Here is a 57463-nt window from a genome sequence, read left to right as displayed (position 1 = left end):
AACCCTGTAGGCTACTTTTGTACAATCTCATATGCTCATCATTCACAACACTGCTCAAATCATCAGTTGTAGCTTTGCTCAAAGTTTCATCAGCCACACATAAAGATTTCCAACAGTTTTTTTTTCTTTTTTTTTTTTCTTGCAGGTAGCAGAAAGTAAATCAGCGTATGCATTCGTGTGTGCGTCCTTTACACACATGTTTAACACACACACAACAACCATTCTGTTTTCCCTCGTTCTTTTCTATTGATTCTTTTACGACATTGAGTCTTATCTTACTCAAGGTTCCCGCCTCGGGGAAATACATTTACATTTACCACCATCATTATTTCTCTTTTGACAGAAAATTGGTGTATAAAAATGATCTACTTTACTGTTAGATGACCCCATTTTGGCTGAATCTCCCTTCTGGATTTCACAATTTCGACACGTGTCTTACAGTATCTGTCAAACGTCTTCAACAGACCCAATTTTTTTCATTACCCAAAATCGGTCGGGTTTCTGTAATTACGTTCTACTCAAAATCTTCCCATAGGCACTTTCTAGCGCTCGATTAATTTCTGATTTCCTCAGGTTACAGAGTTTTTGAGTAAAACTAATTAATCAGCAATTGTGATTATCTGAATCACCTGTGGCACTTCCGTCCACCAACGAGCTAAGTGTGGTAGAACCGCTCCGAATCTGTCAGATCAATTTCTTCCCCAAAAATTTGTGATTATCTGAATCACCTCTCGCTCGTACCAAAAGCAAAACTCAGCCAATATGGTTCACGTTCACTCACAATTATCAAATTACACTCAACTTCAATAAAACAATTTTGCCGTTTCTTACCAGAGATGCTTTTCTGTTTTTTCTCGCAATCGTCGCGGATTTTTTATCCTGGTGGGAGTTTTTCTTTCACTGGCCCTGAGTGCGGGGTATTGCCTCTCTCTCTCGTAATCTGTTGAGTTTCTATCTCAAACCGTCGAGGTATGAGACGGCTGCCTGGTGCTGCCGAGGTCGTGCACTTTCCCGTCAAATCCGTTCTCAGGACCAGGAGAAGAAGCGTCCGCACAGGATCCCACTATTCTGACACCAGCTGTAATAGCAAATTTCAATTTTCAATGAGAAACACAGCATCAACAGGCGTAAGAAGCATTAAGAGGCAAAATTGTAATAATGAGAAAAGGCGTTTATTCTTTGAGGAATCTTTTCGCAACCGCAGCCACCCAGCTGCGAAACAGAAAGCCTACTGACATAATAAAACTGAGACATTTTATACAGGTTTCTGACATTCTTGACTCCTCCTTTCCCAGTTTCTGTAAATTTCCTTAAAGACATCTTATATCTCAAGCTAGTATGGACTGATTCTACCCCCCCTGGGCAGGTCATGCTGTTCTTTGTCCCTGAGAAGCCAAAAGGCCTTCATTTACAATCTAAATGAACTCCTGCTTTCCTCAGGAGGGGGCCTGGGACCCTACTATATGACATCCTGTATTCTTTGACTAAGATTCTTTCTCGTGCCCAGGTGTTTGTTATCTCCCCGGGCTATCTGGTTTATTACATCTGCTCTTTCCTGCCCCCAATTCAGCTGTTAGAAAACCCTCACAGAAACACATAATCAAATGAGATTAACAGTTTGGAAAACAATATATATATATAAGAAATAATGAATTTCCACCACAGACCTCATAGCAGGCACTCCCCACCTCTGAAATCACAGTGGCTGACAGAAAATGCTCCTGTCTCATCGCAATTCAAAATGTGGGAAGGCACATCCGCTCAGTAAGGAGATTTTGATACTGCTTAAACCATTTCTCAATTGCTGTGGGGTTAATCCCTGCTGCTCTTGCTGCAGAGAGGGCCTCCAGTTACCTTTGGCCGAGAACAGGATTTCGGGGCATTAAAACTTTCGAACCAGTACTGCTCTGTGCTTTTTGGCACATTCCATGCACATGCAATCATGCAAAGTTGAGGAGCCTGCCCTGCCTCCACCTGCTCCCTATACTCCATTATCACACCCTTCATCCTATTCTTACTCCATTGGCTCAACTTCTGCCCTGGCCTATTCTTCTTTTTTTCCTTATCTCCTTCCTCCCTGTCCTCTTTTCTGCCATTGGATTCTAAAATAGGGCCTACATGATTATTATCATCACTGCAATTATTCTGTCGATCTGAAATTGGCAAATGAATTATGCTAACTAGCTTTTTTATTTGTTTTATGTAAACTAGCTAGCTAGAGATTAGCATTAACATTACAAGCTTGCTCAATATAAACAGTTTAAGTTATTAAAATATCTACCTAGCTAACTAAATTTATGAGGGACACAAGGAAACTCAATTCCCCCATTAGAATGACTTGAATGGTTGTCCCAGTTTGCCAGTAATACCCTGTCCCAGTTTAACAATACGCTATTAGCAAACAGGGACAGTGTCAAAATCGCATAAAAAAAAACTTTTACACATCCTATAACAAAATATATAACAATCATAATCGATCCATGATTTATTTATTTTTTATTTTATTTTTTTATTATAACCTCAACATTATTCACCTCAGAATGCTATGTCATTTTACTTACAATCACGGTTCACAGCAAGGTTGTTGAATATGGTGTGCCACACCCCCGGAAGTGATGTCATAGCCACAAAACCTTTTTTTTTTTTTTTTTCACATCTTGCTTATGATGAGCTCAGTGTTGATTTAGTTATTTTAGTAATTAAAGCATATGAAAAGATATAAATTGAGAAGCTTAAATGTCTTTTACCCATCTCTTACCCATTGTCCCACTTTACCAGTATTCAACCTACGAGAGCTTGTTGTAGTTACTAATTACCTATTCAACAGTGTAATTAGATCACAGTACTAATTACGCTCTCTAGAAAATATTTAATTACTTATTACTTTCTAAATCAACCTCAACCAGCGGAATAGGAACCAGCGGCACCAAGGACTGGAGTTTAGAACCACTGGTATAAACTAAAACAATTCTATATAAAACAATAGTGGGTTTAACATCAAAATGATCACTAAATAAATATGGGAAGTCCGATCTCATGGCATTTCATACATATTGTACAAATTCGTATGAATTAGCCACCTTGTAAGAGTGAGGTTGTACGATTTAGCCACCTCATAAAGTGCATACGAATTGCCGTGAGATCGGATTGGTCTATACACAGTATTTAGCTCAATTACATCAGAAGTAACTGTTATTAAATAACAGAAAAATTAAGAGTAATCCCTTACTTTTTCGAGGGAAAAGTAATTAAATTACTGTAAGTAATTAGTTACACCCAACACTGGCGGTCAGCGAGTAGAGAAATGTGATTACCCTATGAATATGTGAGAGACTTTTACTAGAAACTGATCTTACACTGGACAGAGCTGTTACCATAGTGTAAGATTGAAAATAATCAAAGATATTTGAAGTCCCCTCTTTCTTACCCCAAGGACCACTTGGAATTCTTAAAGACAAAGAGGTGCCGATAAGGGCTCGAGACCTGTAGGCCAAGATATCTGGGCCCTCATTTATCAACAGTGCGTAGAAAAGGTTATATATTTTGTCCAACGAATGAAATTTAGAATGTGCCTAAGTACAAGAAAATCCGCATTTATCAAACGTGCGCACGCATTTCTTACGCACATGAGTAAGCAATCATTGTTGATAAATACCACATGTGCGTAAGTACCATGCTCGTTCACATTCATGGTCATTAGCATTCGGAAACGCCTCCAATTAACCATATATGGTGACAACACTTTAATTTAAAAATTACGTGATTGTGTTTTTTCCTCACTGCAATAATGGCAAAGAGAGCAAAGAAGAGGAACTTCACAAACACAGAATTAGAGATACTTGTAAATGAAGTTGAATCCAACCAACAGATATTGTTTAGTTCATTCACTGCAGGAGGAATTACAAATAAAAGAAAAAATGCTGCATGGGAGAATGTCACCAATGCAGTTAATTCCGTTGGGTCTGAGGAGAGAACTGTCCCAGAAATAAATAAAAAATGGTTTGATATTAAAGTATTGGCTAAAAAACGTGTCACAGCACACAGACGAGAAATGTCCGCAACTGGAGGAGGACAGACAACAACGGAACTTTCCCCATTGGACAACCGCATTAGCCTGCATCATCGGAGACACGGCTCTATCCGGGATTACTAAGGACGGTGACACTGATGCTCTTGCGACAGAACAAACCGGGCCATCTAACACCCAAAGTGAAGGTAAAATAAACCAACTGGAATAGGATATTGTGTTTGCATACATTTTATTTCAATTTGTAAACTTTTAATGAAATCATTCATAGGATAAACTCAATTAAATTAATGTGAACATGTGTTTCCTTAATAGCGACACCCGTTGTGCCTGAGGAGCTTGAGGAGCCGGGCCCATCCATTGCCCCTTCCATGCGCCGTGCGCCAAGAATGCTGAGTGAGGCGGTGCTACAAAATCAAGAGGAAACAACAAAATCCATTAATGACCTAAAGGATCAACTGAGCAACATAACGAATGTATTGATTCAAATCAACGAGTCTCTGAAACAGATTGCCTCTTGCGCAAATACAATTGCTAATAAACCATAAACCGCTGACTAATGTGATTTCAGTTATTTGTTTCCACGAAGCTGCAAAACACAAAATGAAATCGCTGTAATGTTTCTGCACTCGACCAATGGCCAGACTTACCTAAAATGTCTGTATGATCCTCTGTCTTGTCTGAATGCCAGCGGCATTAGGAGGTGGCAGGGGCACTGCATCGGGCATAGGGCCGTCTGGTCTTGGGGGTTCCTGCAGAGGGATGCCCTGTCTGATGGCCAAGTTGTGTAGCACACTGCAAGCCATGATGATTTTGCATGCTTTTTCTGGCTGATACTGCAGTGTCCCTCCCGTGCTTGACAGACGCAGCCATCGTCCTTTCAGCAGGCCTATTGCGCGCTCAACTGTGCTCCTTGAGCGCGCATGGGCACGGTTGTACGCCTGTTCCTGCTCGGTCCTCGGGTTGGTTAGGGTGGTCATTAGCCATGGCTTTAGTGGGTAACCTTGATCACCTAATGATGAAATAGTTTTAAGTAATTGTACATAGCCCTACAATAGCATTTTAAACATGTTGTAGCCTTAAATTCACCAATGAGCCAGCCATCCTCAACAGCGCCTTCTTGGAGACGCACACCCACAGAGCTATTCTGCAGAACGAACGAGTCGTGTGTTCCTCCAGGCCACCGCGCAACGACGTTTAATAACAACAAATTTGCATCACAAATTATTTGCACGTTAAAAGAATGAAACCCTTTTCTATTTACATAATTAAATTCGTTGGTTGATGGTGCTTTTATGGCGATGTGGGTGCAGTCTATAGCTCAAATTATGTTTGGGAATCTAGCAATGGCATGAAAGTCCCGTTTTATTGCGGCTTGTTGAGGATTTCGATAAAGGAACTGGATGTAGGTTGGGGCCAAGGAAATAATTGCATCCAACACTGCCGGCATGATCCTACTCACTGATGGCTGGGATATACCACATATGTCTCCAACCTCACGCTGAAATGTGCCAGTAGCTAAAAATCCAAGGGTGGACAGGAGTTGGATGTGCACGGGAATGGCTTTCGTGCGATTTGTTTCTCTCTCCAACACTGGTCCTAAATCACGACACAAATCCAGCAGTACATTTTTGGGAAAGCGGTACCTACTTAGAAGCCACTCTGTGCTCTCGCCAAGCAGATCAGCGCGATCTTGGAAAACGCACTCTCTGCGGAGCGCATTGTTTGCCAAGTCTTCCAATAACGCAAGATAAGCCATTGCACTGAGACAAATATATTTCACATCTGTCTTTTATAGGGTTTGACACCTATTAAGCATCGTGTTTAAAACTAGACAAATTATAAATTGAGTTTTTTAAAGGAAACACAGGACATATGTTGATTGCTTAATGCTTACTGTGACACTCTTAAATGCTTTTTATGTGTAGTGTCGCTATTCTACCACTAGATTATCTGCGTAAGCATGCTCAGAGGTGTGCTTATATTTACACACATTTCTACGTATAAGTACAACTTGGTGAATCCCACACTTTGCGTGAAATTGCTCTTACGCACTCACTACGCACAAATCTGTCCGTACGCACCATTGATAAATGAGGGCCCTGGACATTGGTCCTGCGTCTCAATGTCCATACTATCCATCCTAAACAGTATGTGAGATTAAAATAAGTGTGTCCCAAAGCATAGTATGTTGAAAAGAGTATGCCAGAAGTCCCCGGATGGTCCACTATTTCTGGTGGATTTTCGAAGTGTGGATCCGTCCTCACTATAACAGCTAATATTGCCCACAACCCTTTGTCCCAAAGCTTATCTACTCTTTACTACACACTCAAAAGGATCTACTTTTTCTTCACAAAAAGAGTACATACTCTTAGGGCGTAGTATAAGTAGGCGAACTGAGACGCAGCATGGGTGTCTTCTAATCGTCACACCTTTAGTATGATGGGGGAAGCTGTAATTATCTGATTGTTCAGTTTGAAAGTCTCACATTTGGGTTTCGGTCACATGGTGAAGGAAGGGCTAAAAGAAGATTGTAACAGTTGCTCTGTCTTTGTTATTATCTGGCTCTTCTTTGCGCTGGCTCTTTCTCTTTTCTCTTTTCTTTGTCTCTTTCTCTCTACACTCTTTCTCTCTCTCTCCCTATCTCTAAGGTAACATTTTACATATATGAGTACAAGTAATGGTATAAGTTTTTATCATCTCATACATCTATTTTGTAACTATTTTAAGTGTAACCATAACCATATTGTCATTAAATCCTTTCAATAGCAAATGATGTGCTAACTAGTTTTGATTTGGTATTGACTTTGAAGTGCTACCAATTGTAATTCAATATTGTCACTCTATAGCAACGCTCTCCCACATATTAAGCTATCGTATGTTTTACGGTGTTCAATTTAATTCTCTTTTTATTTCTTAAATATACACACCTTCTACCTTATTTTAATTACTGTCAGGTTAAGGTAAAGTAAGTCGAATTCGTTCTAAATAATAAGTATTTAAATGTCCATACTCACAACTTAGAAGAAAGACTTCTCCGTGGTTTAGTTCAGCTCAACTCTTTTATAAAGCAGAGACTTGTGGCAAGTTGGTTCTTTTTATATCAATTATTAGTAGTTTATTATTACTATAACAATTGTTTTGCATACAATATCAAAAATCAAAATAAAGTTCAAAAGTTGTCAGTTCACAAGCTTCGTCAGCAGGTGTCAGGCTTGGACCATCAAACAAGGGAGAGGCTGTCTTCCTTCACAGCATCTGCCTCTCGTATGTCTCACTGTACTTTTTATAATTCATTTCATCACACCCCTTCATTACATATTCAATCACATATAGACAATTTATCCAATCCCAGATCTGGAACAATTGTCAACTCCTTCAGTCTTTTTACAACTTCCATAAAAGACGCCTTCGAGCCCTCAGCCGTCGAGCTCGAGCCCTCAGCCGTCTTCTCTTCTTGGTCAATAAACGATTTTTCCACAAATGGTTTACAGTGTCTTTTTTCTTTAACCAATCAAATTTACCAATAAAACAATTTCAAATAAAAACATGTCTCAGTGTCTTTTCTATAAACCAATAATAATGGTTTTCTACCATCTTGCTGATAACGTTTCTTCAGTCATTCGGCAGTCCTGCAGCCTGAACCCCTGCAGGAAATCCACCCTTACAATAGCAAGCCAGATTGAATCGAATGCCGATCAGGCTGAATCCATTTTAAATTCCCACCAAGTTACCTCCCCGTAAGCAATGCAGCACACAGTAAAACACAGAACAACAGGGAAACCGTCACATGTCCCTCTTAACTAACCCAGGCTTAACACACACAAATAAACAGAATTTTATACTTATATCTGTGAACTAAGATTTTTAAGTAAAGATTTCAAACTCTCTGTCAGAACATACAACAGTCAGAATTCAAATCCAGATTATTCCAGTTCATAGTTTATCAACTACATGAAAACATGCTTTGTCTTTATTAATCAAATATATGGACAACACAACACAAAAATGCACTTAGGTACATATACATTTTTTTTACTGAAAAGATTTCTGCAATGAAAACAGAACTTTTGCTGTCTTTCCTTATTTGAGACCACATGACACATGACTGACTTTAAAATGGCAACTAGAAGCGATATAGCAAATCCATGGAATATAAGTTATTTTAATTTTCTCTCTCTCTCTCTCTCTCTCTCTCTCTCTCTCTCTCTCTCTCTCTCTCTCTCTCTCTCTCACACACACACACTCTCCATATTAATAAAAGTTGGAAGAAAGTAATTTCCATTGTTTTTTTTCTTTCTATTTTTCAAAGAATGAAAGGCTTATTACAACTGATATTATCAGCCTAAAAGTGTAAATGAACTACATAATTTTGTGAGCTTTAGAGAAGTCAACTCAGCAACAACGTTTTATACTGTGTTGATACAATAAGCATTTACATGTTGAACAGCCCTGAAGAAGCTACTGTACATTAAGCTACTGATATGACTGGAGTCTTCATCTCATGAGAGATCACATCATTTATTTTAATCAGTTAACTTTTTTTGCTGTAGTAAACAAGTTCACTTTTAATAAGAACTTGTTAGGGGCGAAATTGTTCATCTGGGGGAAGTTATGAAACTGAGGGCTGGTTTAATTAATGCAAAAAAAAAACTGCATACAATAATACAAAAATATTTGCATACAATAAAGTTTAAAATTGTATTTGTTTTTGTTTACTGTATTTCACTCAGATTAAAAAGATGTAATAACATTTATGATTTTTGTTCATATTTTCAGATTTAAAAAATCAATACTGTAAAGGCTGAAGATCATTAAAGGGCATTTCAAAAAGTTGCCATGTTTTAATGTGACCTTCATGTAACAAAAATATTTAATAAAATAGTTTCAATTAAAAAAGTGTATGAAGCTGAAGAAACACCCATGCTCCACATTTCTTTCATCATCAGTTGAATGGACGGACATACTGAACTTGGAAACACCTTTATGTATTTTTTTACCTAAACCTGCAGTTTATGGATTGACTTATTTTAAAATGACCTCCTCACAGATCCACTGAAAAGCCTGATCACATGGATAATCAGCCAATCCTGGCTTATGATTTAGAGCACAATCTTCATCCGTTCCATCATGACTATCTGGCTCTCCAGACGCCCAGAGCCTGAAATTAAAGATCAGCATTTGCTTTCTGTGTGATATGATACCGACTGTGAGAATCATTTATTAGACAATAATCAGTTGAATTCAGTGATTTCTCACCCAGAGGTCAGTGTGCTGTTATCAACCCATCTCCATGTGCCCTCCACATCACGGTCAGTCAGACCAGTCCAGACGTTAACATTAGCAGATATTTTCTTAACAAAACCCTGAGAAAGTGAAACAATAACACATTTAGATCTTAAAGAGAATACTATTTTCTTCCTATAATCTGTCATCCAGTCAGAAAATGAGTTTACTCACTTGTTCTTCTGTGTTGTTTATGATGATCAGATCGGCTCCTCTCTCTGTACAGTATCTTCTGCTCTCAGTCCAGCTCTTCTTCTCAGAGGACATGAAGTAAAGACTGGATTTATAGTAAATCCATCCATCTGTAAACACAACCAGTTTAGGTTTAAACACTTTATTCCCATCACACTGATCTACAAACTTTATTTTTAACCAGGTTCACCTAAATAATTAGTAATACATCCTGTAAAAACTAAACAACCAAGTTTAGTTTTTAATATACTTTGTTTACCCTTTACACCAAGACTTTTTGACAGTTCATTTTTCTCCTTATTTAACTGGTCTCTGTGTTTAATCAGCTCAAGGTTACTTGATGATAATCCATCTCTCTCTTTTGTCAATTGCGTGTTCCTGGTAAGAAGCTCATCTCTCTCTTTAGTGTAGTTAGTGCTCTTTGTCTTGATGTGGACACACAGCACTGTGACCGCAGTCAGCAGAAGAACACACAGCAGAGCCAAACACACGAGAGCTGCTCTGGAGCTTCTGTTCCTCACAGTATCACTTCCTGAACACCACAGATATGAAGATCAACGCTAATTGCTCGTATTACTCAAATGTGTGTGTTATAATGAATTTAATCTCAGTACCTGTGTGTTGAGGTGTTCGGGAGTTCTCTGTTTCTGTCCTGACATCAGAACCGTTTATAGGATCCACATTGGCATAGATATTCTCTTCATCTTCTCTGTCCATGCCATCTTTCCTGGGAATGTTCATATTGCCGTAAGACATATTCAGTCTGCTGAAGCAGATGTGAGATTATTAGAAGTTGTTTCTTCAAGTGGATTGCACTGCTCTGAACTTCTGCTTTTGAGCTTTACTTTCAGCAGACACAACCACTGTCGTCAAGATCATGTGATATCCAGATGGGAGACTAAAAAAAACCCCTCTTTGCTGACTATTGACAAAAACTTCTTCTTTTTTTTTTTTTTTCACAATTTATTTGTACTTGTGCATTTATGTCTTGTGTTTAGATGTATGTATATGACGTTGTCCATATACTTCATTAACATGGACAGAGCCTGTTATCATACTGAAGTTAATAGACCTGCACAGCTACTAGAACTCGTTTCACCAAATTATATTATAATTAGAGATCAACTGAAATCATTTGGATCTTGACTGTTTGACATAAATTTTGACATCTTTACTTCAACAAGTACTTATAAATATATGTACAAAATTTGTGTGAGTTTTAAGTTTAGGAGGAAGACGTGGTATTTTTAAAAGAGGGAACACTTAACATAAAATGTAAATGGGGTATACCCCATAAAATGGGGTGCCATTTACTTCCGCTTCCTGCTCAGCTACTGTTCGGACGCTCTTGCTTACTGCTCCGCGCTTTGCTCTATCGCTTTTACATTTTATCTCCTATTTTTTTGTATTTTATTTCCTTTATTTTATTTCCTTTTATCACCTAATTTTAACTTCAGCAAATCAGCACACAGTGCTCATACGACAAAGTTTGGATTACTACAAAAACTGAGAATTCTTTTACCCGACCAGCTTACATTCCGGGAAAGGAAAACACAACTGCCTCAAGGATAAGAGAAAATGCCTCTTCTGGAATCTACTTGCTGCACCAACTGCCACAGACTTTTACAAAGGATTGCAGTTCTTGAAACAAAGTTACTTACGGGACCACCAAACCAGACGGAGCACACAACAGAACTTCGTCATGGACACCCACAGCATACCGGTGAGTCCCATGAAACTAGTGCTCCTCGACAGGTAGAGAAACAAGCCGATCGACTTACTAATCGATGGCACAAACAGGGAGCTAGACCCAAAGGCACTCGAGACATCAGATTGTCACGAGCATCACATATTGCCGCACTAGCATCCTCTACCCCAGATACAGCTCTGACAAGGATTGCAAACACTGGTCTCATACCACCGCCTATACATCTTGAGAACAGATTTGAAGTACTAAGGAATGTAAATGAGGAATCCCCAAATGTGATGAATGTGATCGAACACAGACTGAATGGGCCAGTAGCTAACACTTATTTGCTAACTGGCGCTCAAGGTCGAGCAGACAGCGGCACTCAGCTCAGATCGCAGCCGAGCCCAGGACTCTGATAGTGGGGGACTCCATAATCAGAAACATTAGCAGCAGGGATACAACTACGTGCTGCCTTCCACAAGCAACAACTTCTGATGTAAACAGGGAACTTCAGAACATTCTGATGAAACATAAGACTGCAAATCGACTCATAATTCATGTGGGGAAGAATGATATTCATAAAGAGCAGTCAGAACTCCTTAAGAAGGATTTCCATGAACTTTTTGAAACACTTAAAAGACTGAAAGTTCAAACATTCATCAGTGGACCTCTCCCAGCAAGAGGAACAAACAGGTTTTCACGGTTACTTGGGCTTAATACGTGGCTGCAAAAAACCTGCAATATAAAAGCAGTAAACTTCATTGACAATTTCAATCTTTTCTGGAGTCAGAGACAACTGTTTCATCGGGATGGCCATCACCCAAACAAACTTGGTTCAAGAGTGTTAAAGGACAATATCTGCTTCTCCCTCAGTCATCCTTCTGCAGTTTGTGCCTATCCACTCAATCTGAACGGCACACACACACACCTGGACACAGTACGAATGACCACAGGACTTCACATCAGCAGCAAAATGGACATGATAACACCACTCCGCCACAACAACCTCTACTCACGGACTCAATCTCTGCTGAACCCTGCCCACAGAGCACACCACAGACAGACATATCAGACCTGCTCCAAGATTCAGCACCCAAGGACGACTTCCTGGAAAACAGCCAGGGAAGCCAGGACAGCATATTACAGCCTCCGAAGACACCAGAGCAACAGCCCCTTTCACCAGACACTTTTTCCCTCTCTCCAGCATCGCCACATCTGTGCTTCTCACAGAAAATGGAAGAACTGGTGTATGCTGGAACCAGACTATCCCACTCTTTTGCTGCAAGCCCCCAGATACCAACTAAAAAAAGACAGGCACCACTACCACCAAAGCCTGCGGGCCCAGCTCGCCCTCCCCCTCCTCCTGTGAGAGCTCTTCGGCCTCTGCCACAACGCCAGGGCCCACACCCTCCTCCATCTGCTCGAGGTGAACCGAAAACAACTGATACCAGCTCTCAGTGATATGTGTCGGGTCCCCGTTTTTATAACAGTAACTTTCTCAAATGTTTACAGAACAAGCGGGAACCCAGTGTGCCTGTATCTTTCTCTATTGCTGTTCTATTACAAGATAGAAAGTCTAAGGCCTTCAATAGCCGTACAGCAAACCTAACTAATCTGGTGCCTATTACACGTCAAACTAATATTGCCCGGGGGAAAAGTAAGTCTGTTAAGTTAGCACTCTTTAACATCCGCTCACTTCTAGTCAAAGACTTAATAACCACAAACAATCTGGATTTTATGCTTCTGAATGAAACCTGGCTAGAAGACGGCTGCAGTGCAACAGTCCTCAATGAAGCAGCCCCTCCTAACTTTACTTTTATGAGTGTCTGCAGAGCTGTTAAGAGAGGTGGGGGTCTAGCTGCTCTTTTTAAAGACATCTATCAATGTAAGCAAATATCATTTGGGAATTACCCGTCTTTCGAATATCTGGGTATTGTGTTAAAAGGTGCTCCACGCATTTTACTTATCATTATTTACAGGCCTCCAAAATACTCTCCAGCCTTTGCTGAGGACTTTACAGAACTGTTATCAACAATTACCTCAGAGTTTGACTGTTTTGCCATTGCTGGAGATTTTAACATCCATATAGATAGTGCAGAGAACAATATGGCAAAAGAAATCAAAAGTGTTTTAAAAACTTTTGATCTGACTCAGCATATACATGGACCCACACACAATCGTGGACACACTCTAGATTTACTTATCAGTAAGGGTCTAAACATTTCATCAATTGTTATTAAGGATGTAGCACTGTCTGATCATTTCTGTATTTTCTTTGATATATTGATCTCTCCTGCCACTGAAGCGAGATCTGTGTCTGTCAAGAAGAGATGCTTAAGTGAGTGTACACTAGTGTACTATTTATGAAGGCTATATCCTTAACACCAAGCATATCTGCAGACTCTGTTGATTTTCTCCTTGATTCTTTTAACTCAAAAGTTAAAAGTGTAATTGATGAAATTGCTCCTGTGAAAGTCAGGAAGAAGAGTGGCAGACAAAAAGCACCTTGGAGAAACTCAACAGCAGTGCAAAATATGAAAAGACAATGCAGAAAAGTAGAGCGCATGTGGCGGAAGACAAAACTTGTAGTCCATTATAACATCTACAAAGACAGCCTTCATGCTTTCAATATGGAACTAGGCAAAGCTAGACAGACTTTCTTCTCAAATATTATAAACAGTAATTTAAACAACACACGCACTCTTTTTGCTACTGTAGAGAGACTGACAAACCCCCCAAGCCAGATTCCCAGTGAAATGCTCTCAGACAGCAAGTGCAGTGAGTTTGCTTCTTTCTTCTCTGAGAAAATCAATAATATCAGAAAGGTGATCAGCACATCCTTGAGTTGCACTGGGGTCAGACAGATCAAACCACCTGAGAAAGTAGCTACTATGTCTGACTTCAAAGAAATTGATGGCAAAATTTTGGAAGAAACCGTACAGCACCTTAAAACATCAACCTGTGCTCTTGACACACTTCCCACATCATTTTTCAAAAGTGTTTTAAACAGTCTAGAAGCAGATCTTCTAAAAGTGGTAAATGCTTCACTTCTCTCTGGGAGTTTTCTAAACTCCCTGAAAACTGCAGTTGTCAAGCCCCTCCTGAAAAAGAGCAATCTGGATAAGAACATATTAAGCAACTATAGGCCGATCTCAAATCTTCCTTTTATAGGCAAGATCATTGAAAAAGTTGTCTTCAATCAGCTGAACAAATTCTTATGCTCGAATGGATACTTTGACAATTTTCAATCTGGTTTCCGACCGCACCACAGCACAGAGACAGCGCTCATAAAGATAATAAACGATATTCGCCTAAATACTGATTCAGGCAAATTATCAGTGCTGGTACTACTCGACCTCAGTGCTGCATTTGACACTGTCGATCATAACATACTTCTGGACAGGCTGGAAAACTGGGTGGGGATTTCTGGGATGGTCCTAAAATGGTTCAGGTCATACTTAGATGGGAGAGGTTATTATGTGAGTATAGGAGACCATAAGTCTGAGTGGACATCCATGACATGCGGAGTACCTCAAGGCTCAATTCTTGCACCACTCCTGTTCAACCTGTATATGCTCCCAATGAGCCAAATAATGAGAAAGAACCAAATCTCTTACCACAGCTATGCAGACGACACACAGCTCTACTTAGCCCTATCGCCCAACGATTACAGCCCCATTGACTCCCTGTGCCAATGCATTGATGAAGTCAACAGTTGGATGTGTCAAAACTTTCTTCAGTTAAACAAAGACAAAACTGAAGTCATTGCGTTTGGAAACAAAGATGAAGTTCTCAAGGTGAACGCATACCTTCACTCTAGGGGTCAAACAACTAAACATCAAGTCAGGAATCTTGGTGTGACACTAGAGTCAGACCTTAGTTTCAGTAGTCATGTCAAAGCAATAACTAAATCAGCATACTATCATCTGAAAAATATTGCAAGAATAAGATGCTTTGTTTCCAGACAAGACTTAGAGAAACTTGTGCATTCATCACCAGCAGGGTGGATTATTGTAATGGACTCCTCACTGGCCTTCCCAAAAAGACCATAAGACAGTTGCAGCTCATACAGAACGCTGCCGCCAGGATTCTGAGCAGAACCAGAAAATATGAACATATCACACCAGTCCTCAGGTCTTTACACTGGCTCCCGGTTAAATTTAGGATTGATTTTAAAGTATTATTACTGGTATATAAATCATTCAATGGCCTAGGACCTCAATACATTGCAGATATGCTCACTGAATATAAACCCAACAGATCACTCAGATCATTAGGATCATATCAGCTTGAAATACCAAGGGTTCACTCTAAACATGGCGAGTCTGCTTTTAGCTATTATGCCAGCCGCAGCTGGAACCAGCTTCCAGAGGAGATCAGATGTGCTTCTACTGTAGTCACTTTCAAATCCAGACTCAAAACACATCTGTTTAGCTATGCATTTAATGAATGAGCACTGTGCCAATGCTCGTCCGGCTGTTTGTACTGTACTGTATTTTATTTTTATAAACTGTTTTAATTATTCTTATTTCTTTTTATTATTTTAATTTCTTCTATGTAAAGCACTTTGAATTGCCATTGTGTATGAAATGTGCTATATAAATAAACTTGCCTTGCCTTGCCTAAAATGTGTCAGACGAGGCCCTACTGTCACATACTGTACATGCAAATTCACACACTCGCTATAAATCAATAAAGCGTAAATGGTTTTCATATATATATATATAAGTTGATAGGATGTGTTCAAAAAGAGAAAAAAATTCCTTTCACGATATGTCACATGGTATGTTTCACACATCGCCTTCCGTTTTCATCTAAATGGTGTTACTGTTAGATAACGATAAGATAAGAAAAGACCAGAGCTGCCCACCTAAATAAGCCTAAGCAGGAGCATTAAAATTCTGCATTAAATAAGAAATTATTAATAGAAAATCATAATGCATAAATGTGATTGCCTTTTTTGACTTGTGGTAGTGTACTGAGGCCGTTTCCCAGCTAACACAGTACGTTGTGACGACGTCGACAGTTAATCATCATTTGGTCAGCGAGACATTACTTTATGACAACGTTGTGAGGACATCGGGGTAAAGAATCTTGGCTAACGTTCCAGAAACGTTGTGTGCACATCCTGAAAAGATGTTGCTAGTTTATCCCAAGGAGAACGTTGTAGAGACGTGGTCGACTGGTCTCCATTTTCATTTTTTTTTCTTTTTTTCGTATTCGCATTTATGAGGAAAAAACAATGTTACGGACGTGACAGTTCTCCGTTACGGACGTGACCGCTCTGAAAGCGGCACTAAAAGACTGCTTTAAAACTTTCACAGAGACCTCAAACAGAAAGCACAAAGCCTTAAAGTGAATTTCATTTTGTATTAATTGTAATTAATTTCATATTCATCTGTCATTCATCTTATGATAAACAAATTATCATTATTAGTATTATTCTATGTTTAAGTTTGAAATAAACAGAGAACATACGTCCATCCTTTGGCAAGAGTAGTAGTCACAATCTCAACCTGTAGCTAATGTATTTGGGGGGATATAATATTCATAAACTGGTTTCCACAAAGAACCCATTTGAGGCACAAGCTTCTGAAATGTTATGACCATGTTAAAAGTAAAAAAAAAAACACAATTGTTCACTTTTTAGACATGTTACTTTTGTGATTAGTAATTAATTGGTTAATCTTTCTTAGTTCACAAGTAGTTCTCAATGAGGACATATTTCTTTAGTAATAATCAAATACCTACCAAGGAACTACCTTTGTACTAAATTAGCTATTACTTAGTTAATATTGCTTCCATATTAGTTAATAGTATTAAGTTTGGTGTTAATGCAGAACTACCTATTACTTCCTGCATAGCTACTTGTTAACCCAGGTGAAAATAAAGTGTACTTGAGTGCACTAAAAAAACACTTAAATACAAGAAAGTACATTTGTAGTACATTCTTATTTTTTGTGCTAAAGAAAAGTGTAAAAATTATACACTATAAATACACTAATTAAAAGTATATTTTTACTTAAGTAGTACTTAAGTGTAATTGCGAAAGTATACTAAATAACATTGATATTTTAAATGTATTTTTAGTGCATAGAAATAAGATATACTATTGAAAAAATACACAGAAGTGTTTTATTAGTGTATTTCTTACAAGTACATTTTTAACGCATTAAAAATAGTTCATTGTTTGTGCACTTTTAGATAGCTATCATAAGTTTAAATTAAATTGATTTTACTTAAAATATATTCAAAATGTAATAGTCAAAAATAAAATTTTCCCAAAAGTGCTATTTAAGTACACTTTATAAAAATAAACTAAATATTTCTAATTCTTAAATTGATTTTAAGTGTATTCAGATGAAGTACTCCCAGGTGAAAAAGACGTAGTATTAACCCTCTGGGCTTCTTCGTAAATGCGTCACACTTAGCTTCCTCCTGGTCAAAAACGGGCGAAGCCTTAAAATTTAACTTTATTTTTTCCCAGGATAACCAATCAAATATATTTTTGTTCTATAATATTTTCTGATTATTTTTTTAGAATTTTTAGAGTTTTTTATGATACTTTGCATTAATTATATAATTTTTATGAGCTATTTTTTCCATTAGAATTAATATATATATATATATTATTTTTTTATTATTTTTTTTTTTTTCAATAAATGCAACATTTCACATCAAAATAGAGTGCAGGCCTTAAAAAAAAAAAATCCAAGTGAGAAGAGCGCCATCTAGTGGCTTTAAAATATATAAATATGTGTCATGTCCTATAACCGCCTATAGGCTGCCTATAGCTTTTTCATTTATTTTATTCCCATTCGGTAAGAAAAAAATTAATTACTAAGCAACCACTGAATGGAACAACACAAATTATATATCATTTTAAAGCTTAGGATCTCAGCTTTTTAATGCATCTAATTACATTTATTAACTCCTAAAGAGTGCTGAGTAATCCCTCTTAAACCGAGTGTACCGCCAGCAGGTGCCACCTAGCTGCGAAAATATTCATTACCATATTTTTCAAAAATCTTGCCTTGATTAACACAAAGTTGATGTCATTTGAAAGCTTAGAGTCTGAACTTTACAGTGAATGTATCCACTTTGAAAAACTCATAAGTATTGCTGAGTTATTTGCTGATAAATATAATTTCTTTTTTTTCATAATCTATAAAATAATGTACTGCAATGTGTCAAAAACATCATACAGCTCATGAAACATTCACAGATCATTGAAAATGGCACTTCATTTTTTACATTTTTTTATTCTTCATGGAGAAAAAATTGCCCATGAGGGGGTGTCAAAGACTATACAAAAAGGCTATCTCTTTTACAAATGCTGTAACTTTTGATTCCTTTGTCCAAAAATTATAAAAAATTTTATCCAGATGCAGCTAACATGTAGGGGGACTTCACTAAAAAAGAATTTTCCTCCTACCTTATTTCCTTCCTGAGTTATTCCATGACAAATAAGAAAGATATGCAAAATCATAATAAAAATTATATATATATATTGTCTTTTATCCGCAGTTTCTCTGCAGGACAATGTCCAAATGTAATGTAATTTATATTTTCAAAAAATTTAAAAAGAGTTCTTTCAAACGATACCTACCTTTTGACTCTCCTTGCTATAGTTTTGGAGTTATTATGAGTATATAATTTTTATATAGTTTGGAGCAAAATTTGCTGTTTCAGTCTTACCAGTTAATTTCTGTGTGTGTGTGTGTTTGTGTGTGTGGGTGTGTGTGTGTGGGGGGGAGGGTGTCTTATTTGCACTCTTGATGTTCTCTTACGAGAGGTTCTCTCGTATTGCGTAAGCTAGCTTACGCTGCGGGAAAGTCTCCTTTCTCGAGATACTGAAGCCAAAAATTATCCTTAATTTTTTAAATCTTGTCAACGCAGTGCGGCAGCCTGCAGACCTAGGGCAAGCGACTCGCGTGCCCATTGGCTGCTCTGCGGCAACTGCAGCAGCCTATCGCTGAGCCCTGGGCGTGACGTCACGTCCAATGAGCGCGCTTGGCGCGCTCAATGCGTCACAGCCCGTCATTAGGGGTGTGGCTTAGCGTATATAAGCAAGGCTCAGAGGCTGCTTCGCTGATTTCTGTCTCTTCAGCGAAGCTCTTCGCATCGCATCTCTGAGGAAGCCACCGTCGAAGCAAGCGACCAGCACGCCGAGGATTTCAGCCTGAGGACGCCGGCCGCTTCGCCGCCTTCAGCCTTCCCTGCCTGCTGCGCTATCCGGCATATATATCCTTTACTCGCTCTGTGTTTGTGTGTTTTGTGTGTTCGCCCCGCGACACACTTGCATCTAAAAGAGTGCGAGGCGTTGTTGCAAATGCCTCGCTCATCCTGTGGCTCGTGCAGAGCCGCGCTCAGCGACGAGACCGCCACGTGGTGTGCGCTCTCTGCCTGGGCTTCGACCACGCAGCCCGCGCTCTCTCCGAGGGCGGCTGCGAACAGTGTGAGGAGTTACCGATGTCGACCCTACGGGCTCGACTCGCTAAAACTGAAGAACCTCCGCCTTCTCCGGCCACTTCTTCCGGGCCACGTAAAAAGAAACGTCGCTCTCAAAGGCCGCCTGAACTTGACGCTACAGCTGAGTGCTCGCCGGAACCTCTCCCGCGAGCCTTGCTCTCTCCTTCTCCCCCACCTTTCACCGACGCGCAGCGGCCGGCTTCTGCCCGCACTGCCGTCGTCCTGGGAGATGATGCAGATGACGCCGCTGACAGCTGCTCTCTGCTTGCGTCTGACAGCGAGGAGTGGTCGGGCTCTCACCGCTCCGCCCCCTCGACTTTGGAGTCTGCCAGATCCCGCGCTAGTGTCGACGCGGAGCTTCTCCACCTCCTCACTCAAGCGGTCGAGAGAATGGGACTGGATTGGTCCCCACCCAAGGAGCCGGCGCCCAATCGCCTCGACGGGTGCTTTTTACCTAGCCGCCGCCCTGCGCCTGCCTCTAGGTCAGCACCCTTCCTGCCTGAGCTCCACGCTGAGCTCTCTAAATCCTGGAACGCGCCGTTCTCCGCCAGACTCCGCTCGCCAGTCTCCTCGGCTCTCTCCCAAGTGGACGGGGCCGCGGAGAACGGCTATAACGGTATCCCCGCCGTTGAGGAGGCTGTGGCAACGCACCTTTGCCCGCCGTCTGCTAGATGGTGCTCAAAGTCTGCCCTGCCGTCTAAAGCCTGCAGGACCACCTCAGCAATCGCCGGCCACGCTTTCACCGCCTCCGGCCAGGCTGCTTCCGCCCTGCACTCGATGGCCATTCTCCAGATCCTTCAAGCCGACCTCCTCCGTGAACTGGACGAGAAGGGCTCGGATCAATCTGTTTTAACAGATCTGCGCAGCGCTCCGTGCTACCAAGACCGCTGCACAAGCCATCGGCAGATCTATGGCCGCGCTCACCGTCATCGACAGACATCTTTGGCTGACGCTCGCGGATATGAGTGAGTCAGAGCGCGCTGTATTTCTCAACGCACCACTCTCGCCCACCGGCCTCTTCGGCCCTGCGGTCAGCGGGATAGTGGATCGCTTTTCTGAAGTGCAGAAGGCGTCGCAGGCTATGAACCTCTTCCTGCCCCGCCGATCGAGCCCAGCCACAGGCCGCCCTCTAACTCAGCCTCCTGTGCGCAGCTCTACTCAGCGCTCTTCCCGGCCTCCCAGCACTTCGCAGCGACGCCAGGGCGGCCGCCCTAGGTCGCGCTCGACCAGCCGTCACAGACCGCCGCCCCCCCGGGGCCCGCGGCCCAAGATCGCGTTGAAGCCCGAGCCCGCGAAGTCCTCCTAGCGAGCACGCGCACCCACTTTCAGACACCATAATCCCCACGCCGCTCTCGCGCCTGGGGTATTTGACAGCAGATCGCGCTCCATCTTCCGAGATCGAGCTAGTGAGTTTGGAAACAGCGCACCTGCTTCAAGCAGAAATAGCGAAGCTGCTGCGAAAAGGGGCCATAGAACAGGTTCATCCTTCCTTGAGCGAGTCAGGCTTTTACAGCCGTTACTTCCTCGTTCCCAAGAAGGACGGAGCATTAAGACCTATTTTAGATCTGAGACATCTGAACAAGGCTCTCATGAGACGGCCGTTCAAGATGATTACAACCAGACAGATCCTTGCGCAGATCCGCCCAGGAGACTGGTTTATCTCTCTCGATCTGAAAGACGCGTATTTCCAGATCCAGATAACCCCCCGTCACAGGCCATTCTTGAGATTCGCCTTCGACGGTCGAGCTTATCAATACACAGTCCTGCCGTTCGGCCTGTCTTTAGCACCCCGTACATTTACGAAATGCATAGACACGGCTCTCGCTCCCCTGAGAAGTCAGGGAATGCGAATTCTGAACTATCTGGACACACATCTGGACAATAAGAACACTTATGCACGCATGCTGTTTGTTGACTTCAGCTCAGCATTCAACACTGTCATCCCAACTAAGTTAATAGCCAAACTTGGAGACCTGGGCTTCAACACCTCCATGTGCAACTGGATTTTGGACTTCTTGACCAACAGACCCCAGAATGTTCGATCAGGCTCCAACTGCTCCACATCCATCACACTCAACACTGGTGTACCACAGGGCTGTGTGCTAAGCCCGTTCCTCTACTCCCTCTTCACCTCCGACTGCAAGCCTGTGTACGGATCTAATTCCATCGTCAAGTTTGCGGACGACACTACGGTGATTGGTCTCATCAGCAACAACGATGAGACTGCCTATAGGGAGGAGATCAAGCACCTGGCCACATGGTGCACCGAAAATAACCAGCTCCTCAACACCACCAAAACGAAGGAGCTCATCGTGGACTTCAGGAAAGTGTCAAGAGGCACACACGACACCATCCACATCAATGGAATGGCTGTTGAGCGTGTCTCCAGTTTCAAGTTCCTGGGGACCCACATCTCGGCGGACATGACCTGGACAACCAACACCTCCAGCCTGGTCAAGAAGGCTCACCAGCGCCTTTTCTTCCTGAGGACACTGAGGAAGAATCAGCTTTCCTCCACTATCCTGGTGAACTTCTATCGCTGTGCAATAGAAAGCATCCTGACCAACTGTGCTACAGTGTGGTATGGGAGCTGTTCTGTTGCAGAGCGCAAGGCACTGCAGCGGGTGGTGAAAACCGCCCAGCGCATCACTGGGACTCCACTACCTGCCATCGAGCACATCCAGAGGAAACGCTGTCTGCATCGAGCTCGCAGCATCCTTAAGGACTCCTCTCACCCAGCCCACAGACTGTTTTCTCTCCTGCCTTCCGGCAGGCGTTTCAGGTGCCTCCGGACCAGGACCAGCAGACTAAAGAACAGTTTTTTCCCCAGAGCTGTCTCTTTATTAAACTCTAACCCTCATTGATCCCACTCCCCTTATATACTGATTGACTCTCCTCTCCCTCCTCACACCTGCCTCCATTTTGTTATTTGCAATACTATAATGTTCATTTGCACTGCTGACTGTTATTACAGTAACAACTGTTTACATATGCATCTTGCACTACTACCTTGACTGGAATATGCTCAATTTGCACTGCCGACTGTTTATTTACAGTACCGACTGTTTATATATACATTGCAATATCGTACCTTAACTGTAATATGCAATTACTTTCCACTGCACTCACTCGGATAGCTTCTGTCCAAACTTTATTTGCACTACTTTAAATCCATTGTTATACTGCTCATTAGCCTAACTTATACATATATCTATTTGTAAAATTCTGTTTATAGTAATATCCATCTGTATATTATGCTCACATTCTGTTTATAGTAACAGCCATCTGTATATATATTCATAGTACATATCTATCTGTAAAATTATGTTTATAGTAACAGCCATCTGTATATTATATTCAGTACATATCTATCTGTAAACATTCTGTTTATAGTAATAGCCATCTGTATATTATTATATTCAGTACATATCTAGCTGTAAATTCTGTTCACAGTAATAGTTATCTGTATATTATATTCATAGGACAATCTATCTGTAAATTTTTGTTTATAATAGTATTCAACTCTATATTTATTCAGTACATATCCATGTTCTGCACTTATGAACCACTGTATATCCTGCACTTGCTGCTATTGCACTTCTGGTTAGACCTAAACTGCATTTCGTTGCCTTGTACCTGTACTTGTGTAATGACAATAAAGTTGAATCTAATCTAATCTAATCTAATCTGGATGACTGGCTTGTTCTAGCGCAGTCAGAGACAGAACTTGTGTCTCACAGAACAGCGCTTCTCAGCCATCTGGAAGGTCTGGGTCTAGCGGTCAATTGGACCAAGAGCTCGCTCTCGCCCCGTCAGTCAATTTCCTTTCTCGGAATAGAACTGGACTCGGTGGCGATGACGGCCAGATTGTCGGAGCAGCGCGCGCGCCGCATCCGGCGCCTCGCCGCATCCTTCAAAGAAGGCAATCGGGTTCCTCTGAAAGCATTTCAGCGCATCCTGGGGCATATGGCCTCAGCTGCAGCAGTGCTTCAGCTGGGTTTACTGCGCATGCGCCCGCTTCAACGCTGGCTGAGAGTGCGCGTATCCCACCGAGCCTGGGCGACCGGCGGCTCGCTAATCAGAGTGACTCAGGGCTGTGTCTCAGCCCTGCAGCCCTGGCTAGCAGCCGAATGGTATCACACTGGAGTGATTATGGGAGTGATTTCACACCGGAAAGTTGTCTCAACAGACGCGTCCAACCTAGGTTGGGGAGCGCTCTTCGAAGGCAGACCGGTCTATGGCCGCTGGTCAGACCAGGAGAATCTCCTACACATAAACTGTCTAGAGATGCTCGCGGTCGAGAAAGCGCTCATGCACTTCCTCCCATTCCTCCATGGTCACCATGTTCTAGTCCGCACGGACAACACATCAGTAGTGGCCTATGTGAACCGCCATGGCGGTGTCAGATCAAAGAAGCTCTGCGCCCTGACGGAACGCCTCCTCGTATGGGCTCAGCACTCTCTGCGCTCTCTTAAGAGCATCGCATGTGCCTGGCCATCTGAACGAGGGCCCCGACAGACTGTCCAGGGACAACGTTCCCCCTGGGGAGTGGTCTCTACACCCCCAAACAGTCCAGTCGCTGTGGCGCCGCTTCGGCAGAGCGAAAGTCGACTTCTTTGCGTCAAAAGACAACGCACACTGCCCAATATTCTTTTCAAAGAGCGAGGACGCGCTGGCCCAGACATGGCCCAGCGGCCCGCTATATGCTTTTCCCCCGGTCTCTCTGCTGCCTCAGGTCATCGAGAGAGCCAGGAAAGCGCGCCACACAGTGCTCCTCATAGCCCCGTTCTGGGAGAACCAAGCTTGGTTCCCGGAACTCATACAATTGGCAGATTCAGCCCCTTGGCCGATCCCGGTGCGGAGAGACCTTCTCTCTCAAGCCCAAGGCTCGATTTGGCATCCCCACCCAGAGCGCTGGTCTCTGCATGCGTGGAGCCTCAACAATTACATGCTGATCTACCAGAAGGGGTGATGAACACGATCATACAATCTAGAGCTCCCTCCACGAGGCGGCTCTACACGTCTAAATGGTCGGTGTTTAACAAATGGTGCACTGCCAGAGGGCTCGATCCACAGACATGTGGGGTCTCGCTAGTATTGTGCTTCCTTCAAGAGCTACTGGACGCGGGCAGGTCCCCTTCCACGCTCAAAGTCTATGTCGCGGCCATTTCAGCGCTCTCTGTCTCAGAGCCGGGCCGCGCATTAGGAAGGAACGAGTTTGTCATCCGCTTCCTTAGAGGAGCGAGGAGGATGAACCCCCCGCGACCTCCTTCGGTTCCTATGTGGGATCTTTCACTGGTCTTAGACGCCCTGAAAGCACATCCCTTTGAACCCCTGGAAACTGTGGATATGAAATACCTAACGCTCAAAACCGTTTTTCTGATAGCACTGTCTTCAGTAAAACGTGTGGGAGACCTTCACGCGTTATCCACTAACGCTGCGTGCCTCGAGTTCGGTCCCAATGACTCTAAAGTTATTCTCAGACCGAGGCATGGGTACGTCCCCAAAATTTTGGGCACTCCCTTCAGAGCGCAGGTCATTTCCCTTTCAGCCCTGCTGAATGCTAGCTGCGAGGCAGATAGTAATCTCCTCTGCCCAGTTAGGGCGCTGAGAAGCTATATTTCGCGCTCCGCCGCCTTCAGGCGTTCAGAGCAGCTCTTTGTTGCGTTCGGTGGGCGCACCAAGGGTCTCGCCGCCTCGAAACACACCCTATCCAGATGGATAGTTGACGCTATCGCGGCTGCTTACGCATCTAAAAACCTGCAGTGCCCTTTGGGCATTCGAGCGCACTCCACCAGAGGCATGGCCTCATCGTGGGCGTGGTCCAGCGGGATTCCCATTCATGACATTTGTGCAGCGACAGGCTGGGCCTCCCCCTCCACATTTGTTAGGTTTTACAACCTGGAAGTTCCCGCCTTGCAGGCTAAAGTGTTATCAGTATAAGTTTCGCGTAGCCAGCCCACTGTCTGTGCGCGGGCTACGTTGTTTGATTTAGCTCTACTGGTTGAGCTGCACTACGTGGGAAGTGTCAGTCTGGACCGGCTGTGCCGCTCCTTGCCCCATAATATGTGCTTGTGTACTGTGGTATCTTGGCCGCCCAGCTCCGCTTCGCGTTCCCCGGGCTTTCCCTGGGACTCATTCAGGATGCTGGGCGCGCGCACGGCGTTGACAAGGGTGTTCCCGCAGCGTAAGCTAGCTTACGCAATACGAGAGAACCTCTCGTAAGAGAACGTACTCGGTTACCGACGTAACCTCTGTTCTCTCTAGAGAGGGAACGAGTATTGCGTAACCCGCCGTGCTCTCGCCACGAGCTCATTTCGCTTCATGCGACAGAAACCAGCGAAGCAGCCTCTGAGCCTTGCTTATATACGCTAAGCCACACCCCTAATGACGGGCTGTGACGCATTGAGCGCGCCAAGCGCGCTCATTGGACGTGACGTCACGCCCAGGGCTCAGCGATAGGCTGCTGCAGTTGCCGCAGAGCAGCCAATGGGCACGCGAGTCGCTTGCCCTAGGTCTGCAGGCTGCCGCACTGCGTTGACAAGATTTAAAAAATTAAGGATAATTTTTGGCTTCAGTATCTCGAGAAAGGAGACTTTCCCGCAGCGTAAGCTAGCTTACGCAATACTCGTTCCCTCTCTAGAGAGAACAGAGGTTACGTCAGTAACCGAGTACGTTTTAGAGTGTCACCCCTTCATTGCTGTGCACTTTTTTTCTGCACAGTGGCTGATCTGTAGCTTGTACCACCAAAAGTTTCTCTGAGTTTTCGTATTTTGTCGCATTTCCCATTCATTTCCTATGTCGGTCATTTTTGACCGGGAGGAAGCTAAGTGTGACTATTTTTTTTACGACCCTTTAACATATCCGAATCATGTCCATGATTTTTTTGTGTGTTCACATAGCTAATACAACAAAAAAATTCAAAATGTATACGTTTTCGGTCATTTTTGACCGAAGAAGCCCAGAGGGTTAAATGTATTAAAAATATACTTGAAATACAAATAGTATAATACATTTGTATTACCAACATGCTTATTTGAAGTGCATAAAAAATACATTGAATTGTATTTTAATATATTTAAAAAATATATACTAGAAAACATTGGTAATAAATATATGCTTAATATTATACTTTAAATAAATATGCTAAACACAAGCATACTTTTAATATATTTCTAACAAATGCACTCCAAGTACATTGGAAATAAATATATGATTAATTATACTTTCAATAAATATGCTAAACACAAGCATACTTTTAATATATTTCTAACAAATGCACTCCAAGTACATTGGTAATAAATATATGATTAATTATACTTTCAATAAATATGCTAAACACAAGCATACTTTTAATATATTTCTAAAAAGTGCACAAGTAGATTGGTAATAAATATGCTTAGTTAAATTTTTAAGAAATAGGCTATGCTAACACAATCATACCATTTGTGTGAATTTTTAGTGTATTTAAAGAAAACATACTTATGTTGCTCTTACTTAAAGTACATTTGTGTAACTTGTGTAAGAACATAGCTAAATGATTAAGCTTTTAGTGTGTTTAAAGTACTTTAAACACTTAGGCCTACTGCAATATATTTGTAATATTTATCATTTTACCATTTTAATATTTTAGATTTTTTGTATAATGTACCAACTTCTAATGTATTATAAACATTTGTCAACTATTATTAAGCATTGCAATAAGCACTTAAAATGAATGTTGTTCACTTTTACTTGTTTGTAGGCTATATTTGTAAAGGGCTAGGCTGTTGTCCATTACATATGTTTTTACTACTGAAATTCCCACAAGGATATCAACATCATATTATTTTAAATGCATCATAGATACATTTTCCAAAGACGTTTTATGTTGTCCAAAAATATGTTGTACTTGTTTAAATTAGAAAAACACGAATAACACACGTGACTAATCCTGATTGGTTCCAGAGCCGTTGAACGTCTGTGATTGGTTCTTGTGATAATAATGAGCTCACACCTCACTCAGAGCTTGCTGTGCGTTCCTTGAATGTGATTAGATTTCTAATAATTCAGAGATTAGAAGTCTAAATTTAAACTGGAGCGATCGTGTTTCTTTAGAGGACTTGGAGGAAACCACGCGATTCATATGGATTAGGTGATGTTTTTTTGCGATTAACTTTTTCAAACGTGAACAGTTTTGGTGGATCGTTCATCAGAGGGATATAAGTTAAATCTCTCAGGTTTCATTAGCCTACGATATCTCAGTTTTTCTTTCGAAGATTAACGGAATTCTTAAATGTTTTGCAACTACTTAATGAGTGATCATGACAGTATTTTGATTTTTATTTATTTTTTCTAACGTTAATAGAAAACGTAACTAATAGTGTTGTTTTAATTTTTTTCCCCATCTTCAAGTTTGCATGACGTGTGACATTTGGAACCTCATTATGTTTCTAGGTAAGATTTGTATTACATTTACGTTTACTTTGCCAGTCGTATTTTTGACTCGGTGTAACAGCACGTCTTTTTCAGTTCAGCTACATTCAATTTGACCAATCAGAGCCAAGCTTTTCAAGTCGAAGTCGAATCAGACTCGAAGAGATGAAGATACTGCTATCAGAAGTTACTGGTAAGTTTTAGTTGCTGTTTGCATAAATAAATAGCTCACTGTTTAGTTTTTGTCCTAGTTTTTTCCAACATTTTTTCCTAGTTTCCTAGTCTAGCCTAATTTGTGCTCATTCATGTAAAAATCTGTTTATTTAATTGTTTTTTTTGGGACAGCTGCAAGTCACTTGTCCTGGCTTACAATATTTTGCACTACTTCTAATTTCCTTAACTCTTTGAAGAGTGTATGTGTTTCGGTAAGTAACTTCTTTTTTTTTCTTTTTTTTTCTCAAAGTCAAAGGGGGCTGACTAAAACAAGATTAGCATTTGTTGTACATTATAATTATTATTCTTGTTGGCTGGGTATACTTTTTCAGTTAAACAGTTAGCCTAAATTGCCCTTTTTTGCTGTGATACAGTGACATACCATGTAGACTTCACAGTTGTTCAAGAGCTATTTTATTAACTCCTTTTCTGAATTACATTAACATTTTATATTAAATGTCTACTGTTAAAATGTGAACTAAGCATTACATTCCATGTTAAAGAATTCCATTTTTACCAGGTGAAAAGACTTACTATTAAATGTAATAAATATGTACTTAAGTATGTTTTTAGTACAAAACAAATATACTTTAATGCATTTATAACACATTTAACAGTATGTCTTTTTCACCTTGTATGTACAACATAGGGAAACGTCAAAACATCATACTGTGTTGTAATAAAAAATATCTAGGTTACGACCTCTGTTCCCTGAGGGAATGAGACACTGCATTGATGACGCTATGGGGAACGCCCTTCATGTGAACCGGTGTTTGAAAAGCTGTACAATCACAGCAATAGAATTTGACTGGCGACAGCCTATGACACTACTAGTGCGACTCAGAATAATTAAAGAGGCGCCTAGAGAACATCGTTCCCCAATAGCATCATCGAAGCAGTGCAAGTTCCCTTTTGAAAGGGAACAGTTACTTTTTTAACAGAGGTTAATTTTGCTTTAATATAAAAATAAACTCATCTTTTTCCCCTTTCATAGACACTGTGATCAAACAATTTCCAACACGTCTGAGGTGCGAGCACTGATTCGAAGGAAATGCAACAATGAGGCAAACTCAAAGACCAATCAGTAACAGTACTGTAACTGTTTGCAGCTATTAATGACTGCACTTTATTGACTAGTTAGGTTTATTGAAGGTAGTTTTTTTGTTGTTGTTTATAATACCTCTGCAGATCACTGTATTTTATGTTAATGTTTTTTTTTTTTTTACAGTTTACATATGCTGCTGTACTGATGTAGCCTGGGTGCCAGCCCGAACCCCGCCCACAAATTTTTTTGGTCGGGAAGTTCGGTCTGGACTCGCTCCGTTGAGGAGCTATTATGCCCGAACAAAAATTGTTCGGACCAATCAAATTGTCAGGACGGGCTTTATACGATGATGGACAGATGAGCAACGGTAACGTAATCATCCACGTCACCAAAGAGCGCTTGATTTGAATTAGTTTACAACAAAGACGACTGCTGCTGGAGAATTGAGATTTCACGAGTTCACATTTACAAATAAGTCAGATAGAATAATGCGTATATAAGATTTCACACAAATAAGTCGATAGAATAAATGCGTATATGACGTGCTGTCCGAGGAGAGAGCTGTGGGCTCGGTAGCCATACTCCCCCGTATTCCTGGTTGTGAGAGAACAAGACAAGAGTGAGGATTCGGGGTGGTGGAGGGATGCTGAAAAACTGTCAAGGAGTGTTAGGTAAGTTGACAGAGTGAATATGCTTCCTCATGCTGATAGATAGGGTAACGTTAGACATGGTATTGTTTGATGACAAGTTGATATTGGATTGATTATTTGTACGTGCTCCTCCCGAACTTTGTTTATGAAACATCATGTGTAGATTCCGCCATCGCGTCTGTTATAGAAGATATCCACAGTGCATTCATTTTAAAAGAGGAACAGAGAGCCGCGACATTTTGTTGGTTGAAAATATGAATGAAGAACATGCGTCATTTACTCCGTTGCTCTGATTGGTTATAGGTCTATCCAATTGAGTGCAGAGGTTTTTTTTTTCCTGGTTCGGTTGAGACACACCCCATAATCAAATCTCTATGGAGCAGTATCAGACTCACATTCTGACTAGAATCTGAGTATGACGACGTCAGGCTAGTACTGATGTACACTGGGTAATACATTAAAGTTTACTAGCTTTGAAAGTGTGTGTTTTATACAAATATTTTTTTACTGTGTGTTTTAATACACCATTAACATATTTAATTATGTTTTATAAAGGTACTGTTAACATAGTTTAAACATATTTGAAATTATTTACAATATAAAAAATATGTGAGCAATACATAAATATGATTTGTATATATTATATATTCTTACATTTTAAATAATTTATAAGTGTATTTAAAAATGCATTAAAGATGGGTTCAATTGTACTAAAAGGGGTAATAAAATAAATTAAATCTGAAATAGTATGTTAAAAGCATATTTTAGTTAATCTTCAGTGTGTCTCAAAATAGCACAGTTGAGTACACTAAGATGATCTTAAGTTTATCTTAAGAAGTACTAAAGATAAGCTCTTAGGCCCGGTTTCACAGACAGGGCTTAGACTAAGCCAAGATTAGACCATATATCAATTAGGACATTTATGTAATTTTTATAAACATGCTTAGAAAAAAACATTACCGATGTGCATCTTAAAACTAAAAAGGCACTGATATATTTTTAAGATCAGTCAGTGCAAGTTTATTTCAGTGGAAACAGCTCAGACTTACATTTTAGTCTAGGACTAGTCTTAAGCCCTGTCTGTGAAACCAGGGGTTAGTATATTAAGTACAAAATAAGTGCGCGAAAATAGAGCACTTTAAGTACATTATGGAAGTGTACTAATTAAGTGTACTAAGTGCACTTAAATAAAATGTATTTTAGTATACTTTTTTTCACCTGGGAACTACGGACCATTATTCTAAAGTGTTACCGTGCTGTTGAATGACTGGTGTCATAAATATTTCTAATATTTTAAAACCCGACGCAGCACAAACGAAAATTGTACCGGCACAAACCAGCACAAACGAAACACAAATGAACAAGCCTATTTTGGGTGAATTTGGAGCATGTGGGGGGGGCTGAGTGACCTCAGAATGACCAAAAAATATTATTTTAATATCTAAAAAACCGAAGCAGCACAAACAAAACTTTTTACAGCACAAACCGGCACTGTAAGCTGTTAAAAGTATTCAGAAAACTTAAGACACTACACAAATTTTAAATGCATTTTTTTTATTGGTTATTTTATTTTAATACAAAATGAAGCATCAGTCACACGTAGCTTACAGCCAGAGTAGTGACAGTAGCCTACATTACATATCATAGTACATTGGTGATTATATAAAGACCAAATGTCAATAGCACAAATCTAAATGAAACATTCCCATATCTAAAGAAAAGAACACTGACAGCTGCGGCCCTGTGCGAGCACAAACGAACCGGACAGGTTTGTAGACGAGACGAGATTTTGTGATGTCTAAAGAATGGAATCATTTATGATGGTCCTTTCTACGGCACAAAACAGCACAAATCGAGCACAAACAAAAAGCACCGGTTTGGGGCGATTTGGGCGGCATGGGGTGGAGAGTGACGTCACTGTCCCGAATCCAATGTGTTATTTCTAAGGAGGGGGAAAAGATACAATGTTCATCGTAACGGCACAAATCGAGCACAAACGAATGACACCGGTTTGGAGCGATTTGAAGGACATGGGGTGGAGAGTGACGTCACACAACCCCAAAAATTATGTTCAATATCTCAAACACCAAACCAGCACAAACGTTCGTTTTTGCGGCACAAATCAGCACAAACACAGCACAAACGAATGGCATAGTTTTGGAAATTATTTTGTTTTATGGGGTGCCAACTTCACGGAGGTCTCGGACACGTATGGTAACCCTCATTCCCCGATCAGGCTAAATCCATTTTTAAATTCCCACCAAGTTACCTCCCCGTACAAGCAATGCAGCACACAGTAAAACACAGAACAACAGGGAAACCGTCACATGTTCCTCCTAATTAACCCAGGCTTAACACTCACTCATAAACAGAATTTTATACTTATATCTGTGAACTAAGATTTTTAAGTAAAGATTTCAAACTCTCTGTCAGAACATACAACAGTCAGAATTCAAATCCAGAATATTCCAGTTCATAGTTTATCAATTACTTGAAAACATGCTTTGTCTTTATTAATCAAATATATGGACAACACAACACAAAAATGCACTTAGGTACAAATACATTTTTTTTTACTGAAAAGATTTCTGCAATGAAAACAGAACTTTTGCTGTCTTTCCTTATTTGAGACCACATGACACATGACTGACTTTAAATGGCAACTAGAAGCAATATAGCAATAACAATATAATTTTTTTTTATTTCCCTCTCTCTCTCTCTCTCTCTCTCTCTCTCTCTCTCTCTCTCTCTCTCTCCATATTAATAAAAGTTGGAAGAAAGTAATTTCCATTGTTTTCTATTTTTTTAAAACATTTTTTTTTTTCAAAGAATGAAAGACTTATTACAACTGATATTATCAGCCTAAAAGTGTAAATGAACTACATAATTTTGTGAGCTTTAGAGAAGTCAACTCAGCAACAACGTTTTATACTGTGTTGATACAATAAGCATTTACATGTTGAACAGACCTGAAGAAGCTACTGTACATTAAGCTACTGATATGACTGGAGTCTTCATCTCATGAGAGATCACATCATTTATTTTAATCAGTTAACTTTTTTTGCTGTAGTAAACAAGTTCACTTTTAATAAGAACTTGTTAGGGGCGAAATTGTTCATCTGGGGGAAGTTATGAAACTGAGGGCTGGTTTAATTAATGCAAAAAAACCTAGAAAAGTTAAATAAAATAATACAAAAATATTTGCATACAATAAACTTTAAAATTGTATTTGTTTTTGTTTACTGTATTTCACTCAGATTAAAAAGATGTAATAACATTTATGATTTTTGTTCATATTTCCAGATTTAAAAAATCAATACTGTAAAGGCTGAAGATCATTAAAGGGCATTTCAAAAAGTTGCCATGTTTTAATGTGACCTTCATGTAACAAAAAGACTTAATAAAATAGTTTCAATTAAAAAAAGTGGATGAAGCTGAAGAAACACCCATGTTCCACATTTCTTTCATCATCAGTTGAATGGACGGACATACTGAACTAGGAAACACCTTTATGTATTTTTTTACCTAAACCTGCAGTTTATGGATTGACTTATTTTAAAATGACCTCCTCACAGATCCACTGAAAAACATCATTACATGGATAATCAGCCAATCCTGGCTTATCATTTAGAGCACAATCTTCATCCGTTCCATCATGACTATCTGGCTCTCCAGACGCCCAGAGCCTGAAATTAAAGATCAGCATTTGCTTTCTGTGTGATATGATACCGACTGTGAGGATCATTTATTAGACAATAATCAGTTGAATTCAGTGATTTCTCACCCAGAGGTCAGTGTGCTGTTATCAACCCATTTCCATGTGTTCTCCACATCACGGTCAGTCAGACCAGTCCAGACGTTAACATTAGCAGATATTTTCTTAACAAAACCCTGAGAAAGTGAAACAATAACACATTTAGATCTTAAAGAGAATTAACAATTTTCTTCCTATAAACTGTCATCCAGTCAGAAAATGAGTTTACTCACTTGTTCTTCTTTGTTGTTTATGATGATCAGATCGGCTCCTCTCTCTGTACAGTATCTTCTGCTCTCAGTCCAGTTCTTCTTCTCAGAGGAAATGAAGTAAAGACTGGATTCATAGAAAATCCATCGATCTGTAAACACAACCAGTTTAGGTTTAAGCACTTTATTCCCATCACACTGATCTACAAACTTATTTTTAACCGGTTTCACCTAAATAAGGTGGGGGTTGTCATAAGTGTATTGTGATTGTCAAAACATTTTACTAACTAAACTGAATTTTATTAGGTTTAGTGACAACATGTTACAATGTTTACATGGTACAATTTCTGGTAAGCTATGCTTTTTTATTATTATAGCTTGACACAAATTTCACGATTTCAATTAAATAAAATTCTTGTGATTTGATTTAATATTGACTCATTTGGAAATATTAGGTACACAAGATAGGCGTTAATTTTTCTCAAAAAAAAAAAAAAAAAAAAACTCACCTAATGCTGTAAACATCCAGAGAGCCCTATCAGCTGGTAGTATTATTTAAGGATGAAAATAACTCAAATTAAATATAATGCGTTTTTTTTATTATAATAACAATTTTTGTAAAAGTAAAATAAAATATGTCAAGTAAAAATATAATAAATATGTAATATAGTACACATATTTAGCAAAATACTCTCTATAGCTCTTTTTTTCTAGCCAACTAACGTGCTATAGCCACTGATCTATATATAATGATCAGTGGCTATAGCCTATATTATGTTCATTAAATGGCTTTCCTGAGGTAAATGTGACATAATTGTTCTCCAGCTGTTTTATTGACCCCTTTCCACGGATGAAAAACACTGATTGATCGATATCATGTATGAGGAATATACATTTTGGTAAGTTGTACTGTATCTTTCAACAGTGTTTGTGTTTATTTACTATTAGCTAGTAGAGATGATCGGTTCACGTGCCGCTAGCGATCTGTCATGTCACATTTACAAGTGCCAAAATGGTATTTATTGTTTGAATTTCGTAATAAAATTGAAAGAATCTGAGAGCTGAGGTTTTTTTTTTATATCATAAGTAACCTGCTTCGCGATTTTTCTGTGTGTTAGAAAATGGATGTGTGGCATGAGAACGTGTGAGAAGTGTCAATCGCGTGATTCTCACAGTGAATGCGTGAGAGTTGGCAGCTCTGAATGCATCCTGTAAAAACGAAACAACCAAGTTTAGTTTTTAATATACTTTGTTTACCCTTTACACCAAGACTTTTTGACAGTTCATTTTTCTCCTTATTTAACTGGTCTCTGTGTTTAATCAGCTCAAGGTTACTTGATGATAATCCATCTCTCTCTTTTGTCAATTGCATGTTCCTGGTAAGAAGCTCATCTCTCTCTTCTGTGAGGTTGGAGATCTTGGTTTGTTGCTGGTGTGATTCTTCAGTGTAGTTAGTGCTCTTGGTCTTGATGTGGACACACAGCACTATGACCGCAGTCAGCAGAAGAACACACAGCAGAGCCAAACACACGAGAGCTGCTCTGGAGCTTCTGTTCCTCACAGTATCACTTCCTGAACACCACAGATATGAAGATCAACACTAATTGCTCATATTACTCAAATGTGTGTGTTATAATGAAATTAATCTCAGTACCTGTGTGTTGAGGTGTTCGGGAGTTCTCTGTTTCTGTCCTGACATCAGAACTGTTTATAGGATCCGCATTAGCATAGATATTCTCTTCATCTACTCTGTCCATGCCATCTTTCCTGGGAATGTTCATATTGCCATAAGACATATTCAGTCTGCTGAAGTAGATGTGAGATTATTAGAAGTTGTTTCTTCAAGTGGATTGCACTGCTCTGAACTTCTGCTTTTGAGCTTTACATTCAGCAGACACAACCACTGTCGTCAAGATCATGTGATATCCAGATGGGGGGCTAAAAAAACCCCCTCTTTGCTGACTATTGACAAACATTTTTTTTTTTTTTTTCACTTGTGCATTTATGTCTTGTGTTTAGATGTATGTATATGACGTTGTCCATATACTTCATTAACATGAGCCTGTTATCATACTGAAGTTAATAGACCTGCACAGCTACTAGAACTCGTTTCACCATATAATTAGAGATCAACTGAAATCATTTGGATCTTGACTGTTTGACATAAATTTTGACATCTTTACTTCAACAAGTACTTATAAATATATGTACAAAATTTGTGTGAGTTTTAGGTTTGGGAGGAAGACGTGGTATTTTTAAAAGAGGGAACTCTTTACATAAAATGTGTCAGATGAGGCCCTACTGTCACATACTGTACATGCAAATTCACACACTCGCTATAAATCAATAAAGCGTAAATGGTTTTCATATATATATATATATATAAGTTGATAGGATGTGTTCAAAAAGAGAAAAAAATTCCTTTCACGATATGTCACATGGTATGTTTCACACATCGCCTTCCGTTTTCATCTAAATGGTGTGATAACGATAAGATAAGAAAAGACCAGAGCTGCCAACCTAAATAGGCCTAAACAGGAGCATTAAAATTCTGCATGAAATAAGAAATTATTAATAGAAAATCATAATGCATAAATGTGATTGCCTTTTTTGACTTGTACTGAGTGTACTGAGGCCATTTCCCAGCTAACACAGTACGTTGTGACAACGTCAACAGTTAATCATCATTTGGTCAGCGAGACATTACTTTATGACAACGTTGTGAGGACATCGGGGTAAAGAATCTTGGCTAACGTTCCAGAAATGTTGTGTGCACATCCTCAAAAGATGTTGCTAGTTTATCCCAAGGAGAACGTTGTAGAGACGTGGTCGACTGGTCTCCATTTTCATTTTTTTTTCTTTTTTTCGTGTTCGCATTTATGAGGAAAAAACAATGTTACGGACGTGACAGTTCTCCGTTACGGACGTGACCGCTCTGAAAGCGGCACTAAAAGACTGCTTTAAAACTTTCACAGAGACCTCAAAAAGAAAGCACAAAGCCTTAAAGTGAATTTCATTTTGTATTAATTGTAATTAATTTCATATTCATCTGTCAACGTTTTTATCCAAGGCCATAGCAAGTGTTATTAGCTTGGTGAAATACATCTAGTGAAATGAAATCTTAAGTCCATGTCCAACTCTAAATTGTAAGGAATTTATATCTTTGATTTCATAGAAACACTTTACAATAAGGTTAATTTGTTTATTATTCATGTATTAACTATCATGAACTAACAACGAGCAACACTTTTACAAATGTTAACTGTATTTGTTAATCTTAGTTAATAATAATACACCTGTTAATTGTTTGTTCATGTTATGTCACAGTCAGTGCATTAACTAATGTTAACAAATACAACTTTTGATTTTAAAAATGTCTTAGTAAATGCTGAAATAACTAAAATTAATAAATGCTGTAGAAGTGCAGTTCATTATTTCATGTTAACAAATTTAACTAATGAAACCTTATTGTAAAGTGTTACTGATTTCATGATAGCTAACACTTTCATGCATATAATACTTACATCAAATTTACAACATCAACAAAACTAAACATGAATTCCTCATAATTACCTTCTTGATTCTCACTGTTTTATTTGGTAAAGTAAATAATATTTAGTAATATTATACATCATTTCCCTATTTTCTTTTGATGTGTAATGCTAATTGTATCAACGTCTTTTCATAGAATGCCAAGGAAAGAAAGGATAAAAAGAAAGAAAAACAAGGAACTCTTCTTTTTTTGTGTGTGCCCTTTGTGGTCCTTCCGCCCCAGCCCCTGAGGAGGTCTGTGCACGCCACTGTGGCAACTCATTATCTGCTAATGTGAACATGCCTACGGAGAGCGCACGCTATTGAAACGCAAATGATCTGAGGCAATCCATGCAAACCTGTCAACACCCACATCAACTCGATAAAAAACATCAAGTTTAATCAGATTAATGTACTTTATGTTGTCTTGGGACACTGTTAAGTAGGGCTGCACGATACTGGGAAAATATGCGATATTGTTGTTGAGTATTGCGATAACGGTATTTCTTGCGATATAACATTTCCTAGAGAAATGCTATTTTTATTAATTTTTTTATCATTTATATATGTAATATATAATATATGTAATGATAAACTAAAATAAACAGGAAGGCTAATAGATATTCTTCTGATCTTCAGAAAAATATCTCAGTTTTTTCATAAGGCAACATGACATCATGACTTTGCGTAAACATACACGCCACTTTCAAGTCAAGTGGCGTGTTATCTATACGCATTTTGAGCTATCCGCGTGTATGTCCACACCATCATCTTCCGCGTGTATGTCTACGCCGTTAAATGTCCGAGTGATTCCACGTGTATGTCTATGCCGTTAAATGTCCGAGCAAAACGAAGCAAAGCGATATTTTTTTACTAGGATGGTAGGGGAAGACTCATAAATGGTATTAACCCCAGTGACGGGTAGGTTTAGGGACGGGGTTGGGGTAAGTCATATATATATTTATATAGAGAGTAATGTAACGTTAAGTCAACGTCGTTGATAAACAAGCTGAAAAGCGATTATGCGTGTTGATAGCACGCCAAAAATGGAAATACGAATTGGCGTGTCATACATACGCCATTTCATGAGATCAGTCTGCATAAGGAGTTAACGTTACACATGCAACACTTTGATTAATGGTTGTCTGTGAGACTCTGTTATTGTTACTTAGCATTTCGTTAGCAGTTTTGGTCGTTTTGGGTTTACACTTTTTGAAGTCTTCATATTCACAACTTTCCCGAACTCTGACCTTTCCCATGATCGCTATGGCAACGTAGAACAAGCCGGTAACGCACTTCTTGTTTACGTTAGCCTGTAGATACTGCTATCAGCTAAACGCTTGGTTGGATTATCAGGTCTAGACTCTTACAACAACGCCTCTGGCAAAATGATCACATCTCACAGATGGTCACATGGATCTGACTATCTTACAAGTACTGGTGATAGTACAGTTAAAGTGCCTCATCCGTCTACCTTAACGGAATGGGTAGACAATATGAAATTGTGGCCAGACGTTAGCTATGTGGATATCGTCAACTATTTCGTACTTAGTGAGTGTGTTGATGGTGAGACACTAAGAAATTATAAGAGCACAGAGGCTTACAACTATCTACACAGAAACAAAATCAGAAAAATACTGTGTACAAAATACGACGAGTTTATTTTCCTTAAGGCTGAGGTCGAGCCTAGTCAGAGCCTCAACAGGCCCAAACAACTTGCTTGGGTAATGACGAGGCCGATTGGTATCATCAAAACAGTCGGCTGTTCATGCATTGCAGGGCTAGGGAAATCTTGTAGCCATGCAGCAGCTGTCATTTGGAAGGTAGGCATAGGCTGTTAGAGCAATCTTGCTACACATTAAATCTGTACATTATTGAAAACAATAAACATATCCCTTACAAAAATATATACAGTTGTACTGCAGTACAGTGCAGCACAATAACATGTCCGTGTCCAAAATATTGAATGTCTGCAGTACAGTACTTTAGTGTGCAATGCAGTTAGTGTACAAACAGGTACAGGTGAACCTCGAAAAATTAGAATATGGTGCAAAAGTTCATTTATTTCAGTAATTCAACTTAAAAGGTGAAACTAATATATTATATAGACTCATTACATGCAAAGTGAGATATTTCAAGCCTTTATTTGTTATAATTTTGATGATTATGGCTTACAGTTTATGAAAACCCCAAATTCAAATTAGAATATTGTGAAAAGGTTTTCATAGCTGTAAGCCATAATCATCCATTATAACATATAACTTATATAATATATACATATACTTACTTATATATTGTCTTTATTATGACAAATAAAGGCTTGACATATCTCACTTCGCATGTAATGAGTCTATATAATATATTAGTTTCACCTTTTAAGTTGAATTACTGAAATAAATGAACTTTTGCACGATATTCTAATTTTGGTAACACTTTATATTACGACCTGCAAACAACTGCGTAAGTAAACCGAAACTACGGTGTACGTTTCTGTAATTATAGTGTACTTCCGTGTAGGTATAAGGGAACAATATGTTAAGTTTTGGGTAATAAAGGGGTAACAAGCAAATATACAACCTGCAAAGAACTTCGTAAGTAAACCGAAATTACGGTGTATGTTTCTGTAATTATAGTGTACCTCCGTGTAGGTATGAGGGAACAATATGTTAAGTTTTGGGTAATAAAGGTGTACAACCAGATATACAAGCAAATTATTTATAATGTAATTATTTTAAAACTAACAGGTACCTATTCTGTAAATATTTTCCAGGCAAAAATTGTACGTCTGTTGTATATAAAAGTTTTTATCACATTTCTGGCAAAATATGTTCTTGTGCTATGTAGTTACAGGGTAATTTTGACATCTGTGGGTTGTAAATTAAACTTTTTGGCAATGCTATTTATTGGCTTTTCTTACTAAACTACTTAACGTTAAGCCAAAAAAAAAAATAGTTTTTGCTATGTTTTTAATTTAAAACGTACCATGTAGTACTTAGTACTACTACTTACCTTATCACATTGTATTGCAATGACACTTAAATGTCAGGGCAAATATACTGTGTAATTATTTTATTTTTTTATAAGAGTACCTTTCTCTGTAATTACTGTGCAAATAGTGTTGTTTCGTATTGTTACATAGTAAGTAGTGTTTGTTACCCATTTCAACTGTGTAGTTACAGGGTAAGTGTAACTCCTGCGGGCTGCAAATTAAAGTAGTGCTTGTTACCCCCATTGTTCTGTGTAGTTACAGGGTAAGTGTAACTCCTGCGGGCTGTAAATTAAAGTGGCGCTTGTTACCCCCTTGTTCTGTGTAGTTACAGGGTAAGTGTAACTCCTGCGGGCTGTAAATTAAAGTAGTGCTTGTTACCCCCTTGTTCTGTGTAGTTACAGGGTAAGTGTAACTCCTGCGGGCTGTAAATTAAAGTAGTGCTTGTTACCCCCTTGTTCTGTGTAGTTACAGGGTAAGTGTAACTCCTGCGGGCTGTAAATTAAAGTGGCGCTTGTTACCCCCTTGTTCTGTGTAGTTACAGGGTAAGTGTAACTCCTGCGGGCTGTAAATTAAAGTAGTGCTTGTTACCCCCTTGTTCTGTGTAGTTACAGGGTAAGTGTAACTCCTGCTGGCTGTAAATTAAAGTAGTGCTTGTTACCCCCTTGTTCTGTGTAGTTACAGGGTAAGTGTAACTCCTGCGGGCTGTAAATTAAAGTGGTGCTTGTTACCCCCTTGTTCTGTGTAGTTACAGGGTAAGTGTAACTCCTGCGGGCTGTAAATTAAAGTGGAGCTTGTTACCCCCTTGTTCTGTGTAGTTACAGGGTAAGTGCAGTAAATATACAATAAAGGATCCAATTTAATTTCTGACTTTTATTTTACAAAAAAATGTCAAAACACTTTTTCATCTTAATAAAATATTATCTTTTCTACAGTATACTCAAACAACAAAGTAACACATTATACCCCCCCCCCCCCTTATTTGCGTCCCTTGCTTTTCTTCTTTCTTTTCTTGCTCTTCTTTTTCTTAACTTCCACTGGGGACTCTGAAGTTGAGGAGTTGATGGAGTCCCATTGGTCTTGCTGCACTGCAAAAATATGAATATACAGTATATACATGCTCTTAGCAAGCTACACCTTCAATTTTAAGTTGTCGAACAATCCTCCACTCTAAACATTTTGTGCCACCTGATATTACTGTAGTAACTGTAATTTTGAAGAAAACACATTTTGGTGAAGTTTGAGTCAGATCATGGGGGGGTTGTGATATTTTATAGTGATAATGACTGTAGTGCAGTAGAAAATGTTTTTTAAAAAGGCATAGTTGTTCTGACAGCAACAAAAAAAAAAAGAAAAAAAAAAAAGCATGAAACACAAACCTGAGGGCTGTGGCAATAGTTCAATAGTTCGGATTGAGCTGATCAACAAACGGACAGGGAACTACGTCATCACGTTGAAAGGTCACGCCTGCGCCGGCCGAAGTACCGCCCCACTGTTTACAATGCGACCGTACGTAGGAGGATAATTCAAATAGTATTGTTTGCGATTATATATATAGAAATAGTATTCAGTGAATATGAATATGAATAGTATATGAATAACATTCTGATGAATATGAATAGTAGTTCAAATAGTATTGCCGGCGCAGGCGTGACCTTTCAACGTGATGACGTAGTTCCCTGTCCGTTTGTTGATCAGCTCAATCCGAACTATTGAAGGTAAAAAGTCTATAAATTATATATATATTTTTTTTAAATGACCTATCGTTTCGCTAGATAACAACCTATTCTTCAGCTGTGATCGCGTACAGCCCGTTTAAACACTTAAAAGACTTTTGAAACTGCATTGATTTGGACTTAACGATGATGACCAATGAAGTCCGTTGTAAATTTTCATTTTGGGGTGAACTAATCCTTTAACAAGTGCATTTATAATGTACAGTACCAGTGATGTTTAGTTCTTCAATTTGATGTTTTAAAAAATAGGAAAGTGGTCACAAGTATAAGCCCTGGAGTAGGTGTGGCATACAGTAGGTTTATTACAGAAAGAGATTTAAGGAAGAGTCGACTACGCCACCCTGGTCACTAAACCAGAGAAGTATCCTAATGAGGACACACAGGTTCGATGTTTCCCTTACACAGAAAATTCGAGACGTGGGTATAAGAAAATACAAAAATATTCTTTATTGGACAAATGTAAAATATTAAAACATGCAGCAATTGGAATCAATCATCACTCCACACACACATGCGCACACACACACAAACACACAATAACAATACAGACTTATCAGGACTTGTGATTACCGGAAGCAGGATGAGCTAGCGCCAAACTTCTCCACATCAGCAATGGTCGAGAAGCACAAACACGTGCACTACACTGCACCCTCACATCAACCAAGATCAATCCCTATAGGTTATAGACCACACACACGGTGCATCAGGCCCCACCACCAAAATAGAGCAACTAGCTCTCCTGCTCCGGACTCACAATGCCTGAAAACCAAGAAAAACGAATTACAACACAAGAAATAGTTTACAAGAATACTAATTTACAAGGCACAACCACAATACCCAATATCACAAAACAAAATATATGATCCACTCAAACCTGTAGTTATGGGTTTCAGTAAGGTTTTCAGTGCATTGGTTTACAGTCACCAGCCTGTCCCAGCTTCACAGGCCGGCCAACACCCACAACCCTCTTTCCTCTGACAGGCTGAGGATCACTCACAAAATTATTAAGTAATGCAAATATTATTCACAAAAGAAATACAGGGCGAAATAAATGAAATTATGAACAAACAAAATAAATGAAATTAAATTGTCCCAATAATAAAGCAAACTAACTCAAAAATATATTGAATGCTGGGCGTACTCACATGAGAGCCACTACTGGCCAGCAGGTTATTGAAATAAAACAATAAACAAAAGTAAAAGATATTGGGAACAAAACAGCAGCAATGAAAGTCCCAATCCGAGCAGCAGTCTTCACGTACTTTTATAACGGCAGATTCATTCACCTGCAAAAGCCCGGATGTGAACTAAAATATGCACCGTACTGGCTCATCATTATAATACAGTGATCACACATACCAACATGCGGCGATCGCGTCATTCGTCCGGCAGCAACAGAGTGAGAACCAAATAATACCAAGGCGAGCTGAAATACACAGATAACCCCATGACTAAAGATTACTCAAAATAAATACAACCACAAGAGCCAAAAAGACACTTACCAGAAAGCCAAACAGCAATACACCAGCGAGGATTATTGCAGTAGTATGACGTGCGTTTGCATACGGCGCGCGTTCACCAACCACTGTAAACACTCAGCTTGAACACGCGCTTCTCCACAAGCCGCACAGCACCTGACAAGAGTTACGTTGTTAACCGTTCGGTTCGAGCAATAATAACCAGCTGCCGTCACACTCACCTCCAGCCAGAACACCAGACCGACAGCAAAATAATGACGCGCTAGAGGGGCGGTCGCGCATTGACACCATGTCCGGTGGCAAAACAGCCACCTTAATATACTCGTGGGAATGAGACGCTGATTACCTGCGGCCTCTAGGGCGGAGTCAACACATGCAAACGAGGTGCTACCCAACAGCAGCACTTCACTACAATCTACCCCTCCCCTTTGCATCGTCGCCCCGACGATGGACTAACAACCAGTAACCATAGTATTCAGGTCCCACCTCATCTACACCGAGAACAATGGATGGGCATCATCGAACTCACATCATCTACACCGAGAACAATGGATGGGCATCATCGAACTCACATCATCTACACCGAGAACAGTGGATGGGCATCATCGAACTCACATCATCTACACCGAGAACAATGGATGGGCATCATCGAACTCACATCACTCACATCATCTACACCGAGAACAATGGATGGGCATCATCGAACTCACATCATCTACACCGAGAACAATGGATGGGCATCATCGAACTCACATCACTCACATCATCTACACCGAGAACAATGGATGGGCATCATCGAACTCACATCATCTACACCGAGAACAATGGATGGGCATCATCGAACTCACATCACTCACATCATCTACACCGAGAACAATGGATGGGCATCATCGAACTCACATCACTCACATCATCTACACCGAGAACAATGGATGGGCATCATCGAACTCACATCATCTACACCGAGAACAATGGATGGGCATCATCGAACTCACATCATCTACACCGAGAACAATGGATGGGCATCATCGAACTCACATCACTCACATCATCTACACCGAGAACAATGGATGGGCATCATCGAACTCACATCACTCACATCATCTATACCGAGAACAATGGATGGGCATCATCGAACTCACATCATCTACACCGAGAACAATGGATGGGCATCATCGAACTCACACTCACATCATCTACACCGAGAACAATGGATGGGCATCATCGAACTCACATCACTCACATCATCTACACCGAGAACAATGGATGGGCATCATCGAACTCACATCACTCACATCATCTACACCGAGAACAATGGATGGGCATCATCGAACTCACATCATCTACACCGTTGCGGAGAGTCACAAACACCCGGACGAACACCCTGTACGCCGTATTGAAAACCATGTGCTGAGGGAAGAGAATGACTGCGACCTCTGGCCCTGCCCAGCATGCCCTCCTGCTCCCACCTAATAGCTTCCCTGCGAACCTCCAGTAAAGTGGCACTAGGTTGACGACACACAAACTGTTTAAACTCGCGGCAAAGAGCACTATCAACCACGTGCTCCACGAATTGATCACGAAGCAAGGTTTCGGCATTTGGCATAACTGTAGGCGATTGCTGTTTGACTTGCTCCAAAAGGCTCATTAAAGCGAGTGAAAACTCCAACAGAGTCTCACCATCATGTTGCCTCCTGGAGAAAAAGGCCTCCTGCAAGGCAACATATGATTTAGAACATCCGTATAATTCTTTCAACGCCGCAATAATCTTCTCGGGATCTTCCCGCTCCCCAGCAGGCCTATACTTTATCTCATCCCGTGCCTCCCCCTCTAAATGGTCGAAAAGAAAGAAAGCTTTGTCTGCTACCGACAAATGACGGGACCGCATGCAGGCCTGTGCCTCCTCGACCCATTCGGTTATCCCTACCCCAGACCTACCATTAAATTTGGGACACCTTCGGTCTCTCGGTATAAAAACATACCTTTCTGAAGAAATGGCACCTGCGTCAATGGCCGGAGGAGGAGCGAGCGACGGACCAGATACAGTGGAAATATGGCCGAGGTCAGAAGGCCCTGCAAGAGCTTGGTCCTGACGCAACTTTGTATTATCGGCTCGCAATTGGGCTACAAGCTCCCTCAGCTCCTGCAATTCTTCCTCCATTTCTATAAAACACAATGGAAGGAGAACCACCCAAAAACCTCCAAATAGAGTTACCTGCCGTCACGGTCCACGCTGCTGTCCTGTTCCCAATACCCAACAAAAAAATAAACAAAAAGAAAATACATATATCCACGTCTCAATTTTAGTGCAAAAAAAGGAAACCCTGCCGACTACGCCAAATGTGGCATACAGTAGGTTTATTACAGAAAGAGATTTAAGGAAGAGTCGACTACGCCACCCTGGTCACTAAACCAGAGAAGTATCCTAATGAGGACACACAGGTTCGATGTTTCCCTTACACAGAAAATTCGAGACGTGGGTATAAGAAAATACAAAAATATTCTTTATTGGACAAATGTAAAATATTAAAACATGCAGTGAATGCTGGGCGTGCTCACATGAGAGCCACTACTGGCCAGCAGGTTATTGAAATAAAACAATAAACAAAAGTAAAAGATATTGGGTATTGTGGTTGTGCCTTGTAAATTAGTATTCTTGTAAACTATTTCTTGTGTTGTAATTCGTTTTTCTTGGTTTTCAGGCACTGTGAGTCTTGAGCAGGAGAGCTAGTTGCTCTATTTTGGTAGTGGGGCCTGATGCACCGTGTGTGTGGTCTATAACCTATAGGGATTGATCTTGGTTGATGTGAGGGTGCAGTGTAGTGCACGTGTTTGTGCTTCTCGACCATTGCTGATGTGGAGAAGTTTGGCGCTAGCTCATCCTGCTTCCGGTAATCACAAGTCCTGATAAGTCTGTATTGTTATTGTGTGTTAAGAAAGAAGAAGAAAAGCAAGAGAAGCAAATAAAGGGAGGGGGGGGGGTATATTGTGTTACTTTGTTGTTTGAGTATACTGTAGAAAAGACAATGTTTTATTAAGATGAAAAAGTGTTTTGAAATGTTTTTTTTAAAATAAAAGTCAGAAATTAAATTGGATCCTTTATTGTATATTTACTGCACTTACCCTGTAACTACACAGAACAAGGGGGTAACAAGCGCCACTTTAATTTACAGCCCGCAGGAGTTACACTTACCCTGTAACTACACAGAACAAGGGGGTAACAAGCGCCACTTTAATTTACAGCCCGCAGGAGTTACACTTACCCTGTAACTACACAGAACAAGGGGGTAACAAGCTCCACTTTAATTTACAGCCCGCAGGAGTTACACTTACCCTGTAACTACACAGAACAAGGGGGTAACAAGCTCCACTTTAATTTACAGCCCGCAGGAGTTACACTTACCCTGTAACTACACAGAACAAGGGGGTAACAAGCGCCACTTTAATTTACAGCCCGCAGGAGTTACACTTACCCTGTAAATACACAGAACAAGGGGGTAACAAGCACTACTTTAATTTACAGCCCGCAGGAGTTACGCTTACCCTGTAACTACACAGAACAAGGGGGTAACAAACACTACTTTAATTTACAGCCCGCAGGAGTTACACTTATCCTGTAAATTCACAGTTGAAACGGGTAACAAACACTACTTACTAAGTAACAATACGAAACAACACTATTTGCACAGTAATTACAGAGAAAGGTAGGCTACTCTTATAATTTTTTTTTAAAAAAACCTTTTAATTACACAGTATATTTGCCCTGACATTTAAGTGTCATTGCAATACAATGTGATAAGGTAAATACTAAGTACAACATGGTACGTTCTAAATTAAAGTCATAGCAGAAAAAAAATGTTTTGGCTAAACGTTAAGTAGTTTAGTAAGAAAAGCCAATAAATAGCATTGCCAATGTTTTTCGAAATCAGCTGTTTCTAAAATTGTTTCAGATAAAATTTTTATCATACTGTGCTTACATACAGCCATATATATATATATATATATATATATATATATATATATAGGGCTATATATATATATATATATATATATATATATATATATATATATATATTTATTTAATTTACAACCCACAGATGTCAAAATTACCCTGTAACTACATTGCACAAGAACATATTTTTCCAGAAATGTGATAAAAACGTTTATATACAACAGACGTACAATTTTTGCCTGGAATATATTAACAGAATAGGTACCTGTTAGTTTTAAAATAATCACATTATAAATAATTTGCTTGTATATCTGGTTGTACACCTTTATTACCCAAAACTTAACATATTGTTCCCTTATACCTACACGGAGGTACACTATAATTACAGAAACATACACCGTAGTTTCGGTTTACTTACGCAGTTGTTTGCGGGTCGTAATATAAAGTGTTACCCTAATTTTTTGAGTTTCACCTGTAATCAACAATGGCTGATTCAGGTCCAGAATGCAGTGGTTAATGGAAAGACAGGGCTTGCATGTACTGATGCTGCGCAGCGGAGATGGAATGAAGGGACATCCAAGAACCTTCAGCCCAAGCGTCTGAGCCAGATAGATTTTAGGCACCACAAGGCAGAGGATAAGTATGAGGGAGAGACTAGGGCAGTTGGCAGTCAGCTCCCAAACACACCACAGTATCAGTTCCACAAAGACTTTAGAGAGAGAGTGGACACATCTCAAACAAAATCTCTATTCCTTCTCAAGAACACGCTACTGGAAAAGTGTTACAATGCCACTCCATCAGCAGAACAACAGGGCAGTTTGAAAGAACAGGGAACCATCAATGATTTAACATTTCTGTCACATCAAAATCATGACAGTGATCTGAGTTGTGTGAAATGCCAGAAATTCTATCAGGCTTATGTTAATATGGATGGCAAACAAGCTGATACACTGGAACTTGAGACGAGGGGGCAGAGTGCATCTGATCTGTGGCACAGTTGTAGAAAACTAAGAATTACAGCCAGTTCAGCAAAGAAGGTGCCTGTACGTGCAGGCACAAATAGTGAAAAGTTTTTGTGTGAGCACTTTTACCCCAGCTTTCGTGGTAACTATGCCACTAATTATGGGAAAGAAAAGGAAGAAACAGCTTGCAACCAATTGAAAGAACAGGGAATAAACATAACACACACACAGGCACAGTTGTATGTGGTGCAGAGCCATGGTTATCAGTCCGGATGGAATCATCAACTCCTGTGAGCTCCTAGAGATGAAATGCCCTGTCCCCAATAAAAATCACCAGACACTCAGTGAACTGTTATCTCAGAGATTCAGGGATTTCAAGATAGTGGATGGAAAACTTGAGGTTCAGAAAACTGGTAGCCTAGGCTATTACATGCAAGTCCAACTAGGAATGTTTTGCACAGGTCTCAAGACAGCCAGACTGATGATCTGGACACCAGATGAGAGTGTGGTATTTAGTGTACCATTTGATGAGCTGTTTGTCACGGAACAGGTGAAGCGGTTGAGATCTTTCTACTTCTCATCCATGCTGCCTCAACTTGTTGATGAATTTGCTGCGGGGCGGCTTAAGTTTGATGGGAGATACTGTCACGGTTCATGGATTCATTGACTCGCCCTTGCTATGTGTGTGCGTGTTGTATGAATGGGCGCGGCTCATCAGCACGGCTCGTTATCGCTGATGAGCTGATCAGCGCCAGCTGTTTTGAATGAGGATGTCCTATATATTGTTTGTCACCTCGTCTTGTCTTTGTCAGATGGTTGTGGAGGTTCTCAGGCTCAGCTCACAGTCCTCTCTCCTTCGCTCCAGTTCCTGTATTCCTGTTCTGAGATTCGTCTGCCTGTTCTGAGGATCGGACATGAGTTCCTGTATTCCTGTTCTGAGATTCGTCTGCCTGTTCTGAGGATCGGACACGAGTTCCTGTATTCCTGTTCTGAGATTCGTCTGCCTGTTCTGAGGATTGTCTGCGGTTCGTCCGTTGCTGTCTGCCCACGGAGTCCTGCGTTGCCGAGCCTGTTATTCTACTGTTGCCTGAATTCTCTACCTGCACTTCCTCTTCTATTGTGTTAATAAACACCAGTATTCACTTGCTATTGAATCCTTGACTTTTCCTTCGAGCCATGACAGAACCATCTGACCAGATCATGGATTCAGCGAGTGCAGCCACATTGGAGCAGATGTATGCCGGTAATCACGCCCGCATGGACCGTCAGGATGAACAGATCGGTGCCTCGGGTCGGGCGATACAGGCTCTGGTAACGCAGGTGTCCGAGCTCACCTCTCAATTACAACGTCTGAGAGGTCCCACTGCGCCAGCACCGCCCCCGCCTGTTCCCCCGGAAAGTCTCAACATCAACCGACCGGAGCCGCGCATCCCCACCCCCGAGAGATATTCTGGAGAACCGAATATGTGCCGAACTTTTCTAACCAAATGTTCGATTTACCTCTCTCTTCAGCCTGTGACGTTTTCCTCTGAGGAGAGTAAAGTGGCACTAGTGATGACACTGTTATCTGGACGCGCGGCTCTGTGGGGAACAGCGGTGTGGAAGAATCAACACGCATGTTGCTCCTCGTTCCAAGCACTCGAGCAAGAGATGAGCCGTGTGTTCGATCGCGCGGTCGCCGGACGCGAGGCGGCTCGCCAACTTGCCGATCTCCGACAGAACAACAACTCGGTTTCCGACTATTCCATCCAGTTCCGGACGTTGGCCGCCGAGTGCAAATGGAACGAGGAGGCGCAGTGGGACTTGTTCCTGCATGGGTTGGCTGACCGTGTTCAGAAGGAGATCTACACGTTGGATTTACCCAAGACTCTTGATGAACTGGTTGAACTGGCATTACGAGTCGATGCACGATTACAACAGAGAGCCAATCGATCGTTCCAGACTCCAGTGGGGGATTTCGCTGAATTTCCCAGTCTCAGGGGAGTGAACACGGTCAGCCCCTCGAACGATCCTGAACCCATGCAGGTAGGTCGAGCTCGGCTCTCCCGGGAGGAGAGAGAACATCGCCGTTCGAGAGGTCTGTGTCTCTACTGTGGAGAGGCCGGCCACTTCATCTCCACCTGTCCTTTAAAAGGCCAAGCCCGGCGGTAGAACGGAGGCTACTGTCGGGCGGGATATCCATGGCCAGACCCTCGAACGCCACCCTCCTCCCGGTGAGACTCCAGTGGGCAGGCCACGCCTTCAACGGCCAGGCGCTGGTGGATTCGGGAGCGGAGGGGAATCTGATGGACTTTTCTTTGGCTCAGAGACTTCACATCCCCATCACACCTTTGGAGCACTGTATCACCATCCACGCACTTAATGGACAGGAACTTCCGGGCATCACTCACACCACTGGACTCATCACACTCATCACTTCGGGTAACCACACTGAGAGGATCTCACTCCACCTCACTCAGTCACCTCACGCCCCATTGTCCTGGGTCATCCGTGGTTGGTGAAACACGGACCCAGGATAGAGTGGGGTCAGAACTCCGTGTCCAGCTGGAGTAATCAATGTTATGCCTCATGTCTTTCGTCTGCTGTTCCGTCTGTTTCTTGTTCTGTGTTGCAGGAGGAACCAGTGAATCTGTCTAACGTGCCACCAGAGTATCTCGACCTGAAGGAAGTGTTCAGTAAGTCCCGGGCTGCTTCTCTTCCTCCGCATCGTCCCTATGACTGGGGAGGCTATGGAGAAATATATTTCTGATTCTCTAGCAACTGAATTCATCCGCCCTTCCTCTTCTCCAGCGGGGGCGGGGTTCTTTTTTGTGGGGAAGAAGGATGGCTCTCTGCGACCTTGTATTGATTACCGGGGGTTGAACAGCATCACGGTAAAGAATACTTATCCTTTGCCGTTGATGTCTTCAGCCTTCGAGAGGTTGCAGGGAGCATCAATCTTCACAAAATTGGATTTACGTAATGCATATCATTTGGTTCGCATCAGGAAGGGGGATGAATGGAAGACCGCGTTCAACACCCCCAGGGGGCACTCATCAGCACGGCTCGTTATCGCTGATGAGCTGATCAGCGCCAGCTGTTTTGAATGAGGATGTCCTATATATTGTTTGTCACCTTGTCTTGTCTTTGTCAGATGGTTGTGGAGGTTCTCAGGCTCAGCTCACAGTCCTCTCTCCTTCGCTCCAGTTCCTGTATTCCTGTTCTGAGATTCGTCTGCCTGTTCTGAGGATCGGACATGAGTTCCTGTATTCCTGTTCTGAGGATCGGACACGAGTTCCTGTATTCCTGTTCTGAGATTCGTCTGCGGTTCGTCCGTTGCTGTCTGCCCACGGAGTCCTGCGTTGCCGAGCCTGTTATTCTACTGTTGCCTGAATTCTCTACCTGCACTTCCTCTTCTATTGTGTTAATAAACACCAGTATTCACTTGCTATTGAATCCTTGACTTTTCCTTCGAGCCATGACAGATACACTGAAACTGTGAGGAAAGTGTAAAGCAAGAGTAACGAAAGACTCAAGGGTCATTGTTAGTGCCCTCTGTTGAAAATAATTCAATTTACAGCAATTCAATGTTAATTTATGTTTATTACGATGCACTTAAATTCATTGAAGTTCATGTATCTATTTTCATGTTGATAAAAAAATTAAATGTCTACTGACAATGTCTGACATGGACAACATTTAAACAATTACAAATGTTAGATGTGTTTTCATTACTTCTACATTACAATTCTTGAGTTTATTTGAAGCTGCGCTGAAGTTCACATTTCCCATTGCTTCTCCCTGAACTCTCCCCCTGCTTGGTTTTAAACACGCATGAAGTGACCTACTGCTCACCATCACGAATGAGATCACCCTGCAAATTCACAAGGGCAGAACATATACGTAGAATTGTGTCAATTTTTGGGACCAGGGAAATAGGCACTACTTGTGATAAGATTTTAAACACCTTTAGGCGTCTGATGGCCCTTTCCACGTGTATTCTAACATTTGCAATTCTTCTAGTGGAAGTGACCTGTTCTTCAGAAAGTTGTGCACCTTTTTTTGTGAATGAGGGTATGACTAGGTTAACTTTCCTTTCAAAGAGTATGTCTCTAATTGTGAATCCACGGTCTGCCATGACCTCATCACCCGGTTGTAAGTACTCCAGAATCCCAGAGTCCATAGTAATAAACTTGTCACTACAGAGTCCACCATAAGCTGCAGAGACAAACATTATTAATCCACATGGAGCAATACTTACATACAAGGTACTTAACTGTATTATAATCTTATAATCTAGATATAATCTCACTCGACAAGCTCTCTGATATGAAGAACCGTCTGCTCAGATCACCAACCATGAGGTTCAATCTTAATTTCATTAATGTTAGTAGTACTTGGTCTCTTACAGACATTTTAAAAGACCCAGCAAATTGTTCAAACATTGAAACAAGAGTATTAAATGTTTCAAGTGGAATGCCAGTGTACAGTAATGAGTCTGAATCATTTAGAAGAATATTATGTGCCACACTGTACTGTGTTGCTTGATGACGGACTTCTTTAGTATTGGTGGGCAGCTTTGCATAACCATGATGCAGTAAGACTGGGTCGCTGTCTTGATGATTGTGTCAGAAGAGGTGTCCCCATTGCAATCTAAGTTGATAATGAAAATCAAATCAGGTTTCAGGCATAATGTTGTGCTCTACTACTTCAGTAGCAGATGGAAAGGTAAGTCATGTTATCTATAGGAATACCAATACTACTTACAGTTTTATGCAAAAGTTCAGGCACCCTTGTTCATTATTAAGATTTCAGTTTATCATCTGTCAGACACCAGGGACTGAGCAGTGGCCAGAGGAAGCATCTACAGGCTGTTGTAACTTTTGCACCTATTATTGCTATTATATAACTTTGCTGAAGTTGATTCTATAAATGTAATTTCATATCTCAAATGTCACTATTTGTACAAAATATCCAAAGGAAGTTACTGCTTCAGAAGCCCAGCAGATGATAAACTGAATAACCAGGTGTGCCAAAAAAAAAAAAAAAAAAAAAACAGTATAGCCTACATCTAGACACTTAACTCACAATCATCTCTGGTTAACCTACCAACATAGTTTTGCATAATACAGGTTAGAATCTAACTGAATAAAAAGCAATGTATTAGGCTAACTCACCATGCTCATGGGTTGTGGATGTTTGTCGCTCATCCAAGAAATTCTCTGGAGTTGTGTCAGAGTGGAAGTGGGTGCATGCACTGTAATCTATGTAAGCAATGGAAGCACAAGCTGGGTAAGTTAAATTGGTCACCCAGAAAAGACAATCACAACACTGTTAGCCAACTTAAGCGCAGCAGTGGTGGAGCATTAGGCTACATTTAGGGTCATTACATTTTTTGGGATAAATCGATAAATCAAAGGATAAATCATGTATTTTCTGAAACAGTTCATTATTTATGCATGCCATCATGCACAATAAAGATGTTGCATAAACGAATTACTTACGAGGCTCTTCTTGCTCGTTCTGCACTTCAGTGTTGCTGGTCGAAGCTGATGTCTGACTCGCGTTAGCTTGTACCTCCACGTTATCCTTGCACCTGATGAGTTTTCGCCTTTTCTTAACTGGTTGTCGTTCATAACCAAGGAATAACTCCGGATTCGTGTGGAGCTCCGTTGGTTTGTGGTCGATGAAATGGTAAGAACAGACATAAACTCTCTTCGGTGGATTTTTTAGCTTTAGGGCTGCTAACAATTCTCTTGTTTTTGTCTCATCTTTGGGCATTGAATGGAGTGCGTAGGGTGCTGGGCAACAGGTCAAGCGGCTCCGTTTATGTTGTAAACAGGTCCCATTCATAAACTCCTTCAGTTTTCGCGTGTTGTTTGTGCACCCGACAACGGCACATGTTGAGCCACAAGGAGCCATTACTTAATCTGTCAGCATTACTAACGTTACTTGTCAGTAATCAGTTTCACTCGTTAGTACCGCGAGTATCCCTTGTGTGCTAGCTTCATTAAGCATTAGGCTAAACCGGAACTGACATACCGTCAACCGGAAGTATCGAGCGTCATGGCGACGCCCAATAAGACTCGCAGGAAAGTTGTGAATAGCTCCCTGAGGTTGCGTTCCAGATGACTGTGGAGATTAGTTTCCTCTCGACGATGTTTTGGCACGACTTAGTGACACCCTCACTTATGTTCACATATAGCGTTTTTTTGCGCGTGCAAATTCGTTATTTCAAAAGCGCGCTCAAAATGGAAGCACATTTTTCCAGGGCGCGACGAGATGAGAACATCTCAACTTTTCAGAATTCCGCAAGCTCACGCAGGTCAAGGTTGCATAGCAACAACAGACGCAAGTGCTTGTGGAAAGAAGGAGATGCGTTTCCATGCATTTTTAGACGCGATATGTGAACGGCCCCTTACGCAGTACCTGCATTTATGACACGTCTTCTCTATTGAAGCCAAAATATTGCCATATTTCAGGCATACAGTTCTTTTTAGGCACAGGTTCTTCGCTGTTGTCATTTTCCTCGCTTGTCTCTACTGCCGCCATTAGTTTTTATTTTCCACTCTCTGCTCTGAGCCACTAGGCTCCCCTTTGGTTTTTATATGAATCCTGCATGTTATGTGTGTATCTGTGTGAATGAATGGCGTGCTTTTGTTTACTACACGCACTTACAGTTTTAAGAATTGATAAATTAGGAAATGCCGGACAGTCTGGTTGGGGAGCACCCAGACCCTGAGAGGACAAAGGACCTCTCTGGAAATTACCATTTGAACTCACCATTTGTGAGGCAAAGTCACACCTCAGAACATATCTCTCCCCCTCTTCCTCACTCCCCCTCTCACATGCTGAGACCACATATAAATCACCCAAGAAAATGTATAGTTTAATGTGAATGATTATCACAGAGTATTTTTCATGTTTGGTATCATTTAAAATGTCACAGTGCGACTGGTACAAATGTCTCGTTCCCAAATAAGTAAAACAAAAGGTAATAAGGTTTTTGAGAGTTTATGGATAACTAGCACACAAGGAGGGGTTGGCCTCTAGACAAATGGTCTCCCTACACCCAAAGGTGTAACCTCTGAATGCAAATTTACATTGTTAAAAGATATTTCCAAGTGAAAGAAGTCCTGGCTATTTAATGAAATGCAGCTGGGAATTCGGGGCCTTTTCTGTACTTCAGATTGGTCCGTGAGGCTGAGAGAGAGATCTCTTAGCCTCACGTATTTCTTAATGTTGGGTATGCATCTCTTTTCTTTATTCCAGAGAATTTGATGTTTTGTATCGATTATCTTTGAATTGATTATGAAATTGGCATGATACATTTACCTGATATAATAAATTGTTACATTTGATTATTCTAACTGACTTTTACATTATTTTCATTGAAGAGTTAAACGGAATAGTCAAAAATTCGCTCAGAATTAATGATCCACAGATATCATTAAAACCTTTTCATTCATGGAGTCAGATGAAATAACGAGAGAATACATATTCAAATGTATTGCATTTAATCAAAAAATACTTTGCCTCGAGAAAAGGACAGTAACAGGTTAAGACCTTCCGCGCTGGTCGGATGCCGGACTTTGGGCCGATTTAGCGCGAGATTACAAGTGGTGACCTCGACGTGATCTCGCAACACAGGCGAGCAAAGTATTTGGGATTCTAAAATCAGCACGAGGTTTGAAAATCTTCTCTTTCTTCCGCCGCTATGGTAAGTAAACCTTTTCTGCCCTTTATAGAAGTGTTGAAGAAATGTTTGCATTGTTTACGGTTCGGAATTAAAGCCCTTTGTTTAGAAACGTGATGCGGCAGCCAGATGAAGAATGAAAAACCTTGTGCATTAGATTTTAAAGATCTCCGGTAACACTTTAGAATAATGGTCCGTAGTTAACAAGTAGCTATGCAGGAAGTAATAGGTAGTACTGCATTAACACCGAACTTGATACTATTAACTAATATGGAAGCAATATTAACTAAGCAGTAAGTAATAGCTAATTTAGTACAAAGGTAGTTCCTTGGTAGGTATTTGATTAACACGATCAGGTAAATTACGTTTTGTGGGTGAAAACACTACTCTGTGCCTAAGTACAAACTCATCTGAAAAAAACTGCAGCAGCAGAAAGAGAGGACACTTTCTGCTCATTTAAGTAAACCACAATTTTCTCTGGTAAACAATTCTTAAACTCCTCCAATAGTATTAGCTCTTTAACCCCTATGAGGTCGACAAACGCGCCCGCGCGTTTTGCTGGATTTTCTTCACATTGTAGCACTATAAACTTAAATTACTCTGTCATTTATGGTCATACAGAAAAAAGAAATATAAAAAAATTATCTGTGATATTTTTAAAAGACCCAGCAAATTGTATGTGTCCTTCTACTTTTGTATGTGTCCACTTACAATCAAATCAAAACATTGTGTTTTTATAAAATAAAGAAAATAAACAGGGTGTGCTTTCTGCTTCCCCGTCGCGGTGAACTTTTTTTTCTTGAGCACGTCTATAAACTGAAACCAAACTCAGCGAATACTTGTCACACATTTATGAGCCATATACCTTTATAAACATTTAAGTGTGTACTTTTAAATGATCGGATTCTATGTTTAAGTAATTTGTATAAAACCAACAAGATGTCCAGCTTCTCAAACGCTTCCTAATTATTTTTTAAAGGGTTACTTCAGGATTTAGCATTAAGCTTTGTATTAGTAGAAAACCTGTAGTATTTTCGAATTACCGTGCTTTCCACCCTCATATCCCCCTGAGACAAGAGATTTATGTATTTTTTGTCTGGAAAAAATCCTCCGATGACGCAAAAATCGTCATTTTGCGTCATCGGAGGATTTTCTGGACAGAGGCTAAAGACTACAGGCAGTAGATGGCG

The 57463-nt window shown here is 40.5% G+C and overlaps 2 protein-coding genes across 2 annotated transcripts; both read right to left on the bottom strand.

Annotated features, from left to right (window-relative positions):
* Positions 1-7292: 7292 nt before the first annotated feature.
* Positions 7293-10355, bottom strand: LOC311298337 (uncharacterized protein). The gene is made up of 5 exons (XM_084421163.1): positions 10120-10355; positions 9765-10037; positions 9488-9615; positions 9287-9393; positions 7293-9188 (listed from the first exon to the last, which is right to left on the bottom strand). Exons 1-5 carry the CDS (start codon positions 10259-10261, stop codon positions 9053-9055), a joined length of 786 nt encoding a protein of 261 aa, XP_084277289.1. The 5' UTR covers positions 10262-10355; the 3' UTR covers positions 7293-9052.
* On the bottom strand, positions 7293-35826 carry LOC311298334 (uncharacterized protein). Its single transcript, XM_084421158.1, has 6 exons — positions 35608-35826; positions 35211-35525; positions 33978-34105; positions 33775-33881; positions 32260-33676; positions 7293-7761 (listed from the first exon to the last, which is right to left on the bottom strand). Exons 1-5 carry the CDS (start codon positions 35747-35749, stop codon positions 33541-33543), a joined length of 828 nt encoding a protein of 275 aa, XP_084277284.1. The 5' UTR covers positions 35750-35826; the 3' UTR covers positions 7293-7761; positions 32260-33540.
* Between the last annotated feature and the right edge of the window lie 21637 nt (positions 35827-57463).

This window comes from Rutilus rutilus (genome assembly GCF_951802725.1).
Source record: "Rutilus rutilus genome assembly, chromosome: 10".
NCBI classification, from domain to species: domain Eukaryota; kingdom Metazoa; phylum Chordata; class Actinopteri; order Cypriniformes; family Leuciscidae; genus Rutilus; species Rutilus rutilus.
The sequence above is the reverse complement of the archived record's forward strand: the minus strand, read 5'-3'. Positions and strand labels throughout refer to the sequence as shown.

Excerpts from the sequence above, each read along its gene's own strand:
- LOC311298337 (XM_084421163.1), bottom strand. The coding sequence starts at position 10,261 with ATGTCTTACGGCAATATGAACATTCCCAGGAAAGATGGCATGGACAGA. Across the intron at positions 10,038-10,119 it reads CCGAACACCTCAACACACAG|GAAGTGATACTGTGAGGAAC; the intron begins GTACTGAGATTA and ends TGTGGTGTTCAG. Across the intron at positions 9,394-9,487 it reads TAAACAACACAGAAGAACAA|GGTTTTGTTAAGAAAATATC; the intron begins GTGAGTAAACTC and ends TCACTTTCTCAG.
- LOC311298334 (XM_084421158.1), bottom strand. The coding sequence starts at position 35,749 with ATGTCTTATGGCAATATGAACATTCCCAGGAAAGATGGCATGGACAGA. Across the intron at positions 34,106-35,210 it reads AAAAAGTCTTGGTGTAAAGG|ATCGATGGATTTTCTATGAA; the intron begins GTAAACAAAGTA and ends TTGTGTTTACAG. Across the intron at positions 33,677-33,774 it reads AACAGCACACTGACCTCTGG|GCTCTGGGCGTCTGGAGAGC; the intron begins GTGAGAAATCAC and ends CTTTAATTTCAG.